Source organism: Leiobunum rupestre, chromosome 2, assembly GCF_980474605.1.
Source record: "Leiobunum rupestre chromosome 2, qqLeiRupe1.1.hap1, whole genome shotgun sequence".
NCBI classification, from domain to species: domain Eukaryota; kingdom Metazoa; phylum Arthropoda; class Arachnida; order Opiliones; family Sclerosomatidae; genus Leiobunum; species Leiobunum rupestre.
Window position 1 is genome coordinate 3,966,106 of NC_143385.1, and position 72,089 is coordinate 4,038,194.

General features: G+C 34.8%; 1 protein-coding gene, 1 long non-coding RNA gene and 1 pseudogene across 2 annotated transcripts; 1 reads left to right on the forward strand and 2 right to left on the reverse strand.

Annotated features, from left to right (window-relative positions):
* The first annotated feature begins 7,613 nt into the window (after window positions 1-7,613).
* On the forward strand, window positions 7,614-8,401 carry LOC149955554 (uncharacterized). The gene is made up of 2 exons (XR_016478125.1): window positions 7,614-7,914; window positions 8,038-8,401. It is a non-coding gene; the product is annotated as an uncharacterized LOC149955554 (long non-coding RNA).
* A 23,199-nt stretch (window positions 8,402-31,600) lies between these two features.
* On the reverse strand, window positions 31,601-33,147 carry LOC149955555 (uncharacterized). The gene is made up of 5 exons (XM_090164553.1): window positions 32,603-33,147; window positions 32,333-32,533; window positions 31,961-32,273; window positions 31,822-31,899; window positions 31,601-31,765 (listed from the first exon to the last, which is right to left on the reverse strand). The coding sequence occupies exons 1-5, from the start codon at window positions 32,804-32,806 to the stop codon at window positions 31,620-31,622; spliced, it is 942 nt and encodes a 313-aa protein (XP_090020679.1). The 5' UTR covers window positions 32,807-33,147; the 3' UTR covers window positions 31,601-31,619.
* Window positions 33,148-44,189: 11,042 nt separating this feature from the next.
* LOC149955556 (uncharacterized) lies at window positions 44,190-44,807 on the reverse strand (annotated as a pseudogene).
* Between the last annotated feature and the right edge of the window lie 27,282 nt (window positions 44,808-72,089).

A 72,089-nucleotide genomic window follows, 5' to 3' on the forward strand; every position in this document is an offset into this window, starting at 1 on the left:
TGTATATTGTCGAAGCATATTCTAGACATTTTTAATTTCGAACGCGATTTGTGAGAAACTTCTTTAAAAGGCGTTGGAAGTATGACTAGAATATTCTCTAAAGGAACAAAGCAAATATGACAGTGTAGCAGCCTTCTTGTCTGATTTCACTTGTTAAGAATTTAGAAATAAAGTTACTCCTTAAATCCTGGCGACTTTTTCAAGAACAATTGTAATTTGATGTTTATAGCTAAAGTGAAATTCTTTGAATTTAATGTAGACTTATAGTAGTTTATTCGTATTTGGAACTTTAGAACTTCGGGATTAGCGATGGAATTATATTCACATTTTCCTAAACAGTGCTCGGTCGGTGAACTAAAGAACGAAGAGTGTTATAAAACTTCATTGTGCAAGACAAAGGGAATAAAGAAAATGGACGAATTGGAAGATGAAATAAAAAGGCTGATAACAGCTCGCTTAGATGATATTGCAGTTGAGAGTTTGCAAAATATTTTTGACCACCATTACGCAATTTTAATTACGAGATATGAATTTTATCAAAAAAATGCTGTGATCCGTTTAATATGCACAGTAATTATATAAAATGTAAGTACATAAAGTACTCATTAAAAAAATAAGAATTAAATAAATAAGTATGAAATAAATAAGTATTAAATAATTATTGATTTATTTATAAATAATTATTAAATACTTATTTATTTAATTCTTATTTATTTAATTCTTATTTATTAAATTCATATTTATTTAATTCATATTTATTTAATTCATATTTATTTAATTCTTTTTAATTTATTTCTTATTTATTTAATTATTTTTTATTTAATTATTATTTATTTAATTATTATTTATTTAATTATTATTTATTTAATTCTCATTTATTTAATTCTCATTTATTTAATTCTCATTTATTTAATTCTCATTTATTTAATTCTTTTTTATTTAATTCTTATTTATTTAATTCTCATTTATTTAATTCTCATTTATTTAATTCTTATTTATTTAATTCTCATTTATTTAATTCTTATTTATTTAATTCTTATTTACTTAATTATTATTTACTTAATTCTTATTTATTTAATACTTATTAATTTAATTCTTATTTATTTAATTCTTATTTATTTAAAATGTACTTACATTTTATATTTTTCTTGTGCATATTAAACGGATAACATTCTCGTAATTAAAATTGCGTAATGGTGGTAAAAAATATTATCAGACAAGAAGGCTGAGCCACTGTCATATTTGCTTTGTTCCTTTAGAGAATATTCTAGTCATACTTCCAGCACCTTTTAAAGAAGTTTCTCACAAATCGCGTTCGAAATTAAGAATGTCTAAAATATGCTTAGACAATGTACAAACAGATTTAAATTTACGTTTTCCAAAATAATTTTTATAGAATTTTTGTATTAGTACTTTCTAAAATAAAAAATATTGTTTACAATTTTATTGATAAATTTGCGAAAATAAACAAAATTCGAATATTGTTTTTTTCAAACCTTAAAAACCAAATACTCTAGGAGTATAGTATATCAAATTCAAGCTTACGCAAGGGGCTATCTAATAATAACTTGTATTTGAAAATCGAATTTGGGACTTGGGCCTTTATACGCCGTCGAAGGTGACCCCCCCATTTTAGAAAAATTCGAAGAAAACTATTATTATTACAAATATTGTGGAACTGTCCTGTATATTTAAAATTTTAAAGAAATGAATAAAAACCACTGTGCAATAGTGGTTTTTATTCATTTCTATTATTATTAAACAAACGGTTAAAGATGGAAACGTTTTATGGTGTTTTTTCGAAATCTACAGTATGTTTTACACTAAAACCGAATTTGTTGCTTATATAATATTTTATTCAACGATTCCTTTGGGGGTACCAAAATGAGCTTTACGTCACTTCGAAAAAGTGACTTCTGGTCATATTGATCTAGTTTTGCAACCGCTTAATATTTTTCACTAAAACTTAGTATTTGCCCATCAATTTGTCCTTATTTTACGTGGTAAAAATGTCATTTGGATCGGCCGACCCATGGTTGCATGAGTTGTCGATTTGACGTGGAATGACCCTTTTATGGTAGGAAAATTAGTTAACCATCGAATGAAGAATCGAATAAATGAACTTTTAACGGTCCGAAATTGCAAGAAAATTATATAAAAATCAATGTATTACCAAGAATGTATTTGTTTTGTACTGAGGGAGAATGAATATGTCGAGACTATCGACGGACACTTTGAGGCCCTAACCCCGTCACGTTTTCGGGGGGGGGGGGGGGAGGAGGCGGTCCTATTTTTTGCGTCCTCGCAGCAGCGTTAATCGTGTCGAAAAACGTAATTTTTAAGAACCAATGAGATTACAGTATTATTTGCTTTTATTAAAGCGGAAGAGCATACCGGGGGCCCCAACGGGTGGAATTGGAGAAACGCTTAAAATAATCTCGACATATTCATTATCCCTGATTATAAATAAATACATTCTTGGTATTACTATGAATTTATTCAAATTTAACCTAAAAATAAAATATGTTTCATAGATAATGGTCAATTACCACTTAGATATTACGTCATGGATAAAAAAATGGTACTACCTAAAAAAGCTTTGGCCGAGTCGTATCCAAATTGTGTGCTAAGCATAACACTATTCAGTGTACCAAAAACTAAGTTTTTTATTCAACCAAACAATAAGGCATTTAAAACCAACTAGATACATCAGGAGATGATATTGGTCCATGAACAAAGCCTAGTGATATTGTGTTTTATTGACCCCCCCCCCTTGAACCAAAGGATTTTGGTGGCGTTGATAATTTTTACACTTCAAAAAGTGAAGAACTTTTCGTGTTTTGTTCAAAAAAGCTGCTTAACATCCAGATTTTCCTAAATTCCTAAGAAAGATAAAATTTTTAAAAAGTTAATTAGCTTTTCACAAACATTTTCGTTTGTATTCAATTTTTCACTTTGGGTGAAGTACCTTTTAAGAGACGGACTGTGCTCAAATCATAGAATAATAGTGGACGAAAGAAGCCTTGCTTTTGTAGCGATTCTCATCGGGTCGAGGATGTTCTACAAATTTGGGAATGATTTCTACGAGAACATTAATAAACAATTAAGTTGTATTAAGGTAAGTAAATAAGTTCAGGTTAAAGTGTTGGTTGCACGAAAAATCGATAGTAATAAAAACGAATGAATGCGGGCTTGTTTTGAAGCCCAGGACGTTCTCTTTCCAAAAATGTCATTGTCGAAACAAATTTCCAAGCCTAAGTGTATTAACTTTGAGTCCGAAACTGACCTTTTTCGCTCCCCAAAATCCTGAAATTTTCGGCGAATTTTCTCCTCCGTAGCACGAGCAATTTGGGGCAAATCAAAGTTGTAGTTTTATTCCTAAAATAGAAGGAACTGAAGTGGAGGGATTCTGTTTACTTGTAGAAGTTTTCAAACCAGAGGTTTTTAATCATAATATTAGGCTTATTATCGAAATAAAAAATATTTTTTTACGCGCGCGCTAAGCGGCTCGCGCGACCCGACGTTTTAAGAAGAATTTACAAGGCGCCTTCGGTTACATATCGTTTTTCTACTACGTAGGCTTGTGTATGCCTATTTCAATTACTACTGCGTAGGACTTTTTCCCGGGTGTTAAATCAACCTGCTTTTAATCCCAGATGTAAAGAAATGTATTACAGACAATTAGCCAATGATACGCTTCGCATTTTCTGACGTCATGGGTGCCGAGAAGTCTGGAAATTCCCCGAAAAACTCGATTTCCACCATTTCGACTTCTTTTTATAATAATTCAAAGACCACGTAACCGATTTTGATTAAATTTTCTGTACTTGCTATAAAATATTTGCTCATTCTAATGAACCATTAATTAGCCATAGCTGAAATTTCGTGCAACCAACACTTTAATGGTTAAAGCCTAACGGTTTACTGTTATTCTTTTTTTTTAAATCGGTAAAATATATGAATTTTTATAAATAGTAAAGTGTTTAAAATTTTATTATTTTTGGATGTAATGGGGTATGCTTCGTAAATTTAAAGTGTCTGAACGAAAATTCCCTAAAATAAAGTAACGATAATTAATTAATCTTGTGTGACGATAAAGGGAAGGGATCAACAACCTACGCTGCATGGGCGGAGCCTTAATTTATATTTCACATGCTATAATAAAGGATTCCCATTGGTATTGTGCATCCCCTTTCCCGTAGACGTTAAAGTTAATTTTTTTTGCTACACATTTTTAAATAACGGAATAATATTAATTTATTTAGATTCATGTATAAAGTTAAAATTTCTGAGTTCGAACTATTGAAATGAAAATAATGTTAACTTGGATTTTATAAATCTACTTGGATTTTATAAATCTACTCGGATTTTATAAATCTACTTGGATTTTATAAATCTACTCGGATTTTATAAATCTACTCGGATTTTATAAATCTACTCGGATTTGATTAATCTACTCGGATTTGATTAATCTACTCGGATTTGATTAATCTACTCGGATTTGATTAATCTACTCGGATTTGATTAATCTACTCGGATTTGATTAATCTACTCGGATTTGATTAATCTACTCGGATTTGATTAATCTACTCGGATTTTATGAATCTACTCGGATTTTATGAATCTACTCGGATTTTATGAATCTACTCGGATTTTATGAATCTACCCGGATTTTATTAATCTACCCGGATTTTATTAATCTACCCGGATTTTATTATCTACTCGGATTTTATTAATCTACTCGGATTTTATTATCTACTCGGATTTTATGAATCTACTCGGAATTTATGAATCTACTCGGATTTGATTAATCTACTCGGATTTGATTAATCTACTCGGATTTGATTAATCTACTCGGATTTGATTAATCTACTCGGATTTGATTAATCTACCCGGATTTTATTAATCTACCCGGATTTTATTAATCTACTCGGATTTTATTAATCTTTTCGGATTTTATTAATCTTTTCGGATTTTATTAATCTTTTCGGATTTTATTAATCTACTCGGATTTTATTAATCTCCTTGGATTTTATTAATCTCCTTGGATTTTATTAATCTCCTTGGATTTTATAAATCTACAATCTGTATAAGTTATATTAGAAGCCTATAATAATAGAACTAGAGGTATTCGGAGGGATACAGATTTTTTAAGGTGATATGTGGCCAGAAAATATAGTCCTCTCGATATTTTCATGCCGAGGGACTTCAGGTGCACGAATCAGAAGTTAAATCATTTTAAATCATGCTAGTTTAGTAGCTTAAATATTTAAAAAAAATATTGAAATGACGTGAAATCTGAAATCAGAAGTACAAAATTTCTAACATTGGAATGGATCGATAGCCCCTCGATTAATACGCGAGCAATAGGGGAGAAAACATTTGATAAATGGAGACATTTTAGCTCGTAGAATTTGTAACTCTTCACGTTAAGCTTCCCCCGCATACTTTTTATTTGTTATTTAATTCTTCCATTACATTTTTCCCCGCACTCTTGATCATTTTTTAAGCTTATTTAGCTAAATATTGATAGTATTCTTGATCATTCCTAAAAACCAATATGCTTAATGTCTTAACATTTAAAGATCTATGTAATAAAAATAATCCTCGTTGTTAAATAATAATTTAAATTAACTTTAGCTAGAAACTTAAATATCTTTTAAATGTCACATACGAATTAAAAATAGTTCATAGAAATCGTAGAATTCGATCTACCCTCGCTATAAAATATAAAATTAAGCTAATTAATTAAACCGTTCTCTTAAAATAAATTAGAAACTAAATCCCTGCCTTCAGCAACGTTAGAATTAAATCCCTCAAATAAAAGTGTTTTTCTCTTTGTCAAATGACCTTGGTGCAATACATTTCCCAAATCTTCCCAGTCCAGTTTTCTCCCAAAACTCTCCGAGGTCTGATTTAGACAAAAGACAAGATCAGCAATATTTCCTTAGCTCACAGAGATCCCATGAAACCATTTTTATGTTAAAGGGCTCAGGCTTACGACCAGGTCATAAGACCTCGACAATAGCGTGATTTTTCGAACGCCGTCACCTCAGGATCGAAAAGGCGCCCGGACGTTTCCGCTTGAAGACAAAAATAAAATCCACCTTGAGACTCTCTGGCATCCCCCTCACCCTCGAAACACCGAGCGTACTTTACTAGGTCAGGCGACGTCATCCGTACCATCACAGGACACAAGTCTTAGGTACACCAATGGGAGGTCACCATTTGTTATTATTTCAACTCCGCCCAACAATCCCCAGAACAAAACCAGGAGACAGAGCCCCAAGAGGTCATAACTCTGATTTTTCTAGTGATGTAAAGAATTCGGCCGAGTTTCAAGACTTGAACAGTTCTAGTGCGCTTAATGCGCGATCAATCGCGTTCATACATCTTAAATACCCTCGCCAACCAACCAAGGAATAATAGAAACGCGTATGATGGAAATTAGCTTGCACCCAATTGTTTCCTTTCACTAAGCATTTCGTTTTTAATGAAAATAATTTTAAAGCAAAAATATTTTTTTAAAGTTCAATTTACATTTCTTACATTTTGAAATTTGTTATCTCGGTGCTTCTATGGGATCTATCCGGATTGAGTTTACTATACCAATTGAAATATAATCGTGTCGCTCAAGCATTTAAAATGGTACTTTATCGATGTTCGGAATGGGTATAAATACCCCCAAGTTTTAAATTCAATCATAATTTTTTATAAGTAAAAATCAATAATATCCGCTAAAACAATGGTGAATCAAGCTTCAGTTGTTAAGTTGAAAGTATCATTTTAAATATTGACTCATTTTCTTTTCCCATCTCACCTCTATTCTTAAAAATTAAAATAAAAATGTGGTTAGTATAATTTTAACGTAATATGTCTTTCCTTTTATGATATTTCAATTCTTTCAACCGTAAAAAGTAATATCATTATATTTTGTAACTAAAGTTGATAATGAAATTTAAGGCTATATTTAAAAAGCAATAAGAAAAAACGTACCTATACTTCATTTCATTTTTCATTTTAGATGGACGTATCTGATCGACGTAAGCGGGAAGGATGAAGATTAAAACAGAGTAATGATTAATTCTTCGTTGTTAATCCTTAATAATAAATATTAATTCATTTCCTCTTAATATCCCACCTCTATTCTTTAAAACATAATGAAAATGTGAGATTTATATAATTGAAACTCCTCTCCTCTCTTCTATTCAGGAACATATTTTATAATATCATGAGCTTATACTTTCCCCTCTCTCACCGTATATGTCTAAGCTATGCTGAATCGTGGAACGACACCATTATACCTGGGATTGGTATATGGACCCGTCCCTGGAACGGGAAGATTATTCGGTGGATGAGTTGGCCGTTTTTATGTTATATATATTCAGATTCAATTTCTCATAAGGCATTGATGGGGTATACGCGAAACCACTTACTAATAATCATATCAAATTTAACAATTCTCTTATTGTAACACTTTGTCAAAATACTCCTTATTCTTAAAATGAAAAGTATTCAAGTTTTTTGCTTATTTCATTTTATCTTTACATATCAATTGCACTTATTTTTACTAAGCTATATAAAGGTTATCCCTCAACAGAAGGAAAGCATACCAGTTTTCTACGCCATTCAGACAGTCCTGTTATTAAAAAATATGAACTACCAAAACGTAGACAAAAATATCGCGGTATGCATTCTACGATATACCGTGAAGCCTAATTTAATTGTTGGAAATTCGGGAAAAAGGGAGAGCTTTGAGGTTTTAAATGCCGTCGTCAAAAGAGTCCACGCCAACAAATTTTACACGGAATACGTAACGAAAGAGGCGGCACACCTGATAGATGTCCATGTCCCATCAACGCTGTAATGGCAAATTGGATAGAAAAATTGGGTCTGGCGTCTTCATATATACAGGTATATATCGGAATAATACAAGTATTTTCAAGTCTTCGGTTTTTAATTTCGTATTGCGTATTTGGTTTTGGTTAATGATGGACTATTTTAATAAAATAATCTATAATTGTCTTTTTCGGGTAGATAAAATTTATTTTAAAGATGTATCTGTATCCCTGAACGACGATGACCGGGCCAATTCATTAATGGGGATATCGTCGCCATCCACATCGTCGGGAACGTCTCAAGCCTCTTCTGGGCTTCCGAAATTTGTATCAACTACCGTGCCGTCCGAACCGACACCAAGTGCTACTCTTTCAAAAAAAGGAAAAAATTAAAAAAAAACGTTCGTTCAAAGCGGAGTCCGTAGCAACTAAGACCAAAAACAATAGAGGACTTATTTAAGAAGCGGACCTCGACCATTTAATTGACTTGGAGCACAGAGCGTTCGCTGCAGTAGCGTCAGTTTATATTTCGGATTCTGAAAGAGAATCGAGGTGAATAAATATACAGGGTCTTTTTTTTTGCTCGGAAAAGTGTTTTTTTTTCAAAAACTATTTATAGTACCGATTTCAAATTTGGAAGATCAATTCTCTATACCGGGGGACATCAGTTTGAGAAATTTGAGCGTTTTCGGTAATGTTTTTCACCAATTTTGAAAAATTATTTTTCGACCACTAGGTGCGAGATAAAAAATTTCTATTATAAAGTTGTAGGCCGTCATCGAAAACCCTTAAAAATTGTTCACTCGACGAAAAACAATTTATTTATCAGTGAAAATTCGAGCTTGAAAAATTTACAAGTTGGTGAAGCCAAATTACGATTGTTTGAAACGATAATTGAAAAGGGAACAAGTCTAATACAAACGTAGTAGAGTTTTCACACTTGAAAAAATGTACACGTTTGGTTTTTAAATGCAGATATTTTATTCACATAAATTTTTACAAAACATTTTCAATAATATCACCATTGGCTGCAACACAGGTTTGTGCGCGGAAAATTAAGTTCTCAAACGCTTTCTCTACCATTTCTGGTGTGACGTCTCGGCAAGCACTGATTATTCGTCTAATGAGTTCCTCCCTAGTTTCAATGGGCGTGGCGTATACCTTTGCTTTAACGAATCCCCAGAGAAAATAATCCAGTGGTGTTAGGTCAGGTGACCTTGCTGGCCAATGCACTGGACCATTTCTCCCTATCCACCTTTCAGGAAACTCGTTGTTGAGGTGCTCAGTTACTTGCCGGGAAAAATGCGGAGGGGCGCCATCTTGCTGAAACCACAACTGACGTCTTTCAGCCAATGGAAGGTCGTCGATTGCGTCACTCAGTTCGTTCTGTAGAAAATGTAAATACCTTTGGCCGTTGAGGTTCGTCGGCAGGAAAAAGGGACCAATCAAACGGTTTCCAACAAGTCCAACCCAAACATTGACCCGTTCAAATTGAACCTGGTGATGATATTCAAAACCCCAATGTGGGTTGATGTCAGACCAAAGATGGCTGTTTTGATGATTAAAGGGCCCATCTCTAGAAAATGACGCTTCGTCGGAGAACAAAACATGGCGCAAAAATTGTCTATCTTCTTGGACAGCATTTAGTAACCAGTTGCTAAATTCATAACGTCTTTGATGATCTCCGTCAATTAGTCCTTGGTGGAGCGTAGCTCTGTATGGGTGATAGCGATTCTTACGAAGAATTTTCCACACACGATTTGCAGAACAACCCAAATCAGCAGCGGCGTTAGCGCAACTGTGACGAGGATATGCCACAAAGTACGCGAGTACATTGTTCTCGAAGTCTAAATCCGGTTGACCCAATCCGCGAAACCTAGGTTGCAAGTTACCAAATTGATTGAAATCGTGAATAGCTCGTCTTACTGTATTTACAGATGGTGCTCCATTTGGATGTCTTTCTGCGAAGATTTCAGTCACTCTTCTAAGGTTTTGCGCTGCTTCTCCATAGTAAATGGCAACTATCTCGGTACGCTCAGCTACTGAATAACGAGGCATTGTTCGAAATATTATCAAACACTGATAATAATCTCCCAAAGTTTTCCTTTAAATACCCAATGCATGTTTAGGATTGACCTATAGCCTCGTGTTTTTTAAATCCGGTCGTTTTTTTAACCAAAGTTTCAACTGGATTAGGTAATTCGGTTTCAATTATCGTTTCAAACAATCGTAATTTGGCTTCACCAACTTGTAAATTTTTCAAGCTCGAATTTTCACTGATAAATAAATTGTTTTTCGTCGAGTGAACAATTTTTAAGGGTTTTCGATGACGGCCTACAACTTTATAATAGAAATTTTTTATCTCGCACCTAGTGGTCGAAAAATAATTTTTCAAAATTGGTGAAAAACATTACCGAAAACGCTCAAATTTCTCAAACTGATGTCCCCCGGTATAGAGAATTGACCTTCCAAATTTGAAATCGGTACTATAAATAGTTTTTGAAAAAAAACACTTTTCCGAGCAAAAAAAAAGACCCTGTATATTACTCTGTTTAATTAGATTTATTTTGTAATTTTTGTTAAATAATAAATTTGTGATGCATAAAATAACTGTATATAGTTTAAAATAACAGTTTTAACAGATTTCTGTCAAACGAGATCCCTTGATAGGGTAGTTTTTCAAGGTCTGTAGTTTAATGAAATTTGAATACAGTTGAAGTGTTATGAAGGATAAACAAATAAAAAATATCGTTGAATTATCACTGGATGTTTATTGGATACTTTGAGTTCATAAATTCCCTAATCATTTTATCATTAACATTAGATTTTTTTGAAAATCTTGAAACTATATTAAACATTTTAATGCCTCTACATCGATGACAGCTAAAGAATACCCAAAAGCAAGTCATACTTAGATTATCTGGAAGCTGTAATGAATTAAAACTAACAAGTTGATCGCTAAAATCCACTGGTGGCTTAGTTTCTTGGAACACGTTCTTTTTATACGTATATATCGAACTTTGCACGTGTCATTTGTTATCACTCTCAAGATTTCATACAAAACCAGCCTAATTTCACAAGCTACGTAAGCCCGTTCATATATTAAAACCCGATACCACGTAGGTTTTCCGTGAATTACCATGGGGTATATATACCTTGTACATTTTATTATCTTACATGTTATTTAATCATATCATACTTCAGTTTTACAAAACTTAAGGTCCCATTCGAATTACTAAGCGAAACTTTGATGCTGTAACCCCTCAAATTCTTATCCCGCGATACCCCTCCGACCTCTCCACCCGCACAGTCTCCTGTCTTTCACGTTTAGCTCGTGGAAAGGAAAAGGTGGTTTAAAGGAGTAAACCCCATTATCCCCAGTTTCCGCAACCAAGAACGCTAGTTCTTTAACGACGTACTCATCGTTGGACCTCATAAAGTTGACTTCAATAATGTATGAGTTTCCTTCCGACCTTTAATTTATGAAATATAAGAAACGATTCCCTCAAACATTTTCAAATTTTAGAAACCGTAGCTACATCCGTACTTACATGGTATTAGAATTCAAATTCCAAGTTGCATTGGACTCGGGGATCCTAATTCAGAATGATATTGTAAAGGAAAAATTCCGGCTTTTGTGGTAAACTTTGTTGTACTTTGTACCACGCCTTAAACAATTAGGATTATCATGCCACCACGTTCAAAACAGCAGATTAAGCAGACTTTGGAAATTAAGGGTATATCAGCGTAATACGCGTTTAAACAATTCACGGTCAATATTCAAATCCCTGTTTCCATGTATTTTATATGAGATAAGGTACTCACAGCTCTCTCGCAGTGCAATTACGACTGGTGAACGCATCAAATACCGTCAATATAACTCCCCATGTTTATTCTATGCGGTATGGTGCCCGTGAGATACCGTCAAAATAATACCCCATGTCGTTAATTCTATGGGGCATGGTGCCCGGTGAGATACCGTTAAAATAATACCACATGTTAATTCTATGGGGCACGGTGTCTGGTGCCCCATAGAACGTTCTCGGGGTACATTTACGGTCGGCGAACGCATCGATGTTGAGCCGGTACTTTTTTTCTAGACACCATCAATTAGTACCCCATGTTAATTCTATGGGGACCGGTGCCCCATTAGGTGCCCCATAGAGCGTTCTCTCATTTAAACAACTACTTAGTCATCTATCAAAATATTCTAAAATGAAAAATTACCAGATCAATACAAAGCTTTTACCTTAAAAAAATATATATATTTTTACCTTTGATTTATCCGGATGACTTAATTCAACGGTACTCAACCACATTGTGTTTAATTGTTTTCGTCTTTCAATAACATTCGATAGTAGTTCCGTCTCCGTTTCATTTTCATGGACATATACGCAGGATTTTATGTATGTCATAATTAAATTACGCCATGAAGCTCTCAGATGAAGATTGTTAATATCTGAGGGTTATTTTCATCTAACAATTTTGATATAAATCAACTACAGCTTTCCAAAGATGAATAGCTATGGAGAGTCATAGTTGGTTTTAGGACTTGGCATTTTTTGCCAGAAATCTATAAATATTTCATACTGTTTCATTGTTAAGTATATTTGGCTTTCTAAAAGCATATTAAGGTTTTCAATTACCTGTTTAGGATTAAATGATTTAAATATTGAACTTAATTTTCAACTGTTTCGCGAGTTTTAACAATTTCATTTTTCATTGTCTCATAACTCGGTATGGGAGACTTCATTTTTAATTATAATTTCATAACTTCAACAATAGACAGCGCTAGTCTATTACTGAAAATTTAGCCACGCCCCGAAAATTTTAAACCGATTATTGTTTGGCGCTAACTTTGCTTTCCGTTCAACGTTCTTATACATATATAAGAAATTGATTATACGGATAGTTATTTTACATGACCTTTATAATACATATAGTAAATTGTTAACAAAGTGTATTAATCTTGAATTAACCCTTTAAAATCGATAATTTTACATAACGTAAAGTGAAACTAAAACTTTATCGTTTCCCTCAAACGTTATTTTTTATGATGTAGTAGTGTGCACGACCACACAAGACGACATAAAAATTTGTTTAGGTAATTCTAATATACCTTTATATATAATCCGTTTAAAATCTTACTAATTCTAATTTTCTACGTAAGCTTTGCTGGGAAAATATAATTTTAAAACCTTTATAAATATTCTCTATACCGAAAATTAAAACATGTGTGTTGCGGTTTGGGAGAGCTAATTGTCTTTGAGAAAATATATATATATATCTCCACCGGACTGAAACAGTGGGTATATACAGGTAGGTGATGCGGTCTTGAATTGAAGGAAATGGTCTTGAAGTTGAGGAAACGGTCTTGAAGTTAGGTGATGGTAATTGGTGATTCGTAACGTGTTAGTAGGTTAAATAATGCGTTGGAATTAGAAAATATGAAAACTGCATTTATTTACACGAAAAAATCAAAGTTTAAATTTTGGAAGGAGAACTTCTCTGGTTAGCGGGCTCAAGAGATCTGGTTAAGTGTAGCGCAACGGGCACCGTCGAAGGGTTGGGTTCCCCCTTTTACGGCCCCGGTATCCCCACTCAACCAATTTGCAGCGCGCGGCATCCCAAAGGGTATCTCACTAAGAACCCCAAGGAAGGCCGGCGTCGCCGTCGCGGACAATGGCGAAGGTGACTCTTTTCTAGCAGATTGGCTAAATTCGAGGAAAAGTAACGCTCCCATTGCCCTACACTTTATGACCAATCCATCAAGCCGAGATAAGATTTTTAAGGTTGACAGGTAATTGCTTGAGAACGAAAGTGAAGGAAGAATACAATTTTATGGTTTAAAAGGTAGAAATATAAAACGCGACAATAGATATTTTTTGCGCGAAACAGTTAAAGAGGGTTAAAATTATACATTTTGGAAAGTTTGGGTTTGTAAGCCTAAATTTATACATTTAGATTAAATTTGATATTAAAGGAATTTCAAATGAAAGCGCGTAATTTACACTTCCAAATTCTTTACAATGTGCAAACAATTTATTCAGTTTAAATACCATTATCACATGTGGACCTTGTTAGTTGCAGTTTAACGAATTAAGAGTTCTACTCTACTTCACTTAACTTACATTGTTAGACTGCCTTGAAATTAGTTTAAAGCACGTGTTTGATCGATGCTATATAATCTACATGTAGTCGGACGGACTGACTTTATTTGCTGCACATTTAATCAATCGAAACTTTCATATTGTCGGCGTGGTAGCGCATAGCGTTCCCAAGCGAGAACTAGCAGTCTAGCAGACGTCGTGATTAAACATTGTTTTACTGTTTGAAGTTTTAATTTAAAAACAAGAAATAAATTTAGAAAATTTATAATTGCTGAATATAAGATAAAGTATTCAAGTGGTGCCCTAATAAGGAGGCTGAGGGAACAAAAAGAGCAAGTAACAAAAAATGCATGAAAATCGACACTTTATTTGAGTATAGTTCTTAGAGTAGTAGTGAAAGCATTTGTACGGCAAGTTCGGCAACGACATCGTCTGGTCACACATCAGTTAGTAGCTTGGATGATAGTGAACATGAATCTTCTATTATTGTTAATGTTGAAGAACTTGATGTAGCTTATGGAGGCTTAGCTAAGGATACAGATGTTATATTGGAAGATAAGGAACCAGTTATTTCCGAGGGAGAACAAAGAGACGACTCTAATGCAGAAGATACATTAATTTCGACGGATACGGGACTTTTTAAAGAACACCTTAGTCAGGAAGATATAGTGAAAATGTTACGAGCAGAACCATGAAAACCAAAGGTGCCTTTTCCCAAAGATAAGCAGTTTTTACGATATTTTAGTACCGAATACTATTATTGTAAAACTAAAACTGGGCAAATTATACAAAGATATAGGCTTGCTACTCTCCTCTCTTAGACGGCGTGTATTGTGCACCTTGCTGGCTGTTTGCAACATAATCTGAACAACAAGTAAGAAGATTAAAACGCATGATTGTTCAATTACTCATATTCAAGCGTGTGTTATTTACAACACATGGAAACAACATAAAACTATTGACAGCGTTGGTGCATTCGATGGTCAGATCCAGGAGCGGAAAGTTATATTAACGAAAAATTTTGGATAATACGCAAAACACACCGAAAAAGGGTCAATTAAGCATAGTTATTGGAACTGTTTTACTGAATAGTTCAAATTCACCAAATGCCGTAAAACTTCCAATTAGGAAATCGTTTCTGGTTTTATCTTCATTTCAGACCAGAGTGCGTCTGGTTTCGATAATGAAATCTTGAAAGTTCTTAACGATTTCGGAATTGATTTAAGCAAATGTTGAGGGCAAGACTATGACGGAGCAGCCAATATGAGGGGAAATATTCTGGTTTGCAAGAAGAATTAAAAATACAGTAAAAATGCTGATTATATGCACATAATTTAAACCTTGTTTTGAACGATTCTGTTTCCAATATAACTGAAATTCAGGAATTCTACGTAACTGTTGAAAGTTTGTACGTGTTTTTCAGCGAAAGTTTACCACGTTGTTAAAAACTCAACAAGGTTTTGGAAGAAAACAATCAAATAGTTTTGACTTTAAAAAACGAGGTGATCTTCCCGTTTTTATTGTTTGTTGTCTATAAAATATAATTTTAAATTCGTAATGATGTGTCTTTCTAATAACATATTAGAAAGCAAGAAAAAACCAGAACGGGATAAAGTTTTATCTCTCAGGAAAAAACTTGATAAATTCGATTTTGTTTTAATGCTTAATTTTCAAAGCATTGCTTTGGAAAATGTAAATCTTGTTTCAAAAACTTAACAAGGTTCTAAAATTGATTTAGAAGCAGCCCAAACAATGTTAGAAAACGCCAAAAATAATTGAACTTACTAAACAATTTTGATGACTTCTTTAAAGAAGCGTCTCAATTGGCGGCTTCGTGGAATATACATTGTACATTGACTTCTAGACGTAAGAGAAAGATCAAAAAGTTGACCCTTTATGTCATGTACCAACATTTCTTTACACATTTTGCCCCTAAATGTTTTTAGCAATATCTCAAACTATACAGTAGAAGAATTCGGTTTGCACGCAGTATGTCAGTCGGCAACGCTGTCCGCTTTGGCCTTTCTTTTCATCTATTTTAAATTTAATTTAATCTGAATAGTTACTCTTGGTTTTGATGTATTGTTCCCTTCGGGTCTATTATATTGTAGTTTTAATCTTAAATTTCAGTCGTTTTTTGTGCGGCAGCCTTTTAGTCCTCTAACGATTATGTATATCGTGGTACCGTGTATCTCGCGATTCGTAATAGATCTTGTTGTTTTACAGACCACGCTATTTATTTCCGTCGGCCATTTAGGTGGTAATAACGTTTATTTGGTTTATTTGGATAGGTTTATAAACCACTTTTTAACAATATTGGGGCACTGTTTTACCAATTTGATCTCTCGCACCTCTGACATCAGTCTTACCTCCTTTTGGCGCTCGCCGTCGCACCGGCTTGTATTTTAATTTCGCATTCATCCCCGCCTCATGTCTTCGATTTTCGTTATTTATTAAGTGGTTTTTTAAAGTTTTTATAAGAAGTTGAGGGTGTTATTAAACTGGTAAAGTTTTCCTTACCACCTGTTTTTCACATTGCATCTCAGATTTATCATTTCGTTGCGCATTTTTTATTGTTTTTGTTGAGTGTTTTAGCGGTGTGCTGTAATGCCGGCTTTGAAATGTTTTGTAATTATTTTAAAATGGTGGCATTAGTGTATACTAAATGTTATAATAATACATTTAAGGCCTCCCAGCCTATTTTAACGCTTTGCCTTCAATGCGGTAGATAAGAATTTTAACATTTAATTCAAAAAATTACGATCGAGGTTTCTATTAAAAAAAAACATGGAGAAGTACACACCTATATTATGTGAACAAAGATTGAAGTAAATTATTTTTTAAAGAGTGACGGGTAATTGTCTTCCTCGGTTAAAATGAGGAATCGCCAAAGCTTTTTCTCGGGTGAAAAATTTAAAATATTCAGTGCTCCAGCTACGATAGGGGGCGATACTTTACTGGATCGTATTGGTGTTATACGGAAAAACTATATTTAAACCTTTTTAAGGCTTAAGGCTTACTATTTTAAATAAATCCATACTAATTTGTATAATTGACCCTTCGGCCACTTTTCACTGTCGATACAGTTTACCTTAAACCCCTCGAGTGCACTCTTAAAGTGTCTTCCTTCGAAACTAAGAAACAGTGTTCTTTACACATATTAATACGTGTTTAATATTTTGGCCTAAGTTCTATAATTTTCGAACCAAGCACAAAAAGTTACTCTTTTTTCAAAAGTGAAATTTGCAAACTACTACAGCCACCGTTATTTTATCTAATGTTTTGCTCATATCTGGAGATCAAACTGTTTTAAAATCAGTTATAAAGTATGGCTGGGCCATGGCTGAAATAACGACGTTTTCTGTTTCTGTTGACATGACCAACTATCAAATTTAAGGCACCAGTTGAAAAATATTTTTTATGAGTTGCAGCGACGGTTGTTTAGATAAAAGACCATCTTCAATCATTTCAATAAAGTCAGTAAATGATATAATTTATATTTCGTGGCTATTAAATAAAACATAATTTTTCAATTTGATATAAAAAATTGACCTAAGAGTGTTTTATCTTCATACCTCAGAAAAAAGTGTGTAAATTAAGAATAACAAAATGTTTAAATAATCTCTAACAAAATAGTTACTCTTACCGATTTTTTTTATAAAAGAAGAATTACCTGTAAAGCAAAGTATCGTAAAAAGGCAATTATAGTTTTTCTTTTAACTTCTTGAATGCTTGTTATTTCTATAATAGCTTTCATCATCTTCAAGTTGATGTATAAAGCGAAAGTGATTAAAATCAAGCAAAACCAAACCTGCAAATAGATTCCACAAAATTAGCAAGCTATTTAAATATATTGTAAGTAAGTGATGATTATAAAAGAAAAATATTAGCAATACTGAAAAATTATTATTATTTACATGTAAGTAGCCGACACCTACTAAGAAACGGGTGCCGAAGAGAAATTGTCGTCGGAAGACTATATTGTTTTGGGGGAAATGTCTTATTTAAGCTTGCGAACGATCAATTAAAAGGCACCTTTTCTATTAACTATGGTAAGTTAATAAGGTTCAATATAAGTGGCGCTTTAGTATGCACTGGTTGGCGAAGGCATTGGCGGAAAAGTAATTCCTAATGCTTTGTTGTCTATATTAAATAATAAACCATTTAACTTTTTATTTTTATTGCAATGGGTCCTACTACAGTTTTTTATTACTAATTAAGAGATTTACTTATCGCGTTATTTACATTTCTCAGGAGAGTACGTTCAGTTTTTTAGGCAGTTTTGAGAGGCTTTTTGAGGGCTAAGATTGAATTTGGGTGGCTATAGCCCCCTCCACACAAAATAAACCTAGCGACACCACATCAATTAAAAGGGTGCCTTATCATTCCACAGATTAGGAACTTGATGATAAAGATAATTCCCGTATTGTTATTACCCCAAAAATTTATCCAAATAAACTAGTTTTATCAATAAATTTGAATTATTGCTTAACATCTAAGCCATAGGTTGATTATAATTCGTTATCTTGCTCCTTTGATTTTGTGTTCATACTAATTAATTTAATTATGTAATAAAAATGACGAAAGTGCTAACCACTCCGCCACGACATATAAAAAGGATTCTAAGCAGAAAATGGAACGGTCTCTACAACACATTCGAAGTGATTGGCACCTCAAGCATCTCTCCTCATGGTGTCAAAATATTTTCGGTTGGTCGAGAACTTCACTTTTCTGGCAAGCCAACCATTTTTCAGATTCAAGTAAAATAGCTTCGATGATTAGTTAATATGCACAATTATTTTCTTAAAGCTGGTTTTTAAAAAGGGCAAAATTGTTGTTTTTAAACTTCGGCACCCAGAGGCGTTTTGCCTTTTTGAAAGCAGCTTTCTTCAGTTTCAGGCATAGTTTATTAAAACAAACAAATAAACAGAATTTTTTGTCATTTTCCCCTAATTAACAGTGATGTTAGACACAAAATGTCTAATATACCCATATTGTAACACTGATGGTAATAATCATTATTCATTTAGCTTTCTAACGTTATACATAACTATTTTATATTTTCAAAAAAAAAGCTTATAGATTTACTTAAATAATTAAAAAATGACCAAAATATGGAACCCGAAATGGGAAAGGCCTCCATAGCTTAAGAACCCCGAAGAAACGATCTTTATTTTTATTCTGTTATTAGTTTTTATTAAATACTATATTATTGTTATTTAAACTGACTTTGAATATTTAACTTATAAGTCTTATATTAGAGAAAACTATTACAAAACAACATATCCAAATAATAATTTGAGTCGACAAATTGCTTGAAATAATGTTCGTTCAACTAGATAATCAGAATAAACTGCTACTAACTAAGCAATAAGACTCAACCGAAATATATTTCAATGTTTTAGCCTACCTGTTTTGAAAACGGTCTGAGGAAATATAAAACTTCGTTGGCTTTTGTGGAATCGGGAAAGCGAACGAAAAACGAGCCTTCGTCTTCCAGAAACGGAACTGAGAAGTCCACCACCCAAAGACGATCCGGAAATGCTCCGACTGTGTCCACAGCCAGAGTCACCTCCTTTTTCATTTATCATTTCAAATAAACAAAATTTGAAAATTTAACTTTCAACAAGAGCTTCCAAAAATTAATCACGGAAGTCCTAAACCGCTTACAAGCATGCTTCCCGTATAATAATAAGCGAAGCTAATACCCAAGGCACCACCAAAGACCAAAGTCAACTTGCGACTTGTATAGGGGTGGTGTTAGGCCCTTCAAACCACTCGATCCGACAACTCCCTACACCAACTATTACCTTAGAAAGATTTTATGGTAAGGGGACACCGATAACTTTTGGGATCACTTTACACTGTAGCGATATAACTTGAAAACACACCGCAGAAGGAGTTATTCAAAGTTCCCCCAGTACCCCAAGATGAGATCGAACCCGGCTCCTCTTTCTGCGAGGTGAGAGGGCTAACCACTGAAAACAAAAGCATATAGGTTGTATAAAGAATAACCATAAAAAATCCCTGTTAGCATAAACTAAATATTTGTCAACGATTTTATTGAAGCGCTTATAAACTAAAGCTTGTTTTTATGGTTTATCAACTAAGTGATTCTAAATTCGGTTTTTTAGCTACGATATCGTTGGGTTTTGTTTCATTCTAAGCCTAAGAGCTACCAACGCATCTCAAAATGTTATAAATGCTTTATAAATACGTACATTTCTACTGACCATTCCAACCAAACCAGTCCATGACTTATTTCGTAGTTGTCTTCCATATTCTTTATCATTTTGTGTCGACACAACATAACTGTTTGGTGCATTTAACAAGTTGGCAAGCAAAAATATACCTCTCCTCGGAAGAATTGTCCCTAGTGATTTTCTCGAGACGACCGCAATTCAGAGTTTACTTAAAACGTAATCCCGGATCAATCCCGCCCTGTATAAAATATTAATTTTAACTAAAATAATTGAGACGAAACCACGGAGTTTAATTCATTTATAATAATATAAACAAGTTCACCAAAATAAAAAAATCACCGTATCATAACGGTTCCTTTACTTCATTATTTTGTCAGGGAAGTCGGTAGCTCAGCCAGGGCCGGCTCAAGAAATTTTATACACCCGGGCAAGGGGGATTTTTGGCGCCCCTTTTATTTTGAGACAAAATTAAGCTAGCCCCCCCCCCCGTAAAAAACATAACCATATCCATGTTATAAATTTACCGTTTTCATAAAAATAAATAATCCCTTTAATCACTTTCTCAATACTTTGTGTAAATAAGCAAAATACTAGTCTCAAATCCATGGGTTTAAAAAGAAACTTAGATCGTGAAAATATTCTTAACCCCAAACGTACTTCAATACCTAGGGTCCCTCCTACAGGCTACCACTTCTAAAAGCATATGTAACATAATTACTCATAAGTATGCCACTAGCATTATTTCTTCACTAACGGTTTGTTTCACAGATATTGCGTCATACATACCCTTCGTAATATTTGATATCATATTTTATGTCATATTTGACGTCATCGAATCTCAAATGCCGATAATACCGTCGCCCAAATAGCTTTACGTCTGATAAACCGACGGCCATTATTTTAGTAAACAAACCGGTTTGAACAACCAAGGCTTGGGAGCTAAAATGTAGGGTCAAGTTCTGCTAATGTAATTATTTTGCCAATTAATTAAGTTCTCGGAGACTCACGTTCTAAAATAAATTTGCATTGTCAAATAAAAGAAGCAGGTTTATTGGAAAAAATAGTTGAAATTCAGGTTGAGCTTTTCCGGGGCGTCTACAAGGTTGGAGTCTTTGCAGATTTTTTTGAGCCTAGGCCTAACCGGGCCTAACTCTTCTAGGCTTGGTATGGGATTTAATAACGCTGGTGGAATATCCCACTTCGACTACTTATTTCATTTTCGGAAAGTGATCTCTGAACCGAACCGTATTGGTCATTTTCCTTTTATTTTTCTAAACTACTCAGTATTTAACTTCATCCGCACAAACCGAGCGAGTTTATAAATTTCAATAAAGCTACATTGGGCTGACTAAAATTCCGACGCAAAAAATTCCTTCTCAATTTAGAGGTTTTCCATTGGCTTAAATAAATATGTTAGTAGCCAATAGTGTGATTCCCAAAATTACTAGGATGAATAAAAAGGTTAAAATCTAACATAGTCCACTTTTTTACTGGTTCGTGGTGAAACAAACCGTTAGTGAAGATTTTTGAATGGAATAAAGGTACAGTGGCATACTACTGAGCAATTATGTTACATATGCTTAAAGGTACGTCTCTAAAATATTCATATAAAGACCGGATATAAGCCAAATTCTCTTAAACCAAAGAATAACAAACTTTTTTAGTCCTGATGAACTAGCTCTATAGTCTGTATGAAACGTTTGGCCGGTTTTGGGCCTATTTGATAGAACGCTTTATTGCTTTAACAACTTAATTAAAACAGTATTTGGCGGGATTTTTTAAGGCCTACACTTGAGAACTTTTTTAAGCTGTCGCTTTCTTTTCTGCTTCAACGGCTTCTCTTAATTTCCTTTTTTTTAATCTTAATTCAATTCAACGTGTCTCTAATTAATATCTATCTAACTAAAACTATTTAACTGAAACTAATAAATGACTTTCTGCGCGTGCGCGTAAAATAGAAGTTACTAACGCTAACCACGGACACACGACAGATTAAGGGGGAAGAATACAGTAAAAGCCTCTTTTTCGTTCAACGTTTAACAATTACATAATTGAATTATATTTTTATTATTAGGCTGAACCTTCCTCTAGTGCTTAAAATAATTTTGATAATTCTGTTCCTGTTTCTCGGCCTTTTGGAGTCGCACCGGGATCTCCGGTGCCAGCTGTGCCCGTTTTATGGGGACCGCGGTGTTCCCGTCGTGCCCCTTTAGGAGCTCTCTCCAAAGGGTATGACTCTTTACCTACGTAGGTAGGGTGTCGGCTGGAGTTGCTATAGCATCCACTCTTAATGCCACGGCTGTGTGCGAAGTGAGGATTGGTCCACCCATTGCTGCACCTTCTGCTGGGTTGAGTGGTTTGCGTCAAAGGTGCAACCATCAGTAGTAGGGTACTACTACCCGAGGGGCTAACCACTTCCCGTAATCGGTGTTCACCCTAACTGTAATCTTCGGTAATCTTTTCAACTCATTTGTAATCCCGTAAACATTTGTAATTTTCGTACTCATCTGTAATCACGCGTATTAATTGGAATTGCCCCGTACTTAATTACTCATCTGTAACAATTTTAAAGATTTGGGTTGCCTGTTTACTCATCGTAATCATTATGTTCTCATCCTAATCATTCTGTACTCATCGTAATCGGTCTGTACTCATCGTAATCGGTCTGTACTCATCGTAATCGGTCTGTACTCATCGTAATCGGTCTGTACTCATCTGTACTCATTATTGATTACGTAATTGGTGTACAGGCAAATTCTTACTGGCTAGCCCCTCGCTGGATTTGTCACCTGTCCGGGCTTGGGGACGCTGGCGTAGGGCACTATGATGATAGGCTTCCGGTGGTATGGTCCCTGTTGCTAGGTACACCGGGCTAAAAATTCTGACACCCTTCTTTTCTTCATATTATATACCCTGGTTTATAATGAAAATACCAGGAAAATGCTTTATCCGTCAAAACTATGCACCGTAATTTTATGGTTTATTTACTATTGTAAAAAAATAGTCGCAAAAAACGTTCATCGACGATGTTGGACATTTTGGTTTGTTAAACAGTTTGTATTTCCAATTAGCTAAAGATTTTTCAAATTATGTTATGCTTTCATTAAAATTTTTATAAACAAATCCGATTCTTGGTAAACCAAAAAGGCTCACAACTCAATTTCGGCGCCCCTCTCAAACCGGCGCCCCGGGCAGTTGCCCGGGTTGCCCGGCCCTTGAGCCGCCCCTGAGCTCAGCGGTAAAACATCTGCTCAATAACACGACAACCTGGTTTCGATTCTTCGTCATGATCGTATTTTACAATTAAATTATTAAAAAATCATAAATTAGTTATAAAATTATAAATTTAGTATAACCTTAGTTCATAAATATTTACGAGATTTAATTCGCAAAAAAACCAGATTAGGCCTTCATAAATTCATTCATAAAAAATTCAAGGCTTTATTACCTATTATGCTTACGATGAGTGTCGTATTTTCAGTGAAGCTTAGCAGCTATCGGTGATTCTGTGGTAGAGCGCTCGACTGTCAAGCCGAATGACCTGGGTTCGAAATCTGGGTGGCGCATTGGTTTTTAATCAATAGAGAAAACGCTAAATTAGAATTTCTTCGATGCAATAATTTCAATTCCAATTCTATTTCAATTAAAACAAAATTTCGTACTCTATTAAATACGCTTCCGATAAAGCTGAAGGTCTAATTTTCAATGCAGCGTAGCAAGTGTCGGTGGTTTGTGGTAGAACGTCCGCCTTTCAAGCAGGGGGTCTCGGGTTCAAATCCCGCCCGATGCGATCGCAAATTGATACTAAGACGAATACCGTAAACAATTGGTGGAAACCCTGCCATTGGAAGTTGAGAGGTTGCCATGACACTCAGAACTCGGTCCGTCCCAAAAGTCAATAAGAAGGAGTTGGAGAATACGCACCCATGACAAACGTAGTGACGGTGGGCGTTAACGAAAAAAAAACTAGGAGAGGTAATTAGCGGTTAACTATGATTAGCCACAAAAAACAACAGTTAATTTTCTTCGGTTATTTTTTCTTTTGATATAAAAATGATAACGTTTTATGGATTATTCTTTGAAATATATTAAAAAAAAACAATTATAAATGGTACCGCGCCGATTTTTTTAACTTTATCAATATGTGTTAGTACGTTTACGTTTGTTAACAAGGAATTTACTCAAGCATTTATAACAAAACATTGCTTATCGATTTGTTTTTCAATATTGGTACAATTATTTTACACTGCCGTTAATAAATATTATGTTGTTGTTGTTAAATGCATTTTTGATTAATTGTAAGAAATAGGCGATCGGTTAACGGTTTGATAAGAATAGACAGTCGTATAATTTGCACAAAATTGTTATTTTATATCTAAACGTGAACCGTTAACCGATAGAACGGTAATTAATATTTAGGTCGCACGATAATAAATAATTTCAATTCAATTCAATTTTATTTTCGTTTTTAATATATTAAGCGTCATCATAGCCGAGATTGTTTCTGCATGTAGGTTTTCTCTGGTTGGTGTAATTAAATTTTTCTGATGGAACCGATGTCGCAGGTATAGCTAGGTAATCTCGAGCCATTTTGGCAACTGAAGGATAACTCTTTCATTTTCCCGTAGTCAAGATTTCAATTATACTATGTAACATCGCTTGTTTGGAATTGGATACCATTATCTACTCTTAGGAAGTTAAGACACTAGGAAACTAAGAAACGGAATATCGCACGGCTTCGACGGAAAATCACCACTAATTTATCCCATTATTCAGAGGGGGAGGTATAGGACTATAGGGAGCTAGGAGTATGACGTGACCCGACGTCACCCGTGCTAGTTCAGATATATATAAAACATTTCCACACACAATGGCGCAAACAACGAAGTAATTTTTTATTATATTTGTTCGCCGTTGGCATGTTACTTAGTTTTCGATGTCTTGCTCAATACAGATTAGATTTTGTTAGTCATTTTTATACTAACCTTCCACCATTGTAGTTCGTTAGTTTTGGGCGGTTGTAGGTCATCTTTTAAATATTTCAAAATCTTCGATCCACGGACTATCCGAGCCCGCCGCTTAGGGTAAAAGGCATATATTCCCTTAGTGTCGTGACTGTCGTCAAAGACTAAAGGCTGGGCATTGGAAGTTTTAGAGGTCGAAGGTTGAGCGGTCGAAGCTTGAGTGGTCGAAGCTTGAATGGACCTGCCTTCATAGCATGTATTGAACACGTTCATAATCATTGCCTTGAAAGATTTGACAGTAGTTTTATCATAATTATTTTGTAGGAAGTCAATCTTCAAGGTAGGGTCCAAGGCTGTAATTGTTCAATAAATATGTTAGTGTCCCTTCTTAAAAACTGCCCGTGTTCAAAAATAGTTCACAAAAAATTCAATACGACCTATAATTGCTACAACTCGGTATATTTCCGAAAAAGACGGCCTCGCTAACTACAGTATTATCGTCTTAAATGAAATATAACACGCAAAGTTTTCTTCGTCGAAGACGTCTTTCTCGTTAACTTTTTCAAATATCCCTGCGCCAACTTTACCGTCACCGCCAGCCATGAATTTAAACCCGTATTCTTCAGTTTTCGTTCCACGACTACCTATTTGTTATCTCTCAATTCCACGCTCTCCGTCAACTGCTGTAAATATTGTAAATACTGCGACTTCCACGAGTATCTCCCACCGCAACGTTCCTCCCGCTTATCGCTCACTTGACCCTCTGGCCAAGCTCTTTGGCCCCACCCGACTTGGTGCCTTCCCTAATCACTTCACCTCCCAACCGATTACAATCTCTATACCCAATAAGGATGATCTAACCGTTCTACACACCAACGCCGACACGCTCACCCTCTACAAACGCTCCAAACTGGCTCTCGTTATGGCCACTACTAACTCTAACATTGTGGCTATTACGGAAACTGGACTCAAACCCAAGGTCCTAGACAGTGAACTAATCTTTCCGCATTTTAACATTTTCCGTCGTAATCATCATAGTACAGCGAGGAGCGGTGGCGTAGCCCTCTTCCTATCCCCCACAATCACCGCGCAACCTGTTGACGTTATCTCACTGGCCTCGATGTCCTTACTGTGCGTTGTGCCTTCCCCGCACTGAATGCGCTTTTCACGTTATATACTTTCTCCTTCTTACAACAACCATAGCGCCATTCTTACAGTTATTGCCTCAATCGTTGGCCAAGGTATGGAAACAAGCCTCGATTACGCCGATAAACAAAGCTGGGGCTCGCAACAACCCCTCCAACTGCCGTCCGATCGCCAACACCTGTCATGCAGCGCGTATCGCGGAATGCCTAGCCGACGCTCCTCTTCGCCAGTTCCTGGACGAAATAGGTTTCCTCTACCCTTCCCAACACTGCTTCCGCAAACGACATTCGTGTACCAGTAACCTCCTTACGGCCAGCAATGATTGGACATCGTGGCTCGACGATGGCAAGCCAGTCGATGTCGTCTACCTTGACTTTAGTAAGGCATTTGACACCATTCCAATTTAATGTCATAAAAATTCTAAAGGAAAGGTTTTAAAGTTGTCTAATATTATAGCTAATACGGCACATTGGTCCAGGAACGCTTATTGCACGGACGGGCTCAAGAAAAATGGGTGTCAGATCGAATAAAAGAAATACAAGAAATTTGTATCTTTATATTTAATAATTAAAATCGTATCAATAAATTAAAATAGCTTCTATTTGTCTTCAAACTCATTTAACTTCTAAAAGGGCATTAATGAACATTTGCCACTTGTTATTTAAGTTTTTCGCCTCACGGATAAAAAACAATTGATAGTTTAATAAAACAATTTGGTTCAAGGAAGAATATTGTTTGCCAGATTTAAGGCTGTGTCCGTTTTTTGGGGTATTTTTTGGGAGCCCTGTTTAGTGGACATTTTTACTCATAGAGACCCATAGAATGCATATAGAAAGTTTCGGTACTCTTATCCGTAACACCCTGTATATAAGAGAGGTAAAACTTGGGAAAATATACAAATCCGTGCTCCTCAGGCCGCATGGGCCCCGGGAATTTGAATGGGGTTCCCCTTTCTCTCGTCAGACCTCGAGTTTTGAGGCGGTAAAGGACCGATAGTAGAAAGATAGGCTCGCCGTGACAACGAATTTGAAGAAAAAGTGTATATGGAATATCGGTCTTATATCTTTGCTTCAATTATTTAATTAAATAATGGAATTCCCAATAATTGCAAATAGCCATTCTTTCTTCAATTTTAAAATGCCCCCACACAAAACTGATTTTTCTGTTAACTCGTCCTGGACCTGGACCTTCTGCCATGATATTAGTCTTTAGATCAAGAAATGTTAACGCTAGCGCGTAGAGGAACCTTTGACCAATCTCTACTAACTGACTTATGGAATCGATAAATTCGGTTAACGTTCATTAGTTTAAATTTTTTGTAATTATTCGATGTACAAACCATTAACGTTGTAAAAAACAATTTCTTAAAGTCTAAATTTGTATATTACAAACCAACAAAAAAAACCGATAACATATTATTTGCTTACTTATACATCTCTGCATTTTAACGATTATAAAAATACTCGGTTGGTCTTTTACTTTAGAAGTTAAGTGGTAGTTTATATCTGATAACATTTTGCTTAGCATAAAATATTAAATTATTATGAAAAAATAATTTATAATTTTTATTTAATCTTCAAGAATAAAGTTCAAATTATTAATATTAATGCATGGTTAATGAAAATGTATTTGAACACAGTTTATCTACCCTGTTGCCAAAAGTAGCCGTTAACTGATAACTTAGCCAAAAAAGTTAATAGTTCATAAATTAACGTTACTACATTGTGGTGTTGAGTAAATTAATTTGGAAAAATTATATACACTTTATACGGTAAATAACTTTTACCCGTTTGCCGAACCCTAGGTTAACCCAACCCTAGAAAACGCGAAACGCTAAAAGTTGACGTGTACCGACTGTTTACCTTACAGGCTCAATTTACCAGTTTTCTAGCGTGGGCTTAACCGGTCTCTTGTAAAAAATAGGAACATGTAACGTTTTTGGGTCTCTGATTCGGTAGAGCTTGATTATTATATATCTTTTATAAAAAAAAACTGAACACTGTAAAACATAAAATAATACTATTATAAATAATTGATAGCAAAATTTGCACTCTCTTTATGAACATTACATATACGACTTATTGGTAGAAAAGATCAGAACAACACTTATTTTGAATAAAATATCACAAAACCATGAATCTCAAAACTACCGACGGAATAAATTGGTATAAGAAACCACAAACTTATATAACTGGGTATCAATTAATATGGGGACAAGGCTGTAATGTTACAAAATTTGCGTGGCTCGAAATGTTTATAAATTAATTGTCTAAAATCAGTCGATCCCAACAATCAATTTACCGTGTCCTTGTTAAGGACAATCTACATACAATTTAAAACCCAGAGTGAATGCTCACAAAAAGATGAACACGTCACTGATAATATGAATAATATGTACCTTATAATTGTAAGATAAACTATAAATATAGGTCAGGGACTCGATTCTGAGGCGGTCGTTAAGAATTTTAACCACCGAAAATCGTCGGTATCGCAAAAAATCGTCGTTAAAGGAATTGTTGTAATTCTAAGGCAGTCGGATCGAAAAATAGTCGGTAATAACCACTGAAAATAGTCGCTATCGTAAAGACTGGGGTAGAGCAGTCTTTAGAGGCTTTAACCACGGAAAATCTTCAATTTCAAAATGGCTGCGAACATGTTGAGGATTAATATGTTAATTTTAGCTGCCGAAGCTGATGAAAATAATTTATTTCGACGTGATTTACGTCGTCAACGGGTAATTAGAGACAGAGCTCAAGCTTTTGAGCTTTGTGATTTTAGATTTAAACGACTTTTTCGGGTGAAAAAAGACTTAGCTTATGATCTCTGCGAGAGATTGACGGACCGCCTTACCGGGAATAATGCGTTGGCGCTACCTGTTGATATTAAGGTATTGTTATTAAATAGAACCTCTTTTTCTTAATTTATTTAAAATATTTCAAACTTTGTTTTTAAGATTCTTATTGCTTTGCGTTTTTACGCGGTTGGCTCATATCAACTAGCTGTTGCTCAAGATTTATTTCTTGCAGTAAGTCAGTCAACAGTTAGTCGATGCGTCGCTAATGTAAGCCGGGCTATTGTGGATTTGGTAATGCACCAAAGCATAAAATTCCCAAAAACAGATGAAGAGGAATTGCAAAATAAAGTGGGGTAAGTTGAATAAATTGGTATTATCATAAGCCTATCCAGCCTAAGTTTGAATCGATAGGCAGTGTTGGTTCAAGCTAACGACTGTCGAAAGTACCGCGCTAAATCCACCCGGTGGAGGAAAAGAGAAACGTAACGCGTCTCGCAATGCATGATGCCAGCTGTGTTGATAGGAGAGGTGCGTAGAGAGAGAAAGGGGGAAGGAAGAAGCTTCAATTTATCTCTACCAGGTGCCGATAATATCGCCTGATTTCTAGAGGTGTGCAAATACCATTTTTGGGGATCGAATCGAATATCAAATATTTTTTCCAGGCACGTCATATACCAAATCGAATATTTATAACGTCAAATAATTTGGTCGAATATTTTTAGAGCAAAATTTTAAGCCAGTTAACTGATCAAATACCAAATAGTATTTCGAATACCAAAAATTCGACGTATTTGGTTTTTAAATAACCAAATAGTTTGCATATTTGTCAAAAAATAAAGAAGTTATTGAAATCACTGTTCATTTTACTTGCAATAGTAAAATACTAAACCAAATTTATAATATATATTTTATTTTATTTAATAAATTTAAACTATAAAACTAAACTTTTTTAAAGAAAACTTTTACAAACAATATTTAAAATACACATTTTCAAAGTTTAACTACCCCAGCGTTCTCCTCTGATGGCCTTGAATCTCAACAAATTCGAAAAAGACCCGCGGTTATTCGACCAGTTTGCAAACTATTTGAAAATACAAAATACTTTTTTCCTATATTTTCGAATATTCGACTATTTGATCAAGAAAAACGAATATTCGCGAACTTTCCCAAGTGCTATTCGATTCGACGAATCGAATATTCGATTTGGTATTCGATCGAATTATTTGGTCTAACCAAATATTTTGCACACCCCTACTGATTTCTTCTTTTTCGACCGTCCAGTGGTGGTACAAAGGGCGCTATGCGCGTTTCATACTAAGGGTTGATAGGCTTATGGTATTATACAAACACAAATTGAAAACTTGTTGAAATTCCTGTAGATTTAGTCAAGTTGCTGGATTTCCCGGAGTGATTGGTGCAGTGGACGGAACCCATATTGCCATTGTTGCCCCACCAACAACAGATGCAGAATATAGGGAACATTTATATGTTAATAGGAAGGGTTTTCATTCCATCAATGTACAACTGGTAATAGGATAAGGATTTCATTTTGCATGCAACGTAATGGAATAATTATCAATAATTTAATCCAACAGATTTGTGATCACAACCTCAATATTTTAAATGTAAATGCCAAATTCCCAGGGTCTGCTCATGATTCACACATATTTAAAATGTCACAGGTGTCAACATATCTTGAGCAATCCTATTTAAATGGAAGAAAAAATTCCTGGCTAATTGGTAAAATTAAAAGTCTTAATTCTTAGAATGATTATATTTCTATGTAATATTCGATTTTCAGGAGACAGTGGATATCCTTTAAGACCGTGGCTATTGACTCCCATAGTAGAAGCTCCCGAAGGATCCCCAGAAGAAAGATACACAGAAGCTCACACTAAGACTCGTTGCCTTATTGAGCGTTGCATCGGAGTTCTTAAACAAGTCTTCCGTTGCCTACTACAACATCGAACGCTACATTACCACCCGACAGCTGCAGCAAAGATACTTTATGCATGTTGCACTTTGCATAATTTGCGTCGAGATTCCAACCATACTGCAGAAGACGACGAGTTCTCTGACACAGAGAGTGAGAGTGATGATGACATTGGCTTAGAAAATGGCAATAGACGTCAACAACAAAGGCAAGATCGAAGACAGAGAACCGCAGTTGTGGATGTTCCCAACTATGTGCCAAGACCAAATGAAAATTGGCTAGCGCCAGGTCACGCCACTCGAAATTTAATTGTCACAAGATTTGCAAGACCACATTAAATGGAAATAATATATTAAGAAAAACTTCGTTTAGTATTAATATTTTATTTTCATTTATTTATTTTTATGACACTAGAAGTTTGGAATCCCACTTGATGTTATTCATTAATCTAATATTCCTTTATATATACAAAATGAAATAATTCCCATATTTAATTTTTTATTATAAATATATTCATTATATATTAATCAGCTTTAAATTAAATAAAACTAATTGAAGTAATAATTATTGATTTTAATGAACAAAATACAATAAAAATAACAAATGGTTTTGATCAAAAGCAATGAAATACCTACTCTTCTTTTGGTGTTGCTAAAAATTTACAAACTGCATCCGCAATTCTGTTCACCCCATTTGCAATTTCACGAAGCAATTGGATTTTTTCCTCCTCAAACTGTTTAAGGGTGTCAGTGGCCTTCACGTAATGGTCATTTCGTGCTAGATATATAAAAGAAACATTTGTACTTTTTTAAAGAAAAGCCTAGAAAATTTACTTTTCTTTTTTGGCCTTTGCTCCTCAGTTAACGTTGACAATCGCTTATTAGTAGAGCTTTTGTCAGTACTTGAAGCCTCTATAAAATGAAAAAAAAAAAAAAACACGCTGACAACGAAACCAAAATTAAACTTCCTTACCATTTGCGGTTTGTTCCGAATGGGAACTTATTTCAAAAGAACTATTTTCATGTACTGAAAAAAACATTTCACCAATAGACCCAACAAAGCCTGTGGATGATGAGGTGCTTGGCTGTTGGTCTAAAAATTGTGAAGAGCTATTAGCTAAAGGTATTTGGGGTTGCTTAAACAAGGGAGAGTCTATTGAAGTTTCCATTTGTGCGACTGTTAATAGAGATTCCACTGATTGAATATCAGACACTGAGGAATGTATTACGGGTGATCCTGCTGCGGCGCTTAGCCCACGAGGCCTAGCTTTATTTGGTCTTGATATCTGTAAAAAATGGTAGAAGTAACATTTGTGTGTAAGTATAAAGATAATTGAATACTTACCTGTAACTCGCTATTAACTAGGTTAAAGCCTGCTTCTTCAACTTGGGGGTCCCCGTCAATACAAATTGGGCCAATAAGGACCATCAACCTGCTTTCTATCTCGCTCAAGTCTATGTCTTTGGGTCGTGGTCCACCTCCAGTGGGTTTTTTCTTTGCTTGACCGGCTTTCGCTTTAGTGTCAGACTTCCATTCTATCCATTTCTTTAACAGCACAGTAGAAATATCTTATGAATTGATTTTCAAATATTTCATTTGTCATTTCATACGTACTCTCTTCCAGCCAGCAACATCTTTAGTTGGTCCAACTCCATCACTATTAAACATAAGTGTTAAAGCCTCCCACAATTTTTGCGACTTTGCTCTGGTAAACGTAGCACTAAATTTTCCAATAACCAATTCTTGGTGGGCCTCCATGTACTCCAACATAATAACAAGTTGTCTCTCCGTTACTTTTGGTGAGCGCTTTGGTCCCATTTTATTTTATTATATTAAACCAAGATTTTAATTCACGAAATTTCGATAACACAAGGCTAACTAAAAAACTGTGTTAAACTACTTGCCGTCTGCTTCTTTCTATTATTGAAGTGAAAAAGCAATAAAATTCCGTTCATCTATTGGCTCTGCCAACCTCACGTGACACAAAAACTACTACAGTAAATCCCCCTAAAAACTCGGTGGTAATTCTACGTTACCGACTTTCCTCTTAGCAACTTTCTGTAAGTCGATGCTTAGAATTGCAAAATTTTTCTCGGTAGGTAAATGTCGGTACGGAGAAGTGGTTGATAAAGTGGTTGGTATTATAGTCGCTACGCTAGCGACCGTCTCAGAATAAGACCCCAGGATTCGTCAGTGGCTCACATGGTTTTTTCTCAAATTATATAAAAAGCATATTTTTTCATTTCAAATGATGAAAGCTATTGAATCTCAAATTAGATTGTTAGACACTTTGGTAGCTGCAACAAGAAATACAAGTTTGAGTTAATTATTAAAATCGTGTTTTATGTTTGAATTTCATATGTTATCTTTATCTATAAAGAATTTTGGTGGTTTTAATATGAAAGATTTTTCCAATATGGGATAGCAGTTTTTTTATGTTTTGCTTTAAAAATCGATTTTCAGCAACCTCACGGGCGTTTAAAATATTGTTCCTTTTATTTCTTTTCTTTTTAATAAACATTAAAAGTAACGCCTCAATGTTTTTTAAAGCGAACACACGGGCATGTAAGTCTTTTGGAAGAATCTCATGTATTTCAGCCCTATTGAGCAGGTACAAATAACTGATATACCTTGACCCAATCCACAGTTTCAGACATAAGGCCAGAACTTAAATTCCGCTTTACTTTAAACGCTAAAGGAGTGCATAAAAAACCTTCGATCAAAACGACACTAGCTTAAATTTAAGCAGCAAACAGGGGATAGAACAGATTGTGAAATATAATTTGTTGTACCATAAGCAGACATCCCACTCTACAATTTAAAATGGTCTAACCCACATGCAATGTTTAACAGAAATAATTAAAGCCGATTTTTTTAAAATTCAGAAGCATTCAAATGTAGTAAAATATCATATTTTTTACTATTGTTACCACAGGTTTAATTAGGTGTAATTTTTGTTGTAAGGAAATGTACCAAAGCCCGTTAAGGCACCCCATCGTTAAATGTTAATAAAAAAATTTCACTAAACAATCTAGAATATAAGTTTCACGGAAGAGGACCCAATGAACTCAGATTTTAAGGACGGATTACCAAAGGTAAATCTTTGCAATAACCAAATAATTTCTATTTCAGAGAACTCTGATGTGGCATTGCCGATTATGACCCCTTATCGATAACTTTGTAGAATACCCTAGAGATTTAATCAAGCATAAACAAAAGCTGAATATAGGCTCTTGATTATTTACACACCCACTAAATGCAATATATATATAATATATATATATATATATATATATATATATATATATATATATATATATATATATATATATATATATATAAATGATTTAATGGATCAATGACTTGCGAGTTTCTGTTTTTCCACATAGTTTATTGATCCATTAAAGCATTTACCGCAATCTAGTGGTATAATATGGAAATATAAACAATAATGGCGACATCTGAAATGACAATAAACTGATTGAACGGAATTATAACACCCCTGAAACTTATTAAAAAATATCCGTTAGGCAGGTGGTGAATTATGTCAATTAATTGTAATTAATCCTAATTCATTAAAACACATGCTGCTGCTAGGCACGCGCATGTCATGCATAGCTGGTTATGTGGAAGGCGTGGTAGGAGCGCGTGGGGAAAGCCAACGCGAATCCACGCTTAGTACCCCCCTCCCACAACGGGCGATTGCAGTGCCGCGGTGGCTGTTGCACTCTAGGTATACTTTCCATTTAACTACTGCCATTGTTTGCCAATGCGAAAAACGATTTCATGCTCACGGTGCATTAAGTGTTCGTGCAGCTTCTAGTTTCATTATTAATATTTATTTCTATTCGCGTTTGTGGGTAAGTGCAACTGAGAAACCAAGTCACCTCGGATTGCTTTCCATTTTAAATCGTAGTTTAAAAAAGTCACAGTTTTGGTTGGCAACGTTCCGAATAAAGACCGGATATGTTAGGAAAGCTTAATCTCCAATTGTACTTGTGTCTTCAAGTGATATGAAATGGCATCTTCATCACCTAGGCCAAAGTGAGTGTTATAGATTTCCTCGAATTGCGCTTATAAATTGTAGCCGCTTACATTTTAATTCCATCATAACTCGAAATCCTACAATAAAAGCAAATATGTATTTTCGACGAACTTTTATCAATAACCAGAGTCCAGAAAAAAATATTATTTAGATTTCCATTACTGATTGAAAATACTTTATTAAAGTCCCACCCCCAAATGTTGTCAATATGTTTATCTGGTCTTAATGATAAAATTACAGTGGCTTATCCGAAACACTTAATCAAGTATTAGTAAAACAAACTATGTATCTTTTACGTACAAGATATCGAGATTTTGTAAAATTATATTTTACATCAAGAAAGTTTGGAAGCACATTATTTGCTTTCAGCTAATCAATCTTTAACCCTAATGTTCTTTTGCAGTTGCTTGTTTTGGCGACTGTTATTTATTATTTTCATAAGTATATTATATGCTTTTATCAGTAATTTTCTTTAGAAAATATTTTAGTGAAAGATTTTCACTAACTTCTAGGTCACTCCACCAGATAAAGAAACTTACCCACTAGCTAACGTTTTCAAAGGCTTGGTGAGACGCCGTGTTGGTATCGCGAATAAACGTTTGCTTGTAAGGTATGAGTGTCTTACTGATATAACAATGTAATAAATTTATGTTAATAATACTATATTGTGTGAATATCATTATGGTTTATATTCACTGTTAATTGACTAGCATTTTGCTTTTGTTGCATGAGTAAAATGCCATTATAAACGATGTTTTTTAGTTATGTCGAATTTCAATTAAAGTAACTTTAAAATATAATATAACGATTAATTCGATAGAACTTTATTAAATAAATTGATATTCAGCTTTAAGTATTTTAGAGTTTCGATGAATATGTATCTGTAGCTAAAAACATCGTTGAAATAAATGCGGTAGTTTATCGATTTTACCAAATCATATATCCAGTTTTGTCCCAAAATTTACACTTTATAATGATTTTAAAATTCATCACAATTTTTTAAGCGTGATCGATATCTTATCCTGTGTTGAATACCTCATCCCCACATATCACGAATTCATCAGTGCCGAACAGTACGCTTTTCATTTTCTAAGGTTGCTGAGATTAATTTTTTTTTAAAAAACAGTTACATCAAGTTGAAGAATTAAAGAATTTAATGATAATAAATACACCAAAAATTTTATACGAAATTAACCGACTCCCACACGGAGTTTGTTTGGTGACCGTTTGTTGAATTTTTAGAATAATTGATACACAATGATAGGAAAATTGATTCAAAACATCATATATTTGTGATGTCTTTTGCACAAAGAATTGTGTGAGTTCCATTTACCCGTTGCTATGAGCGTTTCTCCGCTAGCGGGTAAGCAGTATAATTGGTTTATGACCAACCAAAACAAACGCTCCGTTATCTGCATTGGAGTTTTTAAGATACCCTCAACAAAAACCCAAACATTACCAGAAAGTGAGAATGTTTGTCACCCCACCGCCATTTGCGTTTCCTTTTTCTATGAAATCAATAAGTTGATCTTAAGCATTTATAAGTTTAGGAACTGATAAACGTTTAGTAGGTTTTTAAGAGCATCGAATAAATTCATGTTTTAAAACTTACCATTGTTCAATAATAACGATTGATCAAAATATATATAGTCCTGACCTCCTTTTCAAAAGACGAAAATCACAATTAATTTTACAGTTCGTCTTACTTACTCGTGAACGCCTTATATATAAATCGATTGTCGACGTTTTTAAATTACTCTGCGATAAAGGTCGACCCTTTTCTTTTTCAGTTAAAATTTTTCGCGTGTGGTAGAAAATTTAAGGTTTTCTTTGTCAGGAACTTCTTTTCAACAAAAATTGGCTAAAAAAAAACGGCAAATACTTGAAAACGGCTAAACACACAAAAGGCGTAAAAATCAACAGATTATGAATTAAAAGGCCTAACGAAATTTCTTTAAAACTTTTATTTACTTTTTAACAAGTTTTGTCAAAAACCTAAAAATTAAATACTACCAGCTATTCCCTTTAAATATTTTTCTTTTGATCTATTTGTAAAGTCTTGTACCACGTTTTTTAGTCTTTTGTCTGAGATCCACAATGCTTTTATTATCCATTTCCTTCTCCTGCGCCGAAATTAATAGCCGTCACGTGCAACTAAAAAAAAAAAAAAATGTTATAATCGCAGTGAGTTCAATAATTTAATAAAAAAACACCTACCTACGCCTTAACACCCGAATTCAAAGGCCAATGTCAGGAAAGGAGGGACATATTATCGGAATTGGTAGCCTATGATTTTCAGTTACGAATAGTTTATAATAGGCAGGGTTATTTCATGCAACCTTATTCTAGGAACGATGACCCTTTTTTTAACACCCCGGGTGTAGACGATGATTTCCAGTTACCAACTGTATACAACACGCAGGATTCCAATAGCGCTTTATTAATTTAGCAAAACCTTTGGTTTGGGGGCCTCCATGACCAAAGGACGATTCACCCATCTATTTTTTAATTTGTCAAAAACCATTTGGACCATTTCGAACCCGAGCAGACCAACTACCCCTTCCCGCCTTTAGAAACGTACGATGTCAATCAATTCGGCTTAGATGAGCGGAAAGAGTTGATACAATACCGTTTTGACTGCATCTCTTACGAACGTGGATTAGATTTTGTCAAAGACGCAATAGAGTACCGCAAGAGCAATTACAACATCCTTAGGCCCGGATGTAGTGTTTTCAGGAGATAATTCCTGAAAATCTGTTACGCAGACCCCTTTAGGATCGCTCTTAATTTACCCGGCGCCTTCAATTGCCAAATATTCGTAAATAAGAGGGGTGGAAATGTAAAAGGCTAAAGTTATACGCTTCGCTTCAGAATTCGAATATCTTTATTCGCGGATGAGAAAAATCTATTTTCACCGAATGAATAAAATCACGGTCCACTCAACTATTATAATGAACGCTTTAGATGTCAACCCCGAAAGTTTTTAGGACCATTTATATGAAACAGGGGAAGAAACGACCCAAAACTCGACGGGGTCAATTCAAAACCGGAGATCATTGTTAAATGAGTAAAAACAATGGAAAGTTCGAGAAATATTACTCTTGTAATCTGTCCAAAGAAGTTTTGAAAATTAATGCGTGGCTTAGTCTGACTAGAGGATCCCTTTGGGGCAAGTTTTACGAGGAGGAATTGCAATATAGAGCTAAACCTAAGGCGTACCACATCGATTAAATTCTTAAGATGAGGAAGCGAGGAAAACAAACAAAATATCTTATTATATTGGATATCCACCGAGTGCCAATTTTTCGGTAAAGAAAAAGGATGAATTTGACCTTGCCATGTAACGCGAGTATGAAGATATACGTAGACAATACCATTGACACGTAGACTTCTTGGTTAGCGAAACCCGTAGAGCTGCACGATAGTAGAGATGGATCAAAACTGAGCGACGTTTTTCCTGAGTGATGTCCAAAATGGCCGCCAAATTAGGTCAAAAACTTTCAAAATCCACCCCACCCCGGAAAAGTAGAAAACCAGTTTCTGGAATTTAACCTTAAAGGCAACAGGAAAAATTAAAATCATATTTCATCTTTGAATTTGACACTGACCACAACCCCTAAGCCTCGGTCTATCCGCCTTACAAGTTTGGACCCGATAGCGCGAGATTGGGCGGAGATCTAACCATTTATGTCTTGAAAATAACCCCTCTCATTTACTTTTGGTACCACTTTTTTTAATTTTTCGCAATTTAAAAGTATAGTTTTTGTTAATTATGAAATAGCGAAACAAATTCATTTATCTGGAACAACGCATAACTTGTGCAACCTTCGCTTTATAACCTTGACAAGTTTGGCACCACCCAATCACGTGATATCCAACTTACCCCTGTTGAAATAAAATAAAACTTCATTTATTTACTTTTGGAAATAAATAAATAAGAAATTATTACATAATAAACAATCAATACACAGTTTAAAACTTAAGAAATTACAATGGGTGGGATTGGTCAATATCCGTCCGAGATATAGCCACTAATGTGTTACCCCGGTGGAAATAAAATAAAACTTCAATTTATTTACTTTTGGGAGATCCAATGTTTCTTTTTACATTTGCAAACCAAAGGTATAATTTAAACCAAAAAGGATAGTTTGTTGGTTTTCAATAGTAAAATAATTCATTCTAAAGTATCATAATCAAATAAAAATTCAAAAAAAAATTATTTTAAAATAAATAATGAATTAATTACATAATAAACAATCAATAAACATTTTAAAACAAAACATTACAATGGGCTTGATCGGGCGATTTCCGCCAGAAATATAGTCATTAATGTATTATGAAAAGTTCAATTTATTTACTTTTGGAGTTACAATGTTTTTTATTTTATCCACATGCAATAAAACCACTAATGTATTACTTTGTCAATATTAAATAATTTTTACATTATTATCTCTTGTTACTTTTGCAATCCAAAAGACTATAATTTTACCCAAATGAATGGCTGGTTGGTTTTCAATAGTAAATTAATATATTCTAAAGTTGGAAAAACGGTTCTTATAAAGTTACACAATAAATAAAATTTCCAAAAAACCATTATTTACAAAAAAAATAGCTTTCTTTTTTAAATTAAAAATAGCAACATTATGAATACCTTAACACGTAGGCAGACGTTTCTCTGACTATACACAGTAAACGGACGGGTATTAATTTTGACTAAATTAAATAAAATTAAGTTTAATAATTTTAATTATTTTTAAATAAACATTACTTACTTTAGTTGATTGGTAATTTTAACTTTTTGCTGAACCGCGTTACCAGAAACACACAAAGCAAGGATAGAAGACACGGTCTATGAAATTCTGCCGGATTGTGAGCAATTTTTTAACAAATACTCCCACCAAAAATAAATGTCAATATATCTATAAATTTATAAATTATAATTACCTCTAGGATAATTCCATTGTATAATAACATTGTTTATCCGATTTTATAACCACCCCTTAATTATCGTCACGTGTAGAATTTATCCACTACAATACAACCTTGTAAAACTAGTTTGGATTGTGTTTTTCCTATTTCTCTAATGATGTCTCACTTACAAAATGTTTATTAACATCGATCTTTCCCTATCTTGTTTTTGTCAAATAAATTGTAAAACATCTTCGTGCCATATTATGTTTAAACGGTAAATTATAAACACATCACGTTTCGAAAGGAGACGTTCGACAGAGCCCGTGAGAAGAAAAAACGCTAGATATTATTAAAATATTAATTAATAAATTAAGTTAGAAGAAACCAGTTATGGACTGTGAGAAGGATGATAAAATACGCGTATTTTATCATAATTAATAAATTGTCTAAATTGTAAATAAAAATGATTTGTTTTAAAAACCAAGCTTATTAACAATTTACTTTTTGAAGATACAATCTTTTATAATACTTCATTATAAAAGTAATAATATTAATACTTCTTTCGCAAAAGACTAAATGCATTGGCTATCAGGATAGTACAATAACTAAATAAGATAATTTAAGAATTACAAAAATAAATTATATAAACATTAAAGATTTAAAAAACAATTACAAAACTGTACAAAATAAACTAACAATAAAGATAGAATTAAGAATTGAAAGGTTGTTAATATAGAAATTTAAAAAAAAGTTAGAAATAATACAAGGATATAATTAAATATAATTAAAATTAACTTAATTCATAGAATGTTTACTACGAAATTCGGGCTAAAATTTGGAATAGTTAATTAGTATATTGAAATGAGTATATTGTAAAATATTTACCTACATAATTCTTGGATTTTATGCTGTTGTAATGTATTTACGCAGCTAAAAGACCAGTTTTTATGTTGAATTCCCTTTTCATAATACATTTGAACAACAACATCATTGCTGATAATGGAATGGATTTTGTTAGGAAAGTAACCAACACGTTGAAATTGTTTTTAAAGGTTCCGCTGGAATTTTCTTAATTTGATATATTTAACAGGCAACTTGATTTATGATGTTGTAGTAACTTTATATCGCGTTTTCTTAACACAATCTAAACTCCAAACCTTTGATATACTACTACATTTATTTTAAAATATTTCTTTGAGACATAATTAGCATAAAACTGTTTACATTGTCTTTATGCACATAGTTCGTTTACGTATTAATTGTAAGTGTACCAGACTACACATACGTCTTGTTACTTGCTATTATCTGGAAATTTTGGGTATCTTAAGTACTATAAGCGTATTATAACTTAATTTCGGGTATTTGTCTGCGTAAAAAATTTACATTCTGGAACTTTTACTCTTCGTGTATTGTTTAAACAACAAATTAAGAATAAAATGTTCTTATCTTATGTATACGTAAATTTCCTGAGAGTGCGTTGACAAAGCAGCGCGGGCTTACTCTGTTTATTGTTTTTGTACAGTTTCCCGGTTCAATAGGCTACATATGAAGACGATTAGTCAATTTATCATTTTGACAAGCTCGTTGGTATTTAATAACGACAATACTATCGTTAGGTTTCATGGAAGACGGAATAATGGGCGGAATAATATAACAAGCAGGTGGTTTTGGTAATGAGATTAGTGTGATGATTAAAAGGGAAATTTTTTAAAACCGGCACAACAAATACTAAGAGTTGAGATTTTTATGGATTTTGCCTATTTCATTACTTTTGACACATAACAGAAAAAATTTGTTGATGATAGTCGAAAAAATGAGTTCTGAAGAAAATAAAGAATTCTTGTAACTACAACGTATAAATATAGAATTAAACAAGTTCGGGAAGAAGGAGATAATATTATTTCATTGCCCGGCTATCAATTGAACCGTAATATATCCATGAGAGATCGGCATTCTAATATACAAAAGAGAGCGACTGCCTAACTTAGGGCATTGGCGATCTTTAAAGCCCAGAGCCCCCCGACCTATGATATCAAGTTTAACAGTGTTAAATTAGTTTCTTTAAAATTTAATTTAACAACACTCTATAGTACAAACGTTTTTCTATAGAGTGTTTTTAAATTAAAGCCCGCGACCTTCTGAATGCCAGATGCCCACGCTGCGTAATCCCCACGCCCAAGCCGCGAATAGAACGGCCTCCGATAAGTGTCACACTTATTTGTTACTTCAGGTCATATTAGAACGGCCAGAGATAAATTCACGGCTTCCGATAATATAAGTCAGGGTTGGCAAAATCCTTGTTTTTTTCAAAAAGAACAAAAACAATGTTTTTTATTGTTTTAAACAAGATTCATTGTTTTTAACTGTTTTAAATCAAACAATAAAAAAAAACATAATAAACAATAAAAAACTATGTTTAAAACACGTTTTAAACTATTCATTATACTTATGAATGGAATCAGACTTACGAGTAAACTCATTTAAAGAAAATTTACGTATCATTAAACGTATTATCATAAGTGGCATAATTACCCTAAGTGTGTCAATAAGATGAATTTTTCAATGATACCTTGGTTAACGAAAGTGACGTAAATGACGTAATTTTTTCCATTGACGAAATTTACGTAAAGTGTTTGCGAAACGGCGTCTGCGGCGCGAGCATTAAAAATACCACATATAGTACTTGGACGGAATTCGCGAGACCTACGTTTCTTTGGTCTGTTTAGAACAAGCTCAAATTGAAGATTTTCTGTGGGAAAGGCTCCTATAGGCACACTTTGGGTAATTATGCCACTCATTGCAAAATAAATAAACTCACAGGGAGAAGAACCAAAGAGTACACGCTTTTTTAAACGAGCCAAGAATTTCGCTCGAGCGTTGTTGACCAAACATTGACGGACTTAGGGCTTTCGATGCCCCATGCAAATACTACCTAACCTGTAGTAGGGTTTTTAACATAGCTATCATCCTGGAATTTTCGGTCGCATAGTACTAAGGTAAAATAGCGAGTTATCCACACATGGTTTTTAAATTTGGTTTATTGAAATGTGCAAGTCTGCAGTCATAAATCATCCCAAATAAACAATGTTATAAAAAAGTAAGAACTTAGAAGCCTCTATAATCTTAAAACTTCCATCACATCATAAAATTTCTAAAAAATTGAGAAAGGGGACCGAAATCCCTTGATTTGTATTTAAGAGTGCCGCCTAGTCGGTTTTAACCCGATCTGTCCCAGGGATGGCATAGAACCAGATTTAAGTCATACGTTGTAAGAATCGCGTATTACTCCGATAAGTGTCACAAGTATTTGTTACTTACGGTCTTATTAGAACGGCCTCCGATAAGTGTCACACTTACTTACTTATTTGTTACTTCGTGTCACACTTATTTGTTACTTCAGGCCATACGTTGTAAGCATCGCGTATTACTTCGATAATTGTCACACTTATATATTACTTCAGGTCATATTAGAACGGCCTTGGAAAATGCCAGAGAGACATTCACGGCTTCCGATAAGTGTCACACTTGTGTCACACTTATTTGTTTCTTCAGGTCATACGTTGTAAGCATCGCGTATTACTCCGATAAGTGTCACACTTAGTTGTTTCTTTAGGTCATACGTTGTAAGCATCGCGTATTACTCCGATAAGTGTCACACTTATTTGTTACTTTTGGTCATATTAGAACGGCCTCCGATAAGTGTCACACTTATTTACTTATTTGTTACTTTTGGTCATATTAGAACGGCCTCCGATAAGTGTCACACTTATTTACTTATTTGTTACTTCGTGTCTATTGGAGTTTCTAAACACCAATGTTAAGAGCAAAGCCTGCACTACACTAAACTGACGAAACTAATAAGAAGTCATAATACATTAATTAAAACATATTAAGAGTTAATACTGTACAAGATGATATGACAGAATATAATGCTACTATAAACGCTGTTGAGCGGATATATATATATTAGGTTAAAAAATAGTAAACAAGATTAGCAATAATTAAAAAAGAATATCTTATTTACATTTAACATTTTAACCGGTTAAAAAATACGAAACGGGAAAAAGCCGATAACGTTTCTTATCTTCAACACTCGCCCTCGAGGAAGACTTTTTCATGGTAACGTAGGTTGAGTTTTTGACGAAGACGAATGAAGACTTCTGCGGACAGAGACTTGGTGAATATGTCCGCTAGTTGTTCTTCACTTGGGACATACATAACGTTGATCACGCCCTCTTCAACTAGTTAACGAACGTAGTATTGACGAATACTAATGTGTTTCGTTCGGCGATGAAACTCTGGATTTTTTATGAGTTTGATGGCTCCTGTGTTGTCGACTCGTAGTGTCGGGAAATTATCGTCTACGACACCTAGGAATGATTTAACCCGTTCAATCCAGACGACATCCTTCACTGCTTCGGTGGCAGCTACCAGCTCGGCCTCTGTGGTTGATAGGGCAACGGATTGTTGCTTTCTGCTCGCCCAAATGACTGGAGTTTTACCGATTAGGCATAGTACTCCAGACGTTGAACGTCTCGTCTTTTCGCAGCCAGCATAGTCGGCGTCGCTGTAAGGGTTGGTCGTCATGGAGTCGCCTGCCTTGAATAGGAGACCAAGTGTTGTGGTCCCTCTGAGATATCGAAAGATTCTTTTAACCCAGTTCCAGTCAGCGACTGTGGGATTGGCCATGGCTTGAGATGCTCGATTTACAGCGTATTCTATGTCAGGTCGTGTTCCTGTGGCTGCGTATCTGATACTTCCAATGGCTGAGGCATACATGGTTGTTGACTCGAAACTCTCTTGACTCTGATCGGTCGTGTCTGAACTGCCGGTGGGAGTTTTTACGGGTTTGCAGTCTTGCATGTTGAACCTCTAAAACTTTTTCGACATAGGCGCTCTGGTGTAGAAATATGGATCCATCTTTCAACGTATCGATTTTCAGTCCAAGGTAGGTTGACGCTCTTCCTGTGAGGATTTCGAATTCGTCACAGAAATTTAGGAGGAACTCGTCTACCGCTTTGATTGTACTTCAAGCGATCAGACCATCATCAACGTACAGGATAAGGACCAAGAAAACGTCGTTGGTTGACAGGATATATAAGCATCGATCTCCATCAGCACTTTTGAAACCATGGTTACGTAGGAACTTGTCGATTCGCTCGTTCCAGCATCGTGGAGATTGCTTGAGACCGTACAGACTTTTCCGTAACTTCCAGACTCGTCCGCTACCGTCGTCGAAACCTTCGGGTTGGCGCAGGTTAATTTCTTCGAATAGTTTTCCATGAAGAAATGCGGTCTTTACGTCAAATTGTCTGAGAGAAAGATTTTTCTTGGCGACCAGACTGAGAAAAATTCGTAGCGTCTCGAAGCGAGCAACTGGTGCGAAAGTCTCGTCGTAGTCGATACCTTCTCGTTGCGTGTAGCCTTTTGCTACGAGTCGGGCTTTATATTTGATGACAGTACCATCTCCATCATTCTTCGTACGGAAATCCAACGATTTCCGACGATTTTCCGACCAGGAGGAGGATCGACCATCTCGTAGACATCGTGTTTCTTCATGGCTGAAAGCTCATATGACATTGCCTTCTGCCATTCTATGGATTCGCTGCATGAACGAGCTTCTCTTGCAGTCTGTGGTAAAGTATCACAGATCAAGAAAGCTTTATTTCCTGAATGACAGGTATGGCATGGCTGAACTCTCTTGAGCGTTGAACGATCTCTGAGTACCGGACCACTCTTCTCAGAGCGGTTGTCTGACATTTCGTCAGAGACTGTTGCCTCATTGTGTTCGGTAGCCACGTCTTCCGACGCTTCGACGTATTTGGTTGTCTCGTCGTTTGAGTAGTCGGCAGCTCTGGATGGCATGCCCGATGGTACATTAGTGGCTCTGGTTGGTCCGTCTTTTGATGAGTTGGTGGCTCTGGTAGGCCGGTTTTCGCAGACGAAATCGTCGGTCAATTGCTCGCCCTGGCTGGAGGACTCCCCAGAGACAGGAATCCAGGATCTTAGTACGTCGTCCAGCTCTGGAACATAAACTCGATATCCGTCTGCATTGTCTTCATAGCCAACCAGGAACCCTTTATACGCCTTCCGAGACAGCTTCTTTCGCTTCTCTTTTGGTATGTGGATAAAGCACTCAGTGCCAAAGTCACGCAGATGCTGGATCGATGGGTTTGTCTTCCCGGTCCACAATTCAAACGGCGTCTTCCCAGCAATGCATGTAGGTGCTGTTCGGTTCAGGATATAGACGGCCGTGTTCACCGCTTCAGCCCAGAGTTTCGGTGGTAAGTCCGATCTGGAATGCAACATGGCCCTTACAGACTCCATAATCGTACGATTTTCTCGTTCAGCGACCCCGTTCTGTTCAGGCGTGTATGGCATGGACTTGCGGTGATGTAACCCTTCTTGAGACGTTCATTGACGGAACTCTTCGTTGACATATTCAGTTCCATTATCCGTGACCAGCTCTTGTACTGTGCGATTGCGGGTTCGGCAAAAGGCAAGGAATACTTTGAAACAGTTGACGACTTCGGATTTCTTCGTTAGGAAATATACGGCTCGAACACTGGAATACTCGTCTTTGAATAGGAGGTAGTATTTCTTCCCCTTCATGGACGGTGTCGGTGATGGTCCCCAGAGATCTGAATGGATCCTTTCACCTGGTTTCGTAGCCTTCTCCAAACGAGTGCCTAGTCATCTTGCCGTAGATGCACCCTTCACAGAGCTTGTCAGACGTCTGATTTAGAACTTCGTATCCGAGTCTCCGTAACGTCGCTGCTACATGCCGTTTATCCTGATGACCCATGCATTCATGCCAGACTTGGAGATCTGCTTTCCGGTCATTTCTCGGATCTGCTGCGATGTGAGCGGAGCATGATGGCTGCATGACTTTGATATCCAGACGATACAGACTCTCGACCTTGCCAGGTACACAAAGGTTCCTTTTGCCTCCGACAACTTCATAGAGACCGCAAGAATTTGCTGTGACCTTGAACTCCAGATTCTTGTTTCTCTTCATTGCGCTTTTTAGCGAGAAAACATTGCAGGCAAAGTCATGGATGTGCCAGACATTGTGTACTACCTCTTGATAGAGTTTCTTTCCGATCCGGAACTGAATCCTTATGTCTCCTTCACCATCCGCTGTCATCTGCGTCTTGTTTCCAATCTGAAAAGTCGCTGGAGTAGCGAACTTGCGGAAGTTTAGGAACTTTGTGGCATCGTTCGTGATATGCTGTGTAGCACCCGAGTCAAAGTACCATGCTGCTTCAGACGATGAGCAAGCAACGAGACCGTTTGCTGCGATCAGACCCCCGATGCTGGTGCGATTACTTTCGTCAACGCTCGTCCTTCTAGGAGTTTTCCTTTGTCCTCGACAGTCTTCCGCTATGTGACCAAACTTTCGGCAATTGGTGCATTTTGGCTTACGTCTCATGCCTTTCGTCTCGTTTGATGAGTGACTGCGATGACCTCCGGCATTGCGTTTCGCCATTAGACCAGATGAATCTCTGAAAGAGTCACCTTCTCGAGTTGCACGGCCAATAAATAAACGTTCCAACTCTGCGACCGTCTGTTTTTCGGTTGGCAGCGTGTCCCAGAGCATACCGAATTCTCGATACTCACCCTGAGGTAGGGACTCGAAGATGCAGGCAATCAGGATGCAGTCGTCGAATGTTACGTTCTTCTCTGTCTGTGCCGTTGACAAGATGTCTGTCCAGAGAGAACACATCTGGGCAATGTGGGTGGCCATGTCGACGTCTTGGCACTTCGTAGTTCGCATAAGTTGCGCCAGAAGCTTACGCAGACGGTTGGACGACTTCTGCTCGAAAATTTCAAGTAGCTTGTCCCACATCTCCTTTGGTGTCTCGCAATTGGTAATCATGTTTTGGACCTTCTTGGACAAGGCTGACCAGATGATACCCCGGACTGTACTGAATGCCACCCGGTATTTTTTCTTGTTTAAGGTGTATTCAGACTTCTCTTCTGCTGTTGCTGATAATAACGGCCCCGCGGGTTCAACCCATTCGCCAGTCAATATCTCGTAAACGTCTCGTACGGTGAGGATGTCGACTATTTGTCGTTTCCAACTCCTCCAGTTCTCCGGACCAGACAGCTTTTCAACGTCTTGGCGAAGCAGGCTATCCATGGTGGCTTTCGGGAACTGTTGACCAGGATACGGATTACTGTGATGGTAACTGGGACCAGGATACAGGATACAGTGTTGCTGTCGCGCAGTGGGAGCGTGCTGGGCCCATAACCTATTGGAGTTTCTAAACACCAATGTTAACAGCAAAGCCTGCACTACACTAAACTGACGAAACTAATAAGAAGTCATAATACATTAATTAAAATAACAAACGTTTATTAATTAAAACATATTAAGAGTGAATACTGTACAAGATGGTATGACAGAATATAATGCTACTATAAACGCTGTTGAGCGGATATATATATATATTAGGTTAAAAAATAGTAAACAAGATTAGCAATAATTAAAAAAGAATATCTTATTTACATTTAACATTTTAACCTGTTAAAAAATACGAAACGGGAAAAAGCCGATAACGTTTCTTATCTTCAACAGTGTCACACTTATTTACTTATTTGTTACTTCGTGTCACACTTATTTACTTATTTGTTACTTCGTGTCACACTTATTTACTTATTTGTTACTTCGTGTCACACTTATTTGTTACTTCAGGCCATACGTTAAGTGTCATGAAACGGATTCAAGAGATAAAGTTTGAAAAGTTAAAGTTAGTGAGGCTATCGCCATCTATGTTTAATGATATTACGTTAAAAAATATTCTAATAACCTAAAAAATATTCTAATAACTTTTAAACCAAGAGCTTTTATATTTAAGTAATATTTAAGTTAAGTAATAAACATGAAAGCGATTTCACAACCGCAGCGCCGCTTCGGCGGTGTTAGAGGATAATTTTTGAAACTTTCGTAACATAGTCTTCTACAAGGCCATTCCGACACGATGGCGCCAAGTGAAACGATGGCGCCCAGCGGAACGATAAACGAAGAGCGGAGGGGGCAAGCTTACCTCGAAGTTGTTGCGTTAAACTCCGACCCTCGAAACATGCCTTTGCGGCTAGTACGAGGTGACCTGCTCCCTCCCACCACCACCCTATGATAGGTCGGCCAAGACTCTCACGTTAACCCCGGAGCGCCCTTCACAGCCTCAACCGCAAACTCCACTGAGCTCGCGCCTTTACGAACACGTCGAGGTAATCCTATCCAACACCCCTATCCAAGACGACCCGATTCAGGGGGAAACTATAATTTCGTTTCCCCCCTTGGGGCAACGAAACAAAAACCAGAAATGAAAACTTCAAACGGAATATATAGCAGAGAGAATACTCATTAATAGTCTCTTCCCATTCATACGAAAGGCACCTTCTTAGGAATGCTTGCAAAAGTTTTCGGAAGAAGAAAGATTATTGAGTTTAAATAACTGGCTGGGCGATAGTAAAAAAATAACCCTCTGGGAATTGTATTCGCTCGATAACGGCTCGAGTATTAAATCCCCTTTCTGCGGATTAATTGTTGAATATGGAAAGCCTGTGATGTACCGTTAACAGTTCATAGTGATCAGATTCCTTTCTGTCCATTTATTCGAGGATGCCAAGTTGGAAATGTAAAATAATATTACCAAAAAAGTTGTAAACAAATTTTTTAATTGTAATTTTTATTTCTAAGTGTAACGAAAAATATTTTTTTGTGCCAGGTTTAAAGTTAGGTTGTTAATGACGTAGTTTATATTATGTGGCCTGCTAGAAAAATAAAACCACATGGCGTTTTATACAAGTTACTTTAGCTTTGTTTTTTGTTGGTGAAATAGACTTATAAATAAAAAAAGGAACCTTGTAAGGACTATGAACTGATTAAACATATAAATAAAGAATTGAAAAAACTGAATCGAAAACTTGAAATGTATTTGATTGCACAAAGAATGAGATATTTTCAAAAGGTGCATAATTATCACGAAATGCTTTTGGAACGAGCCCCGAAAACTGGGTTCTTAAAGGTGATGGACGAGTCAGTGGTTTTATTGTTAGCGTGTCAAATGCGCAAGACAACGATAGTTCATTTGTGTCAACAAAAAATGTTGTCGAATATTAATAAAGTTTCAAATTTTAAATCAGTTTTTATTTTAAAAAATGATAGCTAGAAGGATGTAAGACAATTTTTCCGAAAAAATTATTCCGAAACACATTTTTTAACTTTGCAACACTTTTGCTGCAACGTTTTAATTTCAGGAGCTTTTCGGTAGTTAACCTTTCCGATTATAAAATATCGGAAACAGGTTCAAACATAAAGGTCTTTCAAAACTCATACTCCCATTTTTTATAGGAGGGGTTATACAATCACCCTGTCTGTCTGTCTGTCTGTGTGTCCTGTGAACGCGTTCGCATTTTTCGTGCTAAGCTTAATCATTGCGTACGCAGTTGCTAGGAATTAGGGAACGAAGTCGAAGGGTTGGCAAAACCACCGTGTGACGGTGAGCGTTAACGGATTAATTTGCGGTTGGGTTTGGTTTGGATTGATTTTTTTCGTTACCGCTCACCGTCGCGACAGTATTAACTAAGTTTGATTGGATATTTCGTTATTGTAATGTTTATGTGAAGGGTGTGAATGATGAGTTTGTGCTGTGACGGTTGTGGGTGTAGAGTTTGTTGTGTTTGTGTTACGGCGGTTGTGGGAGTTGAGTGTTTTGAGTCGGTTGTGTTTGTGTTTGTTGTGTTTGTACGGGGGTTTTCTTTTTACTTCTTCTTATTGACTTTTGGGACGGACAAAGTGCTGAGTAATATGGCAACCTCTCAACGTCCTATGGCAGGGTTCCACCAATTCTACGTCTTAGTGTAAATTTGCGATTTGCTGGCTAACAACTGAGCCATCTACATAATTTTAAATATTTATAAATTATATAAATCTTATATTGAATTAAATATTTATAAATTATATTAATCTTATATTGAATTAAATATTTAGAAATTATATTAATCTTATATTGAATTAAATATTTATAAATTATATTAATCTTATATTGAAATAAATATTTATAAATTATATTAATCTTATATTGAATTAAATATTTAGAAATTATATTAATCTTATATTGAATTAAATATTAAGAAATTATATTAATCTTATATTTAATTAAATATTTATAAATTATATTAATCTTATATTGAATTAAATATTTAGAAATTATATAAATCTTATATTGAATTAAATATTTAGAAATTATATTAATCTTATATTGAATTAAATATTTAGAAATTATATTAATCTTATATTGAATTAAATATTTATAAATTATATTAATCTTATATTGAATTAAATATTTAGAAATTATATAAATCTTATATTGAATTAAATATTTAGAAATTATATTAATCTTATATTGAATTAAATATTTAGAAATTATATTAATCTTATATTGAATTAAATATTTATAAACTATATTAATCTTATATTGAATTAAATATTTAGAAAGTATATTAATCTTATATTGAAATAAATATTTTGAAATTATATAAATCTTATATTGAATTAAATATTTATAAATTTTATTAATCTTTTATTGAATTAAATATTTATAAATTATATTAATCTTATTTTGAATTTAATATTTATAAATTATACTAATCTTATATTGAATTAAATATTTATAAATGATATTAATCTTATATTGAATTAAATATTTATAAATGATATTAATCTTATATTGAATTAAATATTTATAAATTATATTAATCTTATATTGAATTAAATATTTATAAATTTTATTAATCTTTTATTGAATTAAATATTTATAAATTATATTAATCTTATATTTAATTAAATATTTATAAATTATACTAATCTTATATTGAATTAAATATTTATAAATTATATTAATCTTATATTGAATTAAATATTTATAAATTATATTAATCTTATATTGAATTAAATATTTATAAATTATATTAATCTTATATTGAATTAAATATTTATAAATTATATTAATCTTATATTGAATTAAATATTTATAAATTATATTAATCTTATATTGAATTAAATATTTAGAAACTATATTAATCTTATATTGAATTAAATATTTAGAAATTATATTAATCTTATATTGAATTAAATATTTATAAAATATATTAAACGTATATTTAATTTAATATTTAGGTATTTTAATGTAAAATTTGATCATGATCAGTAATTGAACTTGGGTCGCATTGTTCCCATGCGGATAGTTCACCGCCGAGCCATTGACTTCCGTTGGAAAAATATTAAAGTAAAATAACCATTATGATAAGGCGGGTTTTTTTACTAAACGGATGAATACAATATATGTGGACTTTTTTTTTATTAAACTTTGTTTGTTAATTTTTGTGAACTTGTTAAAGTCTAAATGTTTTACGTATGAAAATTAAAGGGTCAATTCTTGTTTAAGCGCAGTCAGCAGATAAGATGGTTAAAGGGTAGACACCGTTAGGTTTTTGTAATTTATTTCGTTTTTCAGTCGTATATTTTTATCTTTTGTGTGTTTAGCGTGTGACCTTTCCAGCGGAATAGTTTGTTTATGAAGAAAATATCGAGTTGGGTACATCGTGCTCTTACACTTACGTTGGTCTGGTTTTTAACTGGGTCATCATTTCTTCGTTATTTATTTTAAATGTTTTCTCGACTGTTTAAGATGTTTGATGCAGTTTATCAATTGGGTTCGTTGTTTTTATTTATGAAGAGCCCTAACTATTCCGTCTACGGTAATTATTGATATACGAACTGTCGTGTAGTCAAGTGTCTTTTTGTGCTTAGTGAATATTAAGTTTTTCGCTTCTTGTTAATACATTTTTTAATGGTGTGGATATTTTGACATTTACGATTGCTAATGCAGTCATTGATTTCCGGGATATGCGAATCATTAAAGGATATTGGAAATTGGATGGTTTTGGTCTTTTTCATGCGGTATGTGTCACAACGTCAACAGGGAGTCTATGAGTCGTCCACTACCAATGACGAATATAGCTATTCTACGGTATCTTCGTCAAGGGCGAGTGTTGAAATAAAATGAGCGTTAAAGATGCGGCAAGTATTTCCTAATAGAGAAAAATACAAATACCATCTGTAGATAAATATTTCATTAAAATTTGCATCGTATTATATTTAACTGATAAACTTGTTCTGTAAATAGGGTTAAATTCAATTGTGCATTGTTTTAGTCCGTCTAACACCCTGTTGTAACTACTTAATTTATATTATTCTGAATAAATTATGCTCGGTTGTTTCGTCTGAATTATTTTATTTAAAATTAAAATTTTATACCGGGCTGGATTGAACCGGTATTACGTTTTTAGTAAATAACTCTGAATTGCGGAGATATCTTGAAGGGTCGTCTCGAAAACGTAATACCACTAGGGACAATTCTTCCGAGGAGAGGTATATTTTGGCTTGCCAACTTGTTTGTATCTAACATGATATTTTTAGTCTAAATTACAAACAATTTAATATTGGTTTATCCTTTTTTTATGGTATTCGATCGACCAGTATTTTGTTAAAAATTCAATATAAAATGCTACAAAATGGTTTAGATTGCTTCCGATCTAGACTTTTAATTATATGCGTAATTAAACAATAGACCAAAACTTTCTCGTATAAGCTAGAACAGCGTTCTTGATTTCAACCATACTCGCACGGTATATTACCGAATTTACATCTCGGGTTATATTTAGCATGTTCTTTGATAGAAACATCGTTCTTTTCCCAACTTAACAGCACTGCACCACAGCAGAAACATTTGACACAATCTTTGAAATTTGTGTAGTAAAGACCAGCCTGTGCCAAGTCTCCCACGTCTATGTTATCAATCGGGAAATTTTTAAACGATTGTATTCGTACCAATTTATAACGCAGAGGACTGAGGACCTGAATTCCAAGGATCGTTCGTTTCGCGTAGCTCGGGGTTATTATGAGCAGTTTCATTCTGAACAAATTTGCTATTCGGATATCGTTGTATATGAACTAGTAAAGGTACATCATCCTACTACCAAACGTCAAGCAGACCATCGGAAGAAAAACACATTGCATAATCTTCATGTCCGTTGTAAAAAAATCGGGCATTTTCCAACTCGTTTACATTTAAAAAGGTTGCCTTAATATTTGAGTTCAATCTCTTTATCCCTTTTCTTTCAAAATGAATTTTTTTACGTATTCGACTGACTGTCAGTCTTCGGAAAAGATTCGTTGAAGAATGCTGGACGATAATAAAAAGTTGCTACAGAGGTCACTCGTGTCACTTGATGGTTAAATGTGACTGGCGTCTTCTAACGGTATTTACCAAAACTCAGGTTTTACAGAGATGGGTAATATTATACTGCAGTTTAAAACAGCTACCAATTTTTCACATAGTGGTTATGTATGCCAACTGTTTTCAAAACACCTGGCACAAAAAAATGCAAAACACCTCATGTTCCGATAAAATCCGTAATTTTTCAAACAACAATTCTGGAATTTTGTTCGTTGCAAGATATAAAATTTGATTTTTTTCTATTTTTTATCTATTTACAAAAATATAACAAATTTATTTAATATTTATTTTAAACAGATAATATGTTTCCAATATTATTCCTATTCACTCAATGGTATATGAACTTACAATTTGTTAATTGAACTTAGTTGAAATTAATAGACTATAAACAAAATGTTATTAAATGCACAATTTCATTGGAATTTGCCAAATATTATTCAAATAAAAAATATCATTTGAATTTCTTCAAATATATATGTAGACAATGTTGTTTCTACTAAATTAATTTATTTCAATGAACCCAAGATACAATAATTAACCAAAATATATCCTAAGTTCTCAATTTATATGAATACAGACAATGTCGTTTCAACTAAATAAATTTATTTCAATTAACCCAAGATACAAGAATTTTCCAAAATGTATTCGAAATTACCCAATTTATTATGAATTCAAGCATAATAATTACAGTTAATCCAATAATATAAGAACTAACCCAATTTAATTTTAATTAGCCGAAATGTATTCAAATTTATTCATTTCATATGAAATTGCCCATGGTTTTTTAAAACAATAATAATACAGAATTTATTGCACCAAGAGATACATGGATATGCGCTATTTTGCAAAACGGTGCTGAATTTATTTCAAAAGAAATAGGATTGATTTACTCAGTGAGATGATAAAATGTTGTCATTGTACCATGTTAATAGAACTAGTAAATCCTGGCGTAATATGTCGCTAGATGACTTTGGCCTAAGGTGGTGCCTTGGGTATAAGCCTAGCTTATTATGATTATTATTATTATATTTACTATTATTATTATTATTATTATTATTATTATTATCATTAATATTATTATTATTATTATTATTATTATCATTAATATTATTATTATTATTATTATTATTATTATTATTATTATTATTATTATTAAAGAGACTATATTCTTAACATATTTTAAAATAATATTATAATATCTTATTATGATTTCACGTGGAATGACTCTAAAATTTAATAATCACATAATTTGCAACATGGTCTTAAATATCAAACTGATGGACTGTTACTTTTAAATTGACAATTGCATATTTTATTAAAACTCACATTATGAAAAGGTTTCTAATGCGATACTCTACTATAATCTTCATAAAGTACCACAAACAAATTATGTCATATATAATATGTCAAATCTGTTATAATAAAAATTTAAAGCGCATATCGTAGAACGTTATATAGAAAATGGTCTTTAAACTTGGTCCATTTATCTAATAATGTTCTTTCGACTTGGAAATATTTTACCTAGGACACCATTATTAATGTCAAATTTGCTATGATAACTTTAAAGGCTGTATAATATAACACTATATATGTATTGTGAGTGGTAAATCCCACTCTCGGAATAAATAAATTAAACTTATTGTAATAATTGTAACATACAATACACATTAATGAAGACGATGGTCAATAAATCCTATTGAACCGTAGAGTGAAATGTGAATGCTCAATAACAGACGATAAAAATAATATCTAATACCAAGGTGAACAGGATCGGCAACCCACTAACCTCACAGTATTACCATAGGCTCGATTCGCTGCATTTTCGTAATTTTTACTCGCTGGTAAAAACGACTAGAAGTTAAATAACTATCCCTTAATAGTACCGCCCAAGGCTAGAATGCGCTTTGTGATTCATATACTATTATCCCGGGTAACCGGTACTAATTCTTGCCTCGTTCTGTTTGAATTTTGTAACGAATTCTAGCAATAACGATAATCATCACGATAACTAGTTTAATTCTTATTTGTATTTTTCGTACGGTTAATTCATAATACTTCAACAAATGATTTTGTAGAAAACAAACTAATTTTTTGAATAAGTGTAAATGTTCTTGTCCTATGAATACATTAAACACTTTTGTAGGCCTATGACGGAAATTTTTTACAATTTTTTTTTAATTATTTTATTAATCAGATTTTGGATATTATGGTTAACAATAAACAAATTGAAAATTTATTTATTTTTAACTTTTTGTTTTTATTAAGTGGATATATATCAATGACTATAAGCTTAAAACCAATATTTTTATAGAAGATTATAATTATTTTTTGCGGCTATTGAACAATTTTAAACTTTGAGCTATTGAGTCTTCTTCCACTATTGTTACGTCTAAGAAGAAGGCGCGAACCCTTACATAAACAGAAAATTACATATTATTTTTAAGTTGGTTTCAAGTTGGCTTTAAGTTGTCGTTATCAAGTTTCAAGTTGGCTCTAAGTTGCCTTTAGGTGGGCCTTAAGTGTTCTCCATTAAACGAAAGTAGAGTTGGTTTTAAGTGGTTTTTCATTAGGTTTTTAGTTAGTTTAAGTAGTTCTTAAACCGCTGATTTTTGGTTTACTACAGACGGAAAATATAAAAAGGCGGGGCTTATTTTGAAAATATAGATTAGGAGGCTCCACGACGGTCTAAAGCTATGATTACGTGTTCTTAGTACGTCTATGGGTTCTTGATAATAAAAATACTCTACTACTACTAATATTACTTTATTATAATCTTTTTATGTTTGAAATACACGTAGATTACACCTGAGGTCTATTTAAATTGATTTTTAATACTGGAAAGCCAACCTACTTTTAGATACGACATTCAATGTGTAATTTGTCAATTAAATTTTAATTTTCCCCCCAATTCAGATCTTAGTATTGGAAAGGATATCTAACCATTTTCCGCGTTAATTGAAGATTTTGTCTATTATGGAGCGAGAATGTCGTATAGATCTTGTTTTTGGAACGAAAAATGGTTGTAATGTTATTTATGGTGCAACTTTGAGCCGCAAATTGCTAATGTTTTTTAGAACTTTAATAGTCGTAAAACAAATTGGAATAGTCTGTGGAAAATCAGCTTGTTCATTTTAAGGAAACAATGTTTTTGGGTGGTTATTGGGTAAAATGATTTACTGTGCATATCGCAATTTTTGAAGAAAAAGCGACTCAAATTCAACTCTTTTAAATTGACTGATTGGTATTTTTGAAAAACAATTTAAGATACAACAACGGCTACGATTTCCTAAGATTCTATTCTGAATATATTGAACTCCACTGGTTGTTTCTACTCTGTAAATTATAAATTACACAAAATACAGGTACTTTTTTCAAAATAAATCCCAGTAAAACGATTCTAAAAGTTATAATGTCCGAAAAACTACGTATTTTATTTTACCAGGTAGAGAACTTATTACCATGAATAATATGGCACACAGTTTTTATATACTGTCAACTAACTTTCGTCAAATTATTTAATTTTTAAGGGTTTAGCCGTTGATGAAATCAATATGAATAATAGCAAGGAGACATGACTAGGAGTTCACAGCCGGGCGCTTTTCCGAACGCGCACTGTGAACGAAAAACGTGTCTTTCCCTTCTCTAACTTTTACCCCCCCCCCCCAAACCGTGGTATCTCCAGTCTCGGAGACGGACCCGATATGAAATATTTTAATGACGCTCTCTAGCGAGGATTGTGGGAACTACCGCTGAAGAAAAAAAAACAGTTCTGACTAGGTTGTAGAACCGCCTCCGCGTGAGCCCCCGAGAAGGGTTTTTTCCTCCCAGAGGGCGCAATGTTGAGAGTAAAGTATCTCACGCGACGGCCGAGAAAAAAAGGAACGGCTGAGAGAAAATTCGAGGGGTGGGTAGAAAGCGGGGGTTATTTGGAAAAACGGGTTTTTGTGTTCACGACGCCGTGGTCCATTCACCGCGGCAACCGCTGTCAACTCCTAGTCATGTCTCCTGATAATAGTGGTAAGACTTCCTAATTTTAAAATTGAGCATGAGAAATACTAGAAAAAGCGAAAACTTTTTAGGGGTGAAACTATCCACTTTCGTGCCTTTTGGGCAAAAGATAATATAAAAAAATGTTTGAGCGTAGTCAAAAAACTATACGTAGGATAGAATTTGTGGAAGTAATAGTTCTAACGAGGCGTATAAATTTATGTATTGTGACCTTTATTTGTTCATTTCGATTCTTATCAATTTTCTTAAAAAATATAATTTTAACCATCCGATAACATATGCTACGCAATCCGATCTAAAATGTAAAATTACTTCCTTTTAACCAAAATAAATAATTTTAGTTCTGTGTGAAAACAGTCTCATTGGTTATGAGCCGAGCCAGCTTCCACTGCGCGTAAACTCTTAACGTCGAGTTCGGTATATCGAAAGTTTTCGATCGCAACACGTTGCCACGATAGATACGTTGCGAATAAATATCAAGCCGTTAGATGGGAAGAACGGATGGACGACCTGGAAGAACCGGGTACGGATGGCATTTAATATTGTGGACGGAGCGGAAGACGTCGTCAGCGGATTACTCATTAGACCTGCTCAAGCCGGAGCGGCAGCAACCGCTTCAGACCTGAAACTTTACGAAGTCAGCCTCGCCAAGTACAAAACTGCCGAAAATCACGCTATTGGAATTTTGTTAGGCTCGTTGCCTGACGATATGCTTCAGAAGGTTATCCAAGACATGACTTTTTCGTGCCCTTGATTTTAGAAATGATGACAAGATTGTTGGTGTGATTTACTTTTTTATGTTCGCGTAGTCATTTAAGTTTGTATTTTATTTAAAAAAATCCACTCCATTATTTGTTCATTTCGATTCTTATCAATTTTCTTAAAAAATATAATTTTAACCATCCGATAACATATGCTACGCAATCCGATCTAAAATGTAAAATTACTTCCTTTTAACCAAAATAAATAATTTTAGTTCTGTGTGAAAACAGTCTCAATAGGTTATGAGCCGAGCCAGCTTCCACTGCGCGTAAACTCTTAACGTCGAGTTCGGTATATCGAAAGTTTTCGATCGCAACACGTTGCCACGATAGATAAGTTGCGAATAAATATCAAGCCGTTAGATGGGAAGAACGGATGGACGACCTGGAAGAACCGGGTACGGATGGCATTTAATATTGTGGAGCGGAAGACGTCGTCAGCGGATTACTCATTAGACCTGCTCAAGCCGGAGCGGCAGCAACCGCTTCAGACCTGAAACTTTACGAAGTCAGCCTCGCCAAGTACAAAACTGCCGAAAATCACGCTATTGGAATTTTGTTAGGCTCGTTGCCTGACGATATGCTTCAGAAGGTTATGCCTTCTGAAATTTGGAACGAGCTTCATAGGCTGTATGACGGAGCTACGGAGGAGAAAGTGTATGACCTCGTGCAACGTTTTTTCGAATACAAACCGGGACCCAATGAAGATGTGTTTACTATCATTTCCACCTTGCGCACATTGTCGTCCGGTACAGTCGCATAACTGGAGCGATCGCAATTAAATTATAAAGATACGTTCTTAATTTGCAAAATATAAAGCTCACTTCCGAGTTCGTTTTTCTCATTCAAATCATCATAGAAACTACTGAGTAGGTCAGATCGAACTATAGATAACTTAATTACGGAAGTTTGCGCTTTCCAGAGAGACCTAGAACATTCTTCCCACCGTGAGAGTGGGGAAGAAGCATTACTTAGTCGTTCGAAATCGGCCAGAGCTTCCGGGAACTCAAGGGAGAAGGAAGATGGACAATCAAGTGGAAAAGAGCGTTACAAGAACTTCCGATGCAATTACTGTCGGAAGCAAGGTCATATAGTCCGGTATTGCAGGAAATGGATCAGAGATGGGCGACCCAACAGATTTCATAATCCGATTTCCGGTAATGGATCGAAGAGCGAAGATGTCTCTCAAACTCAACCGAAGTCGCAATCGTCAAGTAACGCTTACGTTATCACCGTGATGTCAGTAGACGAGTTGGCATTCGCAGCACCATCTTACGATAATGGATGGTACGTGGACAACGGCACAACAACGCACATTACGAATGACCGACGGAATTTTACGACATTCGAAAGTTTTGACACATTTCACAGAGTCACTACGGCGAATGGGCAGTACGCAAAAGCTGTTGGGATGGGAACAGTGGTAGTCAAATCCACAGTTCGTGAACATACGATACAGCTGGAACTTAAAGACGGCTGGTTCGTAAAGGATTTCCAGAAAAATCTTTTTTCGGTTCTCTCTGCTCATGACCACGTTCCCAGAAGTGCGTTTCAGTCGACGGCTGAAGTATGCACTTTAACCACGGATAAGCAAGTTCGTCTCACAGGTACTCGCCAAAGAATAGGAGGACATTACAAATTATCTATCGAAGTAATTAAACCATTAATGTCATCAGAAACTATCTCCGCGGTCAGCGATAATTTATTGCAGTTATTTAATGAGAGAATGGGCCATCAAGACAAACGGAATGTTCGAAAAGTAATTGAACGCGAGTTTAATATGAAGTTGCCTCTTGACATCTCAAACTGCGATGGTTGTCATTTCGGAAAGGAACATCGAAAGCCATTTGGATCTAGGAAACAATCTCGAGCGACAGCACCCGGAGAGGTTAGCCACTCGGACTTGTGTGGACCATTCAATGTCTCTCTAGGAGAAAGACGTTGGTTCGTTTTACTCAAAGATGTTTTGTCTCGATTCCGTACAGTTAATTTCGTTAAGAACAAGTCTGAGGCGCCGGCGAAAATCGAACGTTTCTGAACGAGGCTGAAATTCTGGGTCACAAGTTCAAGTCGTTCCGCTGTGATGGAGGTGGGGAATTCGATAACGAACGAATTTGCACCATATTCGCCAGACATGGGATAAAACAAATAATTGGTACCCCATATACGCCACATTAAAATGGATCAGCAGACCGCGAGAATCGTACCATCGTTGAGTCGGCGAGGTCTATGCTTCATTGTCACAAAAATTTACCGAAACAACTTTGGGCCGAGCTTGTCAATACAGCGGGCTATCTTTTAAATCGAACCGCCAAGTCATCCGTCGAAGAAAAATAACCATATGAAGTTTGGTATGGACGTAAGCCAGCAATCAAGCATTTAAGAGTTCATGGTACGACGGTGTATGTACGTGCACATTCCTTCGCAGAAACGACGAAAATGGATCGGAAGTCGAGGAAATGTATCGTGATCGGTTACAACGAGGGCGACTGCTATAGACTTTATGATAAAGCTAATCACCAAGTTATTCGTTCACGAGATGTCTCGTTCCTCGAAGAACCAATTAGGAAATCTGTGGAAGCTCCCGACACTGAAGATCAATCCGAAAATATACCGGGTGATGGCACGGGAAACCACAAATTTATTCAGATTCCAATAAAAATGTCAAGCAGGCTGGAGAAATCTGGCGAGGACACTGAAACGGAAGAAGATACCCAATCGACTGGGCGACAATTACGAGATCGGTCGACTCCTACTATTCCTGACCGATAACAAGCTGGATTATCAAATGAACCGGAGACGTACATGGAGGCCATTGGAAGACATGATCAAATTATGGCAATCGGCCATAAACAGCGAAATAAATTCTCTTCGTGAAAATGATAACTGGGCGCTAGTATCTTAACCCAAGGGTAAAAAAGCAATTCAATGTAAATATGTTTATTGTCTTAAGACCAACTCGGATGGCTCGATTGATCGCTATAAAGCACGACTAGTAATAAAAGGTTTTCAACAGGGCCAAGGCATCGATTACAAGGAAACATTTAGTCCTGTCACGAAGACCGGAACTATACGCACAATCATCGCCATGGCAGCGAGCGGGGGCATGTCGATGTGGCAATTTGATGTCTCAACCGCGTTCTTGTATGGCGAACTCAACGAGGAAATCTTCATGAAGCAGCCAGAGGGATACGATGACGGTACTGATCGAGTCTGCAGGCTGAAACGTAGTTTGTACGGATTAAAGCACGCTTCGCGATGCTGGAATCGACGCTTCAGCAGCTTTTTAAAGAATTTGGGATTCAAACCGAGCGAAGCTGACCCGTGTCTATTTGTAAAATTCACCGGGGTAAAGAAGTTAATTTTGGATATTCACGTAGACGATGGTGTAGTTGCTGCAACAGACCCTGAAGATGCGAGACATTTCATTACGCAATTAGAACAAGAGTTTAAGAGTACAACTAAACCAGCCACGTATTTCCTCGGAATTGAAATCTTCAAAAGGGACGATGGAACAGTAAAAATTTCTCAAACTGGATATACCAAGAGACTTCTCGAACGTTTTGGAATGAACGTCTGTCAACCGGTCTCGACTCCAATTCTTAAAGGTTCAGAAGCAGAGGAAGTACCTACGACGGAAGTGAAGTTCCCCTATCGAGAAGCTGTGGGTGGACTGATGTATCTGATGGTAGGAACTCGACCAGACATAGCATTTGCAGTCAGTGTCGCATCAAGAACCTTAGAAAACCCGACAAATGTAGACGTCATCAAAGTGAATAGAATTTTCCGCTATTTGTTGGGAACTGTAGACAACCGCATTGTCTACACACCGAACTATAAAATTGGTGTCCTTGAAGGCTTCACCGATGGAGACTATGCTGGTTGTTTACAAACAGGGAGATCAACTACGGGGGTCGTATGCACGTATGCCGGAGGAGCTATATCTTGGTTCAGTCAACGACAAGGATCAGTAGCAGTTTCTACGACGGAGGCTGAGATCATGGGAGCCAGCGCTGCTGCTCAAGCGATTACTATCTGGAATGGTGGAGATCAAGCAGTTGCCTGTTCTTAGAGTTGACAACCTGTCAGCCATTCGTCTAGCCCAGAATCCCGAGTACCATCGACGTACTAAGCATTTAAGAATTCATCATTTCTTTGTCCGAGAAAAAGTGACTGAAGGAGAAATCGACATTGAATATGTTTCCACGGAAAATCAAGTGGCTGACATTTTTACGAAACCATTACATAGACCCTGGTTAAATCAACTTTGTTCCGAATAAGGTCTGACTACCTGACCAAGAGGAAGTGTTGGTGTGATTAACTTTTTTATGTTCGCGTAGATATTTAAGTTTGTGTATCCCTAATTTCTAGTTTTGTTTGTGTTAATGTCTAGGTTTCAAAGCTTTGATTTCGGGATTTTCTGCCTAGACGTTTATCCTTTTTGGTCCTTATTTTCGATACAGATTGCAAACTACAAAATGTTTTTAATAATTGCGCAGTGGCTCATCATTCTACAATTACTCTTAACTCTTCCAACACTTCTTCATTTTTTGTTATTCGGGTGCGCTACTGCAAATTTCAATTTATAAACCATTTCAGCGATTAACAGTTTATAGACTTCATTTTCTAAAAGTTCTATTACAATTTTATTTAAGTACGCTGCTTGTTGTTTTTACTCTGTAATAATTAATTTTTTATGTTGTTTTATATCACAGGGAATTTAAAGAAGCGGTACAAAGGAAAAAACCTTTCAGCATCATTAAACTAATCTGTTAATTAAAATAAACATTTGTGGTTATGAAAAAAGAGGCAAGTTGCGGCTTTTGAAAGGTAATCACCTTGAAATTTTCCCCGTACTTGGAAGATGCCCCTTTACCTACACAATTTTCACGTTTAATCTCGCAAAAATATTAAATATACAACAAATTTATGATGTTTATACTTTTTATTATTTTAATTAGAATTATATAATGGTGAAATTATTTGAAAAAACTACTATTACACAATAAAATGTTTTTATTTTTACGCACGGCATGTTTCGACACGCGCTCGCGTCATCATCAGGTGCTAAAATGATTTTTATACACGAGCCATCGAGCTGCCACTAAAAACACGAGACAATATTCTTAGCATAAACAATCTAAATAATTTTTAACAAAGAGAGAACTCGGGCCTTCCTCCCTATTAATCGCTAAATTATGTTTCCTTAGTTTCTCGATTTCTAACGACTCGCGAATGTTTAATTCCGTTGGAATTTTAATTTCTGCTAGAAGTTCAACCTTGTTGAAATCGTAGCTACCTTTAACATCGAGAAACTAAGGGCCTGGTGCAGAGACGTTTTGCGATTCCTGTTAATTTTAACAGGATCGCTATTTTGCGATTCGGATTTAGCGAGCTGTTTATTTTGCGATCCTCGCAATCGAAATCGCGGTGCAGAGACGTTTTAGGGATTCCTGTTTATCAACGACGCTGTTATTTTGTCGAAATTTTATCCGTAGGTCATGGACCAATGAGATAGCTCGATTTTTGACGCGAAAAGCTATCATGTTTCTTACCTATTTGGCGCAATTTGTGAAAGAACGCGTTTTTTGGCCTCGCTATTAAAATTATTGTCACATATATTGTTATATTTTATTATTTTGAGTTATTTTTAATAATTTTTGACAACTTTATCGGTTAATCATTTATTTTTATAGTATATTTTTAATATAGTATATTGGAAGCCTGCATATAAGCCTATTACTACTTTGTGGGCACAACATGTGATAATAAATAAATAAATAAAGTACATAGTATTTATTAGCTTTATTTATTGTTACAACACCGCAATGGGTAAACCTAAAAGTGGTGAAGAGCGCCAAGCAAAATATTCTCAAAGAGAGATAGAGGCCCTGGTCAGTGGTTTGGAGGCCAGAGAGGAATTGATCACTAGAGAAATGGGCATTGGTAAAATGCATCAGACCAGCGCAGATGTTGACGCTGCCTGGGCTGAAGTAGCTGAAATGGTGACATCCGTTGGTAAGGGAACGAAAAGAACTGGTCAGCAGGTGAGGAAAAAGTGGATTGATATGAAGAGCCGTCTCAAAAAGAACACACAAGCCCTGGAAAGAGAAAAGAAAAAAACTGGAGGGGGAAAATCCGAAATTCCAGAATTGACAGATTTGGAATTAAGGGTTACCCGTTTAATTGGAGAGACTGCGTTATATGGAATTTCTGGTGGATCAGGAGGGGTTGACTCATTCCAGATAGCGCAGCAGGTTAGTGTTTGAAGACGAGAAGTCAACCAAAATATTGTTTTAAAGCTATATTTTAGTGTAAAAATAGGCCAATTACTATATCAACATTTCCCATAGGCAAAAAATTATTCTTCGAGAATTAAAAGTCCACAACCAGGTCCGAGTGGTGTAAGGTTAGTGGGTACCCCAAATGCTGGCCAGTTTAGTGTGAGTCCCCGAGTGTTTTCACCCAGTGAAGCCGTTATTGACTTAACTCTGAAGAGAAAGGGTAAATAAGTCAGAGCTAATGTCATACCTAGTTACCTGCAGTTATTATTCAAATCATTATTTAGATTCACATTTTGACAACCAACCTCTAAAGAAAAAAGCCTGCTTTCAGGAATCAGCTTCACAATATTTTTCAGAAAGTAATTAATCTAATAGTTTCTAAAGAAATAATAAAGTGTTGTAACATTTACAAGCTTATAATGTATTACAACTATTAGGTGAGAATCCTTTACCTCAGAAGCTTAGCCCGCAGGTATGGCTTGAGGAGGTTTGTTCTCCAACATTTTCAGGCAGTGGCGATCATAGGCCTACAAAAAAATATATAAGAAAGCATAAACGTAACATAAAAAATAAGAAATTTCCTGATGAGGTACCTCCGATGGTGGCTGAGCAAAACGACAACTTTGACCAGGCAGCCCAATCAGTTGTAGAAAACCAATTAAAATTAAACAACATATTGCAATCAATGTTAGAGCAAATGCAAGTCTGGCTCAAGTATTCTCAGATCAATTCTCAAATATGAATGGCATTTTGTTATCTATGCACAATTTGATGACCAAACACCCAGATGAAAGGCTAACCATCCCCAAAACACCAGGCAATTCTCCTTAAAATGGGAAATAATTAGTAGGTTTATTCACAATTTAATACCTTTAAGCGGTATAAAAAATTTACCTTTATCATTTTCAGATGATTATCATATTCAAATTCATCAGTTTCATCATAGTTCAGATATCACACTGTACTTACTACAAACTTATTGTTTCATTAAATGTTTCAGTTACTTCTCATCAACCCTAGGTTTTGCAATTTTTTATGCGTATACATTGTTGATAATAATCCTCCATCTATGAATGGCTTTTTAAACAGTGGAATTGGCGGTCTTTTTGATTCAGTAAAAATTTTACATATTATTTAATTTAAAAAAATGAACCACATCCTTTGGTTTTTTATGAAATATGTTTATTTCAAAACTTTGCGAAGAGCAATTGACATAAATTGAGGAATAGAACATTGATAAACCAATATTTAAATTGAGAAAGAGTTATGACAAGCGAACAAAAACTTTGGAATGATTTAAAAAATAGATTTTCTAACTTATTATCTGATCTTGAACGTAAAACACTGGTCCCATGATTACATCACCAGCAATTTTATTTAAATATTCCCATTCTAAAAAAGCATAAATTTTAAGGAAGAGTAATTTAAGGGGGGGTATAAATTAAATTTAAAGAAAGGATATATTTTAAAATCATGTTAAATCAATTGGTTGAAAACTTATAAAAGTCTAATTTATTGCCTATTTAAGTTTTCAACCAATTGATTTAATACCTGATTTGCCCGAGCTTGCAACTGAGGGTTTGGGGGTTCAAAAGGGGGTTCAGCTACGCTAGTGCCATCTTTTTCTACCTCAGGCTCGGGCATTTCTACACCCTCGTCGAGATAGAAATTATACAAGATGGCACCAGCGTGAACAAATGAGCAAACCTTTTTAGGGGAATATAACAAATTGCCTCCATAATCACTCAATGCTCGCCACAGAGACTTGAGTAGTCCGTTACATCTTTCGATGCAACTTCTACTCTTTCTGAGGCAGCGATTGAACCTCTCTTGAGCTGGACTATCTGGATGAGGGATTGGTCGCATCAGCCAAGGCTCAAGGGGATATCCACTATCCCCTATAAGCCATGACCCATCCATATTTGCAGAGGAGAGGTGGGACCTGAGACCACAGTTGGCCCAAATGCTTGCATCATGTGTGCTCCCCGGCCAGTCTGCAACCACGTCCAAGATGCGGGTGTTAGAATCGCATACCTGAACAATAAGACATTTGTGAAATGTGACAATTAAATATTAGAGTATTTAAAAACCTACCAGTTGGACGTTAATCGAATATCTGTTTTTTCGATTTAAATAGACATCGGCTCGGGGACCAGATGGCTTCTGGATGGGTATGTGGGTACAGTCCAAAGCACCGATAACGCCAGGAAGATTTGATTTCTTATAGAAACCAAGAGATGTTTCTTGTAGTTCTTCCTGGCTAGATGGAAAGCGTACGTATCGGTGTATCCGCTGGTTGATGGCATATATAACACGGCTAATGATCCTGGACACTGTGGACCTATCCACCCTGTGGCGATAATCATTAGCCGTTACCCACTGTATACTTCCAGTAGCCAAAAAATGTAAGCAAATTAGTATCTACACAAAAAAAAACAATATATATATATGTTTAATATACCAAAAGCAGTAAAGTATATTTATTCTTACCTGAGATGCTGCAGATACAGGCCGGCCTCGTAGTGTTTCATAAACGTATTCCTGTTTATTTTGCGATCGAGATGTCTCTGCACACCGATTTGGCGCGAAGCTCGCGATTTTCCGAAACCACGCCCCCTTTCTGTTAATTTGGCGATGAATCGCAATTTGACGATTCTTAAAAACGTCTCTGCACCGGGCCCTAAGGAAACATAATTTAGCGATTAATAGGGAGGAAGGCCCGAGTTCTTTCTTTGTTAAAAATTATTTAGATTGTTTATGCTAAGAATATTGTCTCGTGTTTTTAGTGGCAGCTCGATGGCTCGTGTATAAAAATCATTTTAGCACCTGATGATGACGCGAGCGCGTTTCGAAACATGTCGTGCGTAAAAATAAAAACATTTTATTGTGTAATAGTAGTTTTTTCAAATAATTTCGCCGTTATTATACACAAGCAAAAACGCTTTCTAGATTAATAATTATATAATGATTTTTATTATTTGATGCATCTTCAATATCAACAATTGTCTTTTTATATCGATCAATTTCGCTTGAATTTTTGGATTTAAAAATGTGAACTATTTGAGCTTCGTGATAATGTTACAAACTTTATAAGATATTTGACTGTGTATTTTTAATTTTTAAATGAAATTAAAACCATCTCATGTAAGAAATGAGCCTAATATTTATATGGGATATTTTTGTGCTGTCTTGTTTAACAACATTTATATAAATATTCCTTTTAAAGCTTATTTTCAAAGTTTGTTTTTTGGTAAATATATATTATAATTATTATTGAATATCGTCAATCAAAGTAAATTGTTGTTTTGAAATTTTCTATCAAATATTTTTCAAATTTATTCATCAATTTTTTAAATATATATTTTTTTATATATAAAATTTCTAGCATATTTAACATTAGTTGAAAATAATCCAGTTTGTTATTTTAAAAAAAAACTATGGGATATTTTATTAATATATGATCAACATTTAATTGTTTTGGTGATTTAAAAGAGTTTTGTGTGGAAATTTGTTACAATAAACTTGAGGAAAATATAAATTTAGTTTGAGGGCGATGATATCTATTGTTAATAAAACCATATGACTTCGTTAGTGTGTTTTTATCATTATATTTAGAGATAATGGTCTTACTTTATCAATAAAAATGTTAGTCAAACAAACATAGATAGGGATGATCTAATTTTGTAAAAGGATTTAATCATATGTACCAAGAGAAACTTTTGATCGGGATTTGGTTTATACTTGTTATTTACTGGTTTATATTAAATTTAAACTGAAATTCATAAATTAAACGGTTTTATTATACAGGTTGTAGGATAATCTTATGTCGTGTAATTAGTAAATTATAATTTAAGCTAAACTCTTTTTAATGTGATACCTTGGATTGAAAACAGAAAGATATTTTAATTTTATCTTTTTATTAGAATAACAGAATCTAAGACAGTTGAGCTAGTACTTGCGAAAAGCACACAAGGTTCACAAGTGACATGGCCTGTTTAAACACGTAAATAATTCCCTCTATATAAAGATGTATATACGAGAAAGTTAAATTGTTTTATATTTAACGTTCGATATTTGGGTACAAGGTTTCACTTATTATTTATTAATATAAAATAAAAATTATTTGTAGGAAAATTCACATTATTCTAGTGAGACATTCCGAATCTGGCTTTTTGATTAAAAATGATTTTTAATAACGGTAATAAAAGACGTTCGAGAGATAAATATTTTATAGAGGCCAAATTTAGCTCGGTATGTAAAGTTTCTACAGCATAAAATTTTATCAACTTAAGAAAATTCCAGCGGAACCTTCTTTTAAAACAATTTCATTATGTTGGTTATGTTCCAAACCATATCCGTTCCATTATCAGCAATGATGTTGTTGTTCAAATGTATTATAAAGAGGGAATTCATCATAAAAACAGGCGTTTACCTATACGTAAATACATTACAACAGCATAAAATCCAAGAATTTTGTAGGTAAATATTTTTTAAGTTAATTGTTAATAAGCTTTGTTTTCAAGTTAGACGATTTATTAATTGATATATTACTAATATCTAGCGTTTGTTTGTAAAAAAAGTTTTTTCTTCTCACGGGATCTGTGGAACGTCTCCTTTCGAAACGTGATCTGCGTTTATAATTTACCGTCTTAACATAATATGGCGCCGAGATGTTTTACAATTTATTTTACAAAAACAAGATAGGATAAGATCGATGGTACCAGATATTAATAAACATTTTGCATTTGTAAGTGTAACATCATTAGTCAATTGGGGAAAAACACAATCCAAACTATTTGTACAAGGCTGTAATGTAGTGGATAAATTCTACACGTGTCGATAATTATAGCGTGGTTACAAAATCAGTTCTACAAGGTTGTAATGCAATGGAATGTTGAACCAGTTCTATCCAAGAGGTAATTATAATTAATGTATTTAAAGATATATTGACTATTATTTTTGCAGGGTGTGTTTGATAAAAATAGCTCACAATCCGGCAGAATTTCATAGACCGGGTCTTCTTCGATTGCTTTACGTGTTTCTGGTAACGATAGTTCAGCAGAGAGTTAAAATTGTAAGTCAACTAAAGTAAGTTATGTTATATTTGAAAATAAATAAAATTAGTAAACTAAATTTTGTTTTAATTTAGTCACAAATAAACAACCGTCCGTTCACTGTGTATAGTCAGAGAAAATTATATCTACAAGATAAGGTATTCACAATGTTGCTATTTTAATTTAAAAAATGAGAAAGTTAATTATTTTTTTAAATAATTGTTTTTGGAATTTTTATAGATTATGTAACTTCATAATAACCGTTTTTTCAACTTTAGATTACATGAATTTACTATTGAACACCAACCAGTCATCCATTTGGGTAAAATTATACCTTAGGATTGCAAAAGTAACAAGAGATAATAAAAACCACATTGTATCTTCAAAAATAAATAAATGAAAGAATTATTTTATATTGACAAAGTAAAACAGTAGTGGCTTTATCACATATGGATATCACTAAACCCAAAAGTTGAAATTATACCTTTGGATCGCTAAAATAAAAAACATTGTATCTCTAAAAGAAAATAAATTGAAGTTTTCATAATACATTAGTGACTATATATCTGGCAGATATCGTCCGATCAAGCCCATTGTTATGTTTTGTTTTAAAAATTTTATTGATTGTTTATTATGTTATTAAATTATTATTTATTTTAAAATAATTGTTTTTTTGGAATTTTTATTTGATTATGATACTATCCTTTTTGGTTAAAATTATTCCTTTGGATTGAATATGTAAAATAAAAACATTATATCTAAATAAATTTAGGTGTTATTTTATTTTGACCGGGGTAATACATAAGTCGCTATATCTCGGGCGGATATTGACCAATCCCACCCATTGTAATTTTTTATGTTTTAAAATGTGTATTGATTGTTTATTGTGTAAATATTTTTTATTTATTTCTCTCCAAAAGTAAATTAATTAACGTTTTATTTTACTTTAACTGGGTTAATTTGGATATCACGTGATTGGGTGGGGCAAAACTTGTCAAGGTTATAAAGCGAAGGTTGAACAAGTTACGAGTTGTTCAGATTAAAGAATTAACAAAAATTATACATTTAAATTGAGAAAAATTAAGAAAAACAAGTGTTACCAAAAGTAAATGAGTGGGGGTATTTTTTTGTCGGTTGTGCTAAGACATAAATGGTTAGAACTCCGCCCAATCTTGCCCGATCGGGTCCAAACTGGTCAGGCTGATAGACCGAGGCTTTGGGGTTGTGGACAGGGATCAACCATCAAGGTCAAAGGTCATCTTCAATGTCAAATACAAAGATTTATAATGATTTTAATTTTTACTGTTGCCTTCAAGGTTAAATTCCAGAAACTGGTTTTCAACTTTTCCTGTGGCGAGATTTGAAGGTTTTTTACGTCCTTTTGGTAGCCATTTTGGCCGTCATCTGGCATAAAAGTCAATAAGTTTTGATCCATCTCTACTGACGATGATTGGGAATGCGCGTTGACCGAAATAAACTATTCCAGCCTTTTTTTAAACGTTGACAAGGGCGAATACACTATCGAGTGTTTGATTACGAGCGACGTCCCACTTCTTCTTGATTGAGACACACAGTGGCGTCACCAGGAATTATAAACTGGTGGCGCTTAAGCCGTAAGCACTGGTCAGGGCCATCCCATTGAGTGATATGGGGGAGGGCGGGGCTCCCAAAAAGGTTTTTAAAGTTTAAAAATTGAAGCCGGCTAGGAAATTTTTGATGCCCATTTTTA

Excerpts from the sequence above, each read along its gene's own strand:
- LOC149955555 (XM_090164553.1), bottom strand. The coding sequence starts at position 32,806 with ATGGGACCAAAGCGCTCACCAAAAGTAACGGAGAGACAACTTGTTATT. Across the intron at positions 32,534-32,602 it reads ATGTTGCTGGCTGGAAGAGA|AAATGGATAGAATGGAAGTC; the intron begins GTACGTATGAAA and ends GTGCTGTTAAAG. Across the intron at positions 32,274-32,332 it reads TAGTTAATAGCGAGTTACAG|ATATCAAGACCAAATAAAGC; the intron begins GTAAGTATTCAA and ends CATTTTTTACAG.